This window comes from Gastrolobium bilobum, unplaced genomic scaffold (assembly GCF_033153095.1).
Source record: "Gastrolobium bilobum isolate Gb01-03AN ecotype WA unplaced genomic scaffold, APGP_CSIRO_Gbil_v1 utg40732, whole genome shotgun sequence".
In the NCBI taxonomy this organism is placed as follows: domain Eukaryota; kingdom Viridiplantae; phylum Streptophyta; class Magnoliopsida; order Fabales; family Fabaceae; genus Gastrolobium; species Gastrolobium bilobum.
The window spans coordinates 101,735-161,448 of record NW_026895402.1 but is presented as its reverse complement, the minus strand read 5'-3'; the positions used below and the strand labels follow the sequence as shown (position 1 = coordinate 161,448).

General features: G+C 36.8%; 2 protein-coding genes and 1 long non-coding RNA gene across 6 annotated transcripts; 1 reads left to right on the top strand and 2 right to left on the bottom strand.

The window, feature by feature from the left end:
* The first annotated feature begins 26,126 nt into the window (after window positions 1-26,126).
* LOC133309449 (uncharacterized) lies at window positions 26,127-28,222 on the top strand. Its single transcript, XR_009751334.1, has 4 exons — window positions 26,127-26,389; window positions 27,295-27,368; window positions 27,454-27,517; window positions 28,089-28,222. It is a non-coding gene; the product is annotated as an uncharacterized LOC133309449 (long non-coding RNA).
* A 10,151-nt stretch (window positions 28,223-38,373) lies between these two features.
* LOC133309376 (protein yippee-like) lies at window positions 38,374-41,001 on the bottom strand. The gene is made up of 5 exons (XM_061510140.1): window positions 40,906-41,001; window positions 39,246-39,289; window positions 38,749-38,857; window positions 38,612-38,667; window positions 38,374-38,458 (listed from the first exon to the last, which is right to left on the bottom strand). The coding sequence occupies exons 1-5, from the start codon at window positions 40,999-41,001 to the stop codon at window positions 38,374-38,376; spliced, it is 390 nt and encodes a 129-aa protein (XP_061366124.1).
* A 7,759-nt stretch (window positions 41,002-48,760) lies between these two features.
* Window positions 48,761-52,053, bottom strand: LOC133309426 (uncharacterized). 4 transcript variants are annotated; one of them, XM_061510203.1, is made up of 5 exons: window positions 51,933-52,053; window positions 50,950-51,159; window positions 50,790-50,862; window positions 50,192-50,357; window positions 48,761-49,023 (listed from the first exon to the last, which is right to left on the bottom strand). In XM_061510203.1, the coding sequence occupies exons 2-5, from the start codon at window positions 51,113-51,115 to the stop codon at window positions 48,922-48,924; spliced, it is 507 nt and encodes a 168-aa protein (XP_061366187.1). In that variant the 5' UTR covers window positions 51,116-51,159; window positions 51,933-52,053; the 3' UTR covers window positions 48,761-48,921. The 4 variants fall into 4 exon arrangements, with proteins under 4 accessions (XP_061366187.1, XP_061366179.1, XP_061366196.1 ...); XM_061510195.1 differs by having other exon boundaries at window positions 50,950-51,193; window positions 51,933-52,044; XM_061510212.1 differs by having other exon boundaries at window positions 50,950-51,190; window positions 51,933-52,044.
* Between the last annotated feature and the right edge of the window lie 7,661 nt (window positions 52,054-59,714).

The window sequence follows — 59,714 nt, the reverse complement described above, 5'->3', positions numbered from 1 at the left end:
CAGAAGTTAAGTATTCAAGGAAACCAATGTATCACTAAGATAACGACAAGGTTATGACAATGTGATAAATACATTAGTTTGCAAGTGGTTGACGATGAAGACCTGTAGATGACAATGGAAGAATTTTCCAACCAGTTAAGGACAGATTTTCTAGAGTTGTATGTCGACATCGCCGCAACCGAGAATGTTCCGTTACCTGTGAGGTTAGTTGATTTAAATTCTCCCCGTCTTCCATCTTTGTCTGCCGCTCATGCGTCTCTAGCTGGTAACTATTCTAAGGGAGATGAAAATGATCCGACTTGGGAAATGAACGACGAAGACGACGACGATGATGATGAAAATATCGCAATGGAAGAACGTCTTCTGAGGGAGATGAAATGCGTCTCCAGCTGGTAACTATTCTGAGGGAGATGAAGCTGCTGAGATGGGTGCGTCTCAATTCCTAATATTCCATTAACCAGTGGTCGCACAAATGTCGCAGTTGCATGACGTTGCGTCTGCCCCATTAGGTATTCATCATGAAGGTAATTGAAATAACTTGTATATAGTTGAATTTTGCACCTGATATAATACCTGAATTAGGAAGTTTGTATTAAAAAGTTACAATCCGCAGTTGTAGGTGACGAAGCTATAATTCCTTTTTGGGAAGGAATTCCGCATTATTCCTACATTGATTGGAGTTATCGGAGCGAACAAGAATCATGCACTGATGGTACGGTCTCAGGATCGGGTTCAATACAAGGTCTGTGGCAACTAGGTGACAAGTTATTTGTCAATCAAGAATTTGCTACAAAAAAAGATGTCCAAATGGCACTTAAGCACCACCTCGTCAGGGAGCATCAAGAAGCAATTGTAATTGAGAGCACGCCTGCAAAGTTATCCATGAAATGTTGTGCGTATGATAAGGGTTGCCCGTGGCGCGTTAGGGCCATGAAACCAGTGTTTGGTGAAAATTGGAAGATTACGAGATGGGGTGGAGATCACAATTGTTTGAATGAGCACATTTCCCAGGGACATAGATAGCTTGATGCAGATGTTATAGCAGATCTCGTCATAGGTACGTATTTATTTATGTGTATGACATGTCAACGTTTACGTACTGCTGTGGAATTAAACTTTTTTGATGTTATTGAGCCTGGGTACTCTTCAATGCAGGGATGATAAAGGAAGAACCATCTGTGTCAATCTCTTTGGTGCAAGAAAGGATAACATCTAAATATGGCTTTAAAGTTTCATACAGAAAGGCATGGTATGCGAAGCAGAAAGCGATGGCAATTATGTACGGTGATTGGGAGGAATCGTATGCTTTTTTGCCAAGGTGGTGTGAATACATGCTTCACTTTTCTCCAGGTTCATTTTATCATATCCAAACAAATGACCTTTATGCAGAGCAGAGCTCAGTGACTGGAAAAAAGGTGTTTCATCGCATATTTTGGACGTTCAGACAGTGTTGTGAGGCGTTCAAATTTGGCAAACCCGTCATACAAATTGATGGAACACATTTATATGGGAAGTACAAAGGCAAATTGTTGGTGGCCACGGCCCAAGATGGTAATGATGAATGTTTACCGATTGCTTTTGCCATTGTTGAAAGCGAGACCTTGGATGCATGGGACTTTTTTCTTGTTAATATTCGTGCTCATGTCACTGACATGTCAAACATATGTTTGATATCCGATCAGCATCGTAGTATAATATATGCTGTGGAGAAAAACCCTAATTGGCAGCCACCAAATGCATATCACGTCTTCTGTATTCGTCATATTGCAAGCAACTTCAATCAAAAGTTTCAGAATGAAGGTTTGAAGCGGATGTTAAAGAATTTAGGTATACTCATTGATTAAATGCGTATTTATTTATTTCCAGTATGTTTCTCAATTTATGTTTATTTCGATGATGTGCATTATGTGCAGGTTATACTCCGACCATGGTTGATTTTGAAAGGAACCTTGTGAGCTTCCGTGAAAGTAGTCCTCAAATTGCTGAGTGGATTGATGCCACCCCTAAGGAAAAATGGTCGCGTGCCTACGATATTAAAGGATGGAGGTACGGTCATATGACAACAAATTTGACAGAATCTGTGAACAAGGTTTTGAAGGGGGCCAGAAATATGCCTATAACTGCATTGGTTAAGCATACATATAGTAGGTTGGTTCATTATTTTGTTGAGAGAGGAACAAATTCCGTTGCACAACTTGAATTAGCTCATCGTCACTGTAAAAATGTTGTTGAATTGGTCAAGAAAAACTAGGTAGATGCAACAGGCCACCACGTTCATGCATACAATGTGGAACATACAATCTGGAAGTCATCCATCGCCGCACGCATGAAATCATCTGCGGGTCCGTACCCACCAATATCTGAAGAATGGCTTGGATAATGTGAATAATTGTATCCTGCACTACTGCCATGCACCTCAAATGGGGTGTATCCCTGACTGTGGGAATCCGTGGCTAGAGTCTCCCCACTGTCATGGCTCTCTGTGACAAGGCCTACTGTACGATACATTTCTGCGGTATCCTCTGCAGTCCAATGGGGCACATCGGCATCAAGTCCCTGTGAATACTGCTGGAAATCAGGATGCGAGGATGCCGGATCCAACCCTGCCATAGCTATGGGACTAGCCTGGAAAACTGTCTCTTGTGAATCCATGAATGGGTGCTCAGACGCCGCCTGGCTAGGACCTGCCGCATACTGCGATCCGTGATGATACGTCGACTGTGACCCGTAAGTAGTACCAATGACGAGAGGTCTGAACCATCCCTGAGTCTCGACTACTGGGGACGGTACCATAATCGGGACAAGGTCAGCAACAACTCGCTCACGGGTACGTCTTAATCCCCGTCCCTCAACTCGCTTACGGGGAACATCCAGTGATAACTGCAGATCCGGCTGTGTCTGGGCTGGTGGTGCCTCAGGTACAGGCTCATCAACTCGTGAATTCTCCCGAAATATTCCAATAAGCCTGCAAATCTCCTCGTGGATATACTCTAAGCCGACTCGAGCAAACTCCTCTGTAGTTGTTGCATGGTACAACATTTCTAGACCGTCAATCTGTATAACAAAATGTGTTAGCAATGTCATAATAAAATGAAAAATATGTATGTGTTGCACAAATTTTACAAACTCACCATTCGTCCCAAATTTGTTGCCCTGCGAGAGATGTATCTCTTTCCCCTCGCTCTGTACCACTCCATATACGCATGATTAGGTGACATCAACCCTACTAATGGAGGGGGCACAACAATATGATGCTCCCTGGCCTACCATCTTGCTATCCATGGACTAATCTTACGCCTCTAGTTCTCTTCAACCTTCCCCGTAGAGTATGATCATGTATCCCTCTCAACTTTCTGCTCACTTCCGGGATAGGTTGATCCAGTCCAAACTGCCGCATGCACCTATCCGGTTGACATGCCTCTACTGTGTGGAAGTAAATAAGGGGACTGACAGCAAGCCAAAGGTACTGCTCGTGTGCAGTCATGTCCAGCCACTGATAATCGATATATGGTTGCCACACCACCTACACACAAAATGAAATTTGAATATAAGGACTTACAAATTAATATACATGCATGATGAAATAATAATATACTAAGTATGGACCACCTTACCTCATCTCTACAAAGTGTGTCCAAGGTTCCCCGGTAATGAGTGACCTCGTGAGGTTTAAACTTTGCTACTGTATTAAACCTGTCATCAGAAACATACATCAACAATCATAATCAAGAGGTATACAGATAGTATATATGATAAATAATTATCGAAATTTTATATGTTTAACAAAGCATACCGGCATCCATAATGTGTGCCCGGCTCTGGATGAGGAGGAAACAACGGAGCAATGGGTGGAAATCGTATCCATGCCCAGATTTGAAGGAGAATATGGAAACCACTCATGTCAGATCGACCGGCATTTGTCAATTCATACAAATTCCTGAACAAGTGTGACAGAACCGCAGATCCCCAGCTGAATCGACCAATATTATCAAATCCTCCCCCAAGCAACGGGACTAGCCGACAATCGAAATTGCTGCCTCCAGACTTGTCCGCCAGCAACCAAGAACCCAGCATCCTGGCAATGTGCGCCTTTGTGAAGTAGATCTTGGCGTCATGATCCCCGGCATAATCGGTCCACCGGGTATATAACCGATCTAAGTATGAGATACGCAGGTCGCCTGAATGATGGAACTCATTTGGCTGTGGAACCGCGCCAAATACAGCCCCACAAGCAGCCGACCAATCCTCAAAGGTAGAGCTAGTGACAACAGCCCCGTCAGTAGGCAAGCCCAATATGCCTACCACATCTTGCAAGGTGATAGTCATCTCACCTTGGGTCATGTGGAAAGTATGTGTCTCTGGTCTCCACCTCTCGACCAGAGCACTAATTAAAGGGGCATCGATATGTGATAAACTAATACATTACAGCGTGTTAACGAATGGTATTGAATAATTACATAAATACAAAACAACGTAAATTGCATACCTGGATATGTCGCATCCGGGCAACATGTATAAATCCAGCCTGTGTCAGGTAGTCTGCGACAACCTGTGGGATAGCGCCGATAGGTGGCCCCCCCGTTGGCTTCCCACGTCTCGTCTTTATTTTCCTGACATGCTCCGTATTCCACACTCGCTGTGAAATATGAGCACGCCGCTTCCTCTTACAAAGGACGTCCCATCTGTACGGCCCATGTATTATGTACATGCTGGGATCGGTAGGCTCTACATCCGATGCAGAACCCGATGAAGATGATGAGTCAGCCATTACCCTCAACTATATCATATAAAACAACTTTTAAATTAATCACATGTAATGCCTCATTTAATTTACAAATTAATTAAGCAATGCCATAATTTATTATCAAATAATTTAAGCATATGCGTAATTTATTTTACTAGAATCGAAATTAATGAAATAATGTTAATACTATTAACAGTCATTTATTTGTAATTAAATAAAAAAAACATTGGACAAAAATAATATAATACTTACAAAATACTTAACCCTAGGTCAATAATAACTTCATAAATATATACTAATAATCACACCTAACTGACTACAACATTATGAATACACTCCCGCATTTATAACATCATACATACAAAATTTACGAAGTCGCTATCACTATTTTCTAAATCACTAATTAATACGCTAAACCCTAATGCATAATTAAATATTAATAATAATAACTACGTAACCAAAAAAAGGGAAGTATCATTATAACATTCATAGCATGGCATATTCATTTCTAAGTGACTATCCTAATGTTCTAAGTCTCTAATATACGATCAATCCTAACATGTATTACTAACTACCACTGTAATTTAAACGTATACATAGGAGGTATTACGACCTTACCTAAGTTGGCAGAGCTTCGCTACGAACCGTGGTTAGAGAGAGGTAGAGAGAGGTGAATGAGTGAGGAATGAAATGGTGAAATGGGGGATTATATAGATGCACCATGAGACGCCCCTTTTGACGCCTCTTTGAGGGGTCTTCTCCTTCATGAGAGACGCCTCACTGGGGCGTCACATGTGACGCCTAAAAGAGACGTCACCGTGTGCAATAGATCTGTAATTATTCTCCAAACAGCAATAAATGCGTAATTTTTTAATTAAAATGCAATAAATAAATTTTTTTGCCATATAAATCCATATATATATATATATATATATATATATAAGATTTTATAAGAGTTATATTATAGGAAAAGTGATTGTGTAATGTTATAGAGATTCGTTTTGCGTGCCGTAGTTTTTTTTTTTGCTTCAAAAAGTGTGGGCCCCACAAAATGTTGTGTGTAGGAAACTTTTTTGTGTCATGTTAAATGATGAATGCAAACTCCATATATATATATATATATATATATATATATATATATATATATAGGTAGGATCCTTTGACATCGGTGTCAAATTTGAAATTTGACACCTCATCTGATAGCCGTTAGATCAAAAAAGATTAATAATGTCACATGCTTACAAATCAGAGTCGTTGATCTTTATTGACCTAATAACTCTCAGATGAGGTGTCAAATTTCAAATTTGACGCTAGTGTCAAAGAATCCTATCTCTCTCTCTCTCTATATATATATATATATATATATATATATATGCTTTTGCAATTCCACTGAATGAGAGGTGAAGGTAAAAGGTCTTTACAAAAGTGCTTCATCAAGAAATGGATTTTTAAACTTGGAATTTTAAATAACCACTTTTAATCACTGTAACCGGCATTTTATGATCTAAAAGAGACCAATGGGTAAATAAAAGAAATTGGCATTGCTCTAGTTAAATTTAATCCTCTTGAATACAAAATGTAAATCTGATTTGGAATCTTTCTGTGATAGATTCACAATCAGATGAATTGGGTTTTCTTTCTTGTCTTCATATGATTGGTCTGAATTAATGGCCAATGGAAAAGCGATAACGTTGGGCTCGTTTTTTATGTTAAGCTATAACTACGATTTGTAAAATTCAAAAAACTTAGGAATGGGCTTCATTGGCAGGAGTCCAGCCTAGTTCAGACCGATTTCCTTAAAAGACCATAAATTTTCAGTCTTTTCGTTAAAGTTTAGTAATTGGAAGGGTTGATGACTTTTTGACCATCTTATTGTGAAAACAGTAACATTGTATTGGATTAAGTCTTTCGCCAAATTATTTATTCATGTAACGCGAAAAGTCTCGCAATTAAGTACTACGTGTTAAGACACACACCTATATTCAGCATGTTCCACGTCACGACACACAAATATGCGCACACAGGGGACGCTGCATCTTTGTCAAGAATCCTGCACCCTGTATAGGGGTGGCAAAAATGAGCCAACCCGTCGGGTTGGCTCGTAACCCACATAAAACGAGTCGGGTTGGGTTGGCAAAAATGAGCGGCCAGCTCGATTTAGCCGACCCGAACCAACCCGGGCTCAAACGAGCCAGCTCGCGGGTTGAACGAGCCAGCTCGCGGGTTATTGTCTTTTTTTTTTTAATAAAATACAATGGATTTTACTGATGGATTCTCCACTGATGGACTTTACTATATTGGTCGCTTTTGCAGGTCCTTTTTTTCATGATTGACTTTTGATTCTAGATTCTTATCGTTGAATTATATAATGGATTTCTTTTATTTTTTATTTTTTGGCTTTATATACGTTTTATGGTTATCGTGAGTTAGAGTAATTCGGAAAATCATGATAACTGACTCCTGTGATTCGTGGAGTGGTTTGTGTTTCATTTAATGTTTTTGGATTTTGTAAACTACTCTACTTGTAGTTGGACTGCAAAATACAATAATTTTATACAGGAGAACAAACCACAAAAATTAAAAAAATTTGAGCCAACCCGCGAGCTAATATTTTGAGCTAACCAACCCGCGAGCCAACCCACTAGCATCATTTCGAGCTAACTCAAGAGCTTTTTTTTAGCCAACCCGTGAGCTTTTTTACGAGCCAACCCGCGAGCTGATTATCGAGCCAACCCGCGAGCCAACCCTAACCCGGCTTGGGTCGAGCCGGGTTGGGTTTTCTGGCTCGTTTTTTTTCGAGCCAACCCGACCCGACCCATTTTTTCGGGCTGAACGCGGGTTGGGTCGGGTTGGCCCGTTTTGCCAACCCTAACCCAGTATATGAGCGTTTAGATGCGGTAAAGTTACATGCACATCTTAGTTAGCAGAACACGCTACAACTAGATGTACGTCCAAGATGCGCTTATGCATGATGCACGTTTCTGCAGATGTTGACATGTGGCAGTAACGTGGATGTTGGATTAGCAACAAAAGACACGCATGTTACCCATGGGTGTCTTGCTCAATGTATACCCAACCCCACAAACGAAAAAACCATAGTCTCCATTGCTATCCATCTCTTATCCGCATTCTCCACTAGAATCCATATCTATGTTTCTCTTTTTCATTTGGCAACAAAAATGAGTTCAAAATTAGAAACAATTTGTGCACTTATATACTACAATGGTAGAAAAGTTGTAGGTCATCATGGTATAACATTTGAAGGCGAGAAAAAAATAATGCGTATTACACGTGGCACTAGCTTTGAGGAGTTGGAGGACAAAATTTATCAAAAATTTATCAAAAATTTGAGTTGTAAGGGAATCAATATATTTGTGAAGTGATAGTTAAAAATCTTGTTGCCGGTGGTGAATACACAAGTATATCAATCAATAATGATGATTCTGTTGATATTATGTTAGATATATTTGTGGAATAATTTGAGAGGAGTTCTTATCGAAGTTGTGTAAGGAGGTTTCTTGAATTATATGTAAATGTTGAAAATATTGAGGATTTATCAATATCGATTCGGTCACTTGATCTGAATAGAGAATCGTATAATGGTAATGTCGATAGGCATGTATCGTCATTTGTACCTTCGCTAATGCACAAAAATGCTATAATTTAGGATGAAGACATCCCAACATAGGCTCCTAACTGTGATGACGACGAAGAAGAAGAAGACAAGGATGATTGTCTAGCTGGTGAGCAGAATGATGATCAGTCTAATATTGAATAGGACGAGGAACGTAATCCACCTATCATGCCGATTGAATTCCAAAACACCATCTAAGAAGCGTCATCAAATGATGTTTATGGGTATCAAATCGTGGTTGAAGGTTAGTTGACCAATGGATTTATTCACAGTTATATTGTATGTTTACGTTGTTCATTTAACTATTAATTTGGATCTTTGTCGTGTAGGTCATAGTGCAACTCCGTTTTGGAATGACATTTATCACTTGATAACTTTCTTGTGGAGAGTTATTTTTAGGCTTAAATTTGATGATTTTGTGCTTTATAAATGCATAATTCCCTTAAAATTACATGATTATGGCATGAATCTGGTCTTTTTTATACTTTGAATAAAAAATATGCTAAGTGTTGATATTTGATGTTATTTCCAGTGCTAGAGCAATTCACTGTCTTTGTTATTTTGTTGCAAGTCAGAGCTGTAGCATGGAAAAGCAGAGTTGTAGCACTCGTGCTTAAGTGGAACAATGCGTTGAATGACATCAGCAGCAACTAGATGTAGGGATCTAAGCCCAAACAGGGAAAAACAGTTCCTTAGTGCCCAAGTTACCATCCTTTGTATAAAAATTCAGAATAATCATGTATCTTGGCAAAATTTGAATTCCCCAACAAATCAGAATTGAATCATCAAGCAAATCAAGATAGAACAGAAGATTATTTTGGCAAGATTTATAGAGATATTCAGCGCTAAAGTTAGTATGCTCTGGTTTAAGTCAATGTCTTAGAAAATTATATCTTCAGCAAATCAGGGAATCTCTAGTCAAATCAAGATCAGATTACAATGTTATTTTTGAGGGATTTGAAGCTACTTGGAGCCCAAGTCATCAAGGTCTATATAAGAAAAAAGCCTACACACACCCAAAAGCTTTTAGAAGAGATTTCAAGTCATGAAACACTTATAGAGAGTTTGAGGGTTCATTGAGAGAGATATAACAGATCAAAGAGAATAGCTAGGGTTCAGTAGAGAGATCACTTCATCTGGTGAATCCTTGCACTACTCCGGCGCTGAAAGACAGTGGATGGTGGCGGAGACAACGATTGTTGTGAGAGGAGAGTGTAACACCCTGTGTGCACCCAGTGTATTAAACATACATATGGTAGTAGCGCAGCTAATTAAATGCGAAAACTAACTATTTCATTTCACTTATGACATCATTATTATTTACCAAGTTGATTACTTATTTCCTTTTCAAAACATTGCCTGTATGTAAATTGCAATAAATAACTAACTGAAATACCTTTTAACATAAAGATGTATCTAAATCACGGATCTACAACACATAGTCCGGACAGTATCCTGATACATTATACAACTCAAATCTAAATAAACAAAGTCAAAGCAATGTGGCATGGACAACCCCCATGCTCACCAAATAAGGCAACAAAGCCAACAAAGTCTCGAATCAAATAACAATATATCAAAAGCAAAGCATGATAATCATCCAGAAATATCAGCACAACAGCATGCATAAATCAACTCAGCTCCGGCCTCCTGCCGCCCAAGGTATCAACCCCCGAGTTACCTGAACCTGAAAATGTGCACCGAATGTGGGGTGAGATCTCTAAAAAGAAATCTCAGTAAGACAAGGGGTCCTCAAGGATCTCTCTACCCCAAGCTCACTTACATGTGCAATATAAGTTCTAAAACAGTAAACAATATAAGTTTCCAAAATCTGTGCAATGCAGCATATAATCATGTAATGTGTGTCAGAATCCTACCGGCCAGAGAAAATGCAGGAATTAGATACGTCTACAACCCACAGTAGTACAAGACACAACTTGTACCCACCCATAAGATCACCATATTGTATGACGCTACATACTCAGGCTTGGCGTCTAGGCGGAACACTACATACATATCATAATGCATTTGCACTTAACAGCTCAATAGCATTTCAATAATCAACATTTCATAAAAGCACACCATGCATATAAATCATCCCTCCATGAGGTATTGTGGAACCAAACATGGGAAAAACCGAGGACACAAAAGCTTACCTCGCAAGCTAACTATCCAACTCAAGAGTCCAATCCAGACCAAGGTCCACAAATAGCACAATCACAATCTGTTTAGACCAGCAATCATATCAACATTTTTAATCTAAGAGTTCAAGACATAACAACAACGTTTTCTTCTTAGTTTCATGTCTTTAGGCTTCTCAAAAAGCCATAAACCCTTAATCCAATTGATTTCGACTTAGTTTAATCATTACAGAGGTTCAACTCCATCAATCATGGGTCCACAAACCCAAAATACCATTATGTATGAACAAAATAGTGACCAACACAAAATTCCCAGAATATCTGGATTTTTGTCGGGGCCATATCCGGATATCCATATCCGGATATCCCCAACCCCATATCCAGATATCAATATCCGAATATCATATCCGGATATTTCGCGACAGAATGCAGTTTCTGCATTTCGCGAAAATACCCATCCAAGTAATTATTTTTAACACTATGCCACGAACAAGCATGCATTTTCAAACACAATAAGGGCAGTGATCATGTTGGTTACTTCATTTTATCATATTACATGCCAATGCATGATTTTTAACAAAGAAACTCATGATCAAAGGTTCAAGAACTTACCCAAGCTCCAAAACATAAGTAAATGTTGCTCTTGGAGCTCTAAAGTCAGCTCCAAGGTGCTGACTCCAAGGGTTCAAGAAAATGGCACACAAAGCTTTGTCCTTTCTCACCAAAAATGACTTCTTGAAGCTCAAAATGTCATGACAATGGCTCCCACAACATGGTTCAAGAACTCAACCCCTAGACTCTCACTAAACAGTACCCACCACTCAGAAAAGGCACCACTCTCCCAAAGCACTCCACATGGTGTTTACAAGGATAGATGGGAAGAATCAATAAGAAAGGTAGCTTCTTGGCTGACATTCATGCATAAGAGTCCAAGCTTCAAGGACAGGGAAGGGTTCAGAAACAAAACAATAAAGGGTCCTCACGTAGAGGCTGAAATATGGCCTAGGGTTATGTGCCCAAATCTATTTATAGCTGTTTAAATTTTAATCGCTCTATATTAGCACTAATAGCTACGCTTAGTATTTTAATCCCAAACTTTAGATTCTGAACCTAGCCATTTTTCTAAGATTTGTCATATTTTTATTTTATTTTTCGTAGCACTTTGCCGGTATGCGCTTTTACGTAGCCACTATCAGTTCTGACGTCAGTTCTCATTCTTTTGACTCCAAACTTGTTATAATAGTCCTAGATATTATTCTAATGATATATACATACTTTTCATAATTTTTCGGGATACTTCATCGGTACACATTTATACCGTGAAGCAGAACCGAAAATTGCACTTTTCGTCAGAAAATCGACTTTCAACATTATAAATCACTTACTATAATTATTTAAGCTCCCTCATAATTATTCAAGGTCAATTATGGAATTATTCCCTAATATCATAATTATATTAATTAAATTAATTAAATTCCTGATTTAACGGTGCGGGTTCTTACATTCACCCCACCTTTTAAGGATTTTGTCCGCAAAATCAGAAGCATACCTGTCCCGAAACTCGGGGTATTGCCGGAGAAGCTCGTCCTCTCGCTCCGAAGTACACTCCTCAGGAGTTCTTCCTTTCCATTGCACTTTGACCATAGGAATGATCTTACTCCTCAGCTTCTTCTCGCCACGATCGAGAATCTTAAGTGGTCCGACGAGAGTTTTCAAGTTCTTCTGATCCTTCACGTCATCAGGTTGCACCACGTACGATGGATCAGCAATAAACTTCCGAAGTTGAGACACGTGAAACACGTCGTGGATGTTGGTCAAGTTCGGAGGCAAGGCAAGCCGGTAGACATTAGGCCCTACCCTACCAAGAATCTGGTATGGCCCTATGAATCTCGGGCTAAGCTTCTCACTCCGAGGGCCTGACCAACACTGGTGACAGGTGAAAGTCTCACAAACGTGTGCCCACCTCACTGAACTCCAGTGGTCGATGCTTGACATCATAATAACTCTTCTGGCGATTCTGCGCCTGCTTCACCTTCTCTCTGATCATCTGGATCTGCTGGGTACCCAATGTGTTTAGGGCCCAAGGCCATGTTTTATTTTATTTTTTTATTTTTATTTCGCTTTTATTTTATGTTTTGGCTGAAGCAGTGAAACCCTAGTCGTCCTGCGTGACGGCTATTTAAGGGAGACTCTAGGAAACCCTTCGACAGTCAGTTTTTACAACAGAGAAGTTTTCTCTGAGTTTTTATTCAATTGCGTTCTTCTTCTTCTTCTTCTTATTTTTTTTGAATTATGTTTACCTTAGCCATGCGAGGCTAAGAACCTTTTAATCAACCTAAGGGTAATAGATTCCATGGATTAGTCTTGAGGATCTGCGTTTATTTCAAATCAGTTTTGTTTCCCCTCCCAACTCAAATTGATATCGTGCGATCGTGGATATTCAATCTGAGGTTCGCGATTGCGATTATGGAAAGGGATTAATCATCAGATTTGATGATTAGGTTGATTGACCCTATGACCTTAAATCAAGCGGGCTGATACTCTGCGATTGTATGAGTAGAAGCATCGTCTTTGATCAAATGCTAAGCGATCGCTTAGAGAGGGTTGCCAATTGGAAATAAGGATTCTGATTCGATTGATAAATCAATCACGATTCTGATATCCTCTTATCCGAGGAAAGACGTCCATAGAACCCAAACCTTAGGTTGGTTATTTTTAATTACGAATTTTACATACAATTTTACATTATGCCTTTTTAATTATTGAATCAAAATCCAAAACCCCCCGTTTATTTTCTGTCATCATAAGCGATTTTTACCCAAACAATTTCCTTGAGAGACGACTTAGGGTTTCCACTTTACTGCAAATTTTCTGAACCCTAAAGAATTAATTTTTAATTTGCGCGAGTTCGACAGCTCGTGTCAGACACCTCCTACCATACAATGCCTCGTAGGGTGCCATGTCCAGGCTAGCATGAAAGCTGTTGTTGTAAGAAAACCCCACCAGCGGTAGATACTGATCCCATGTTGAGCCCTGCTCCAAGTGCAAGCCCTCAACATGTCCTCCAATGTCTGGATGGTCCGCTCAGTCATTCTGTCAGTCTGAGGGTGATATGATGTACTCAATCTCAACTAAGTACCAAAAGCTCCCTGCAGCACCTTCCAGAACCGAAATATGAACTTCGGGTCCCTATCACTGATGATACTCTCGGGCTCCTGTGAAGACTCACAATCTCGCGAACATACAGTTTGGCCAACTGCTCAGTAGTGAAGCTCACCTTTACTTGAAGAAAATGGGCAGACTTAGTCAATCTGTCCACAATGACCCAGATAGAGTCACACCCAGCCTGAGTCTTAGGCAAACCCACCACGAATTCCATGGAAATGTTCTCCCATTTCCACTGCAGTATCTCAAGAGGTTGAAGCTTACCAGACGATTTCTGATGTTCAATCTTTACCTTCTGACAAATCGAACATTTGGACACATATACTGCTATGTTCTTCTTCATACTCGGCCACCAGAACTTCTCTTCAAGTCATGATACTTCTTTGTAGCTCCAGGGTGGATAGTGAATTGGCCCTAAGAGCCTCGGTTAACACCCCCCAGTCAAAGGACCTCAAGGAATTACAATCCTCATCTAGGACATTAGCAACCCATCTTTATTACAAGACACATCATCTTGGTTCTTCACATAATCCAGGCACTTCCTTGCACTTGCACCTTATTGATCTTTTCCATCAGCTCATTTCCAACTCTTATCGTTTTCATCTCGAGAAGTGCACCCCCAAATAAAGAGGTCACTATAAGATCTCAAAACTTCTCAATAACATAAAAATCGTCACTCGATTCTCTGGGATCACGAGTCACTCTATCAATAGAGGTGACCTGACCCCACATACTCTATTCCTCACAATAACTTGGGTGAGTTTAGGTCCTATTCAATGACTCTAGCCTTATCTTGACTTACAATTTTATAAATCATTATTCTCAAAATAAAATTATATTCCTTTCACAGTACGAAATCATAATTATGTTCATTTCAATCAATACATGTTAGTTAACATGCTAATTCACATAGTAACGTAACTTAGTTCACGTACACCTGCAAAATTTTTCAATTCCAATAACATAATAAATCAAATACTCCATACAATAGTATACCTCAATCTCCATGGCATCTGCAAAATAGAAAGTCAAATAAAGATGAAATAACATCGATGCATTACCATAATTTATTGTACTTATTTCATGCTTATCACTACCCATGGTGTTAACATGCCAACTACATATGAAGCAGATCAATAATTTACTTATTATCCTAGATTCATGGAGCCACTCGACCCACAAAACTAACTGTACATACACTTGCCTCGCATATGTCAGATCGGGTGTGGCCTTGCCACAAAGTTCAAGTGTTACACATTTAACTCCTTTAAGAGAATTTCACATTCTCAACAAACCTGACTAGAGAGTGTTCCTCTGTCACCAACAATAAGATATCTTCTCTTAAGTTTTTAAAATAAAGCACCATCCCAATATGTAATGGCATAAGGCATCTTACCTTTCATGTCAAACTTGGCATATCACTCTTCGTGTATTTCACTCATCCAACCACTTGGTGTTTGGAGAGTATAAACTCATATTTCAAGTCTCTTAATGCATTATTATGCCATGGGACAAACTAAAATTTATTCATCTGTGCACCTCGTGCACCCGGACCACCCGATGAGTCAAACTCAAATCGGTTCCCTCATAGGACTTCCAAGAGTCAACACTCTTAGGATCCAATCCCCAAAAGGAAGCCCATGACATAGATTATCAGCCAAAGAACAATTAGGCATACCAGCCTCCTGTATACCTCGTACACAAGGACCACTCAATGAATCGCACATCAACTGAGCGTCCGATGGAACTCCTCAGAGGTAACCTCTTCGGATACATCCTCTCCCGGGATAGTCCACAAAACACTGGTGGCCAATAACCCACTGATGTGCCTCTGGCAAATGCGGTTTTCCAAACTGGAAATTATAATAATTAAGTAATAAAAGAGCAATTTAAATACATATTTTCTTATTATCTTGATTATTTTATGTAAATGATATTTCTCACCTATTGATTGTGTTTTTTCAGGAAAAAATAAAATAAAAATTATAAAAGCCTGTTAACGCAATTCCTGACGGGTGCAGTGATATGCCTTCAGCATATGGGAAAAGCAGATAAAACTAGAGCCAAATGGAGACTTGCCAAAATGAAGATCCACGCTCATAGCGTGGATTTCACGCTGATGGCGTTAAGAACCAGAAACTCCCACGCTCATAGCGTGGAGTTCACGCTGATGGCGTGAAACCATTCTTTCTCCCATGCTCATAGCGTGGATTTCACGCTAATGGCGTCAAGATCCAGAGGCAACCACGCTCTTGGCGTGGAACTGGCGTTGAGAGCGCCAGTTTGCGGAAATCACAGCCCGTGCTTTTCAAGAGGGCAATTTTGGAGGATGAAAAAGAAGATTATAAAAAGGAGGCTCAACATAGAATTAGGTATTCGGGACCTAAGGTGACCGTCGTGCGTCAGAAGGAAAGCTCCGGAGAGAAATTCTTGTTCTTCTTCTTCTTCTTCTTTCTCTTTTACTTTATGTTTTTACGAATATTGGATTTTTAGCCATGATTATGTTTGGCTAGTTACTCTTTATTGTAGTTAGGGTCACAAACCCTATGCGAACCCTTGTTACGATTGATTGATTTATGGTTTTTCGTTCATATAATTATCTTTATCTTTACTTTGTGCGTATTGTATATCTTCTTTGTTAGACTTGATCAATCTAATAGTTGAGGATAGTTTGAGGGTTAGAACCCTAGATAGGAATATTGGGGTTTTCATCTTGAAAAGGGGTAAGACAACAATTACTATGCATGCTAGGAATAGATGTATATTTAATTGCAGATGCTTAAATTATTGAGTTCATTGCTTAATTCTCATGAGGGGTTACTAAAGGATTAGGATTCCAATTGAGGTTAAAGGGTTAAATTGCCAAGGGATTGAGATTTAACTAATTAATTCTAGATAATAATTTATCTGAGTAATTATATAATTGAATATTGTAAATCAATTCAGAGTAAGAAGTGGGGATCATATGGTGAGTGTGTCCTAGCTACAATGCTTTTCTTATTTTTACAAATCAAATCATTCTTGTTCTTATTTTTATTCTTCATTACAGAAAAATTACAAAAATAAGTCTTTATTTTCAGTTCTCAATTTCACACAATTCGACAATATTTGTCACAACCTTTGAACTCTTCCATTCTTAAAAGGAACAATTAATTGATATTCGACCCAATCCCTGTGGAGACGATACTTTACTTACTATCTATATTACTTGTGCGATCGGTATACTTGCCGGGAAGCATCACCCACTCAATCAACCTATTTCCTCAGGTCATATTATCAAACACTTCAATACAACATTCAATGTATAAACATAATTCATACATCAAGTTATGCAATCACAATAATTCAACACACAATTTCTCAACAGCCAACCCGTACCCAAATGATCTCAAGGTTGACCATGGGTAGACAAATAAGATCTACTACGCAGTCTCGGCCATCCAACTGAAGTACCACATCCAGATAATTAGATGAAGTATCACATTTCTCTTCCGTAGTGGTAAGAACCCTCAGAAATGGAGAAGGCTCAATTATGGGCAAGTCTAGCCCCACAACAATCAGACTCGCAAGAAATAAGTGTGTCGTCCCTAAGTCAAACAATACATCACTGACATATCCCTAACGTGAATTATACCTCTCATAAGATTCAGAGCTCGGTGCGATTGCTGACGGTCAGGGGTATCAACTTGATCGGTCTCTGATGGTGCATGAATCATATGAAGTGGTGTCACGTAAGCATCCGCAGCACTAGCGACATATTTGAAACAGTCTCTGGAGAAGTGGCCCTCCTTGCCACACTTGAAACAAATAATCTTCCCCGTAGCACAGGGTCCCCTATGAGTTTTCCCGCAACCAGCACACTTCAGAATAGTCAAAGGTATAGCAAAGTTGCCTGCCTGAGTAGTAGACCTCTTGAATTTGTTTGACGCTTGCCTCGCAGCCCACTACTTTCCCTTGCCTCTACCTCCAAACTTCTTGTCTCTCCAGAAAGTGGAACCACTAGTTCCATTCGCATCAGATTCTTTGACCTTCTTTGCCTTGTGGGTCACACGAACCTTCTCAAAATCACAGCCCTGCTGAATGTGGGTATCGAGGTCTTTAGATGTTGATCCCTCTATCCTCTCTATTTGACACCTTGTAACAGTTTTTACCCTTGCATCTTGCTCCATCTTCGTAACACATCTTTTGACAAGGTGACCTGGCTGGCCACATCTGAAACATACTTTTTGTTCTTCCCCGCAAGTACCCTTATGAGTCTTTCCACACATGCTGCACTTAAGCAACGAGGATTCATTCCCAACTAGCATCCCTCTAACTCCACTCCCAAAATGATGTGGGGATGGAGGTGCTGGCAGCGGAGGATGTTGGTCGTCATTAAAACCCATTCTCAGCTCCTCCAATACGACCCGTACCTTGGTCATATGCGCCAGTCGGTTTGCCTCTAATACATCTTCAATGGCTTTCCGGTTTGCCTCTCTAACAAGATCAATCATAGCCTGGTTGGCCGCTCTAGTGGCTTCTTGTTTGGCTTGCCTAGCAGCGTGCATCTCAGCTAATGCAGTCAGAATAGGATCAGGTTGACCCTCATTCGTCTCTCGAGTTCTCCTAGAAGGCGCCATAACTCTGCACATGTTACACAAAGGATGAGTTGATCAAGCCCATACAATGTGATCACACAAGCATTATCATAGCAAAATCCAAAGAGAAACTCACAAGACAGGAACACACAGCAAGACATCCTAAGTTATTGCAATACATACAGGCTTTTTCCCTAGAAAGTGCTCTGATACCATAAAATGTAACACCCCGTGAGCTCCCGGCGTATTAAACATACATATGGCAGTAGCGCAGCTAATTAAATGCGGAAGCTAACTTTTTTATTTCATTTATGACGTCATTATTATTAACCAAGTTGATTACTTATTTCCTTTTCAAAACATTGTCTGTATGTAAATTGCAATAAATAACTAACTGAAATACCTCTTAACATAAAGATGTATCTAAATCACGATCTACAACACGTAGTCCGCACAGTATCCTGATACATTATACAACTCAAATCTAAATAAACAAAGTCAAAGCAATGTGGCATGGACAACCCCCATGCTCACCAAATAAGGCAACAAAGCCAACAAAGTCTCCAATCAAATAACAATATATCAAAAGCAAAGCATGATAATCATCCAGAAATATCAGCACAACAGTATGCATAAATCAACTCAGCTCCGGCCTCCTGCCGCCCGAGGTATCAACCCCCGAGTTACCTGAACCTGAAAATGTGCCCCAAACGTGGGGTAAGATCTCTAAAGAGAAATCTCAGTAAGATAAGGGGTGCTCAAGGATCTCTTCACCCCAAGCTCACTTACATGTGCAATATAGGTTCTAAAACAGTAAACAGTATAAGTTCCCAAAATCTGTGCAATGCAACATATAATCATGTAATGTGTGTCAGAATCCTACTGGCCAGAGAAAATGCAGGAATTACATATGTCTACAACCCATAGTAGTACAAGACGATACTTGTACCCACCCACGGGATCACCATATATATGTAGGTGGAACACTACATACATATCATAAGGCATTTGCACTTAACAGCTCAATAGCATTTCAATAATCAACATTTCATAAAAGTACACCACGCATATAAACCATCCCTCCATGAGGTATGGTGGAACCAAACATGGGTAAAACCGAGGACACGAAAGCTTACCACGCAAGCTAATTATCCAACTGAAGAGTCCAATCCAGACCAAGGTTCACAAACAGCACAATCACAATCTGTTTAGACCAGCAATCATATCGACATTTATAATCTAAGAGTTGAAGACATAACAACAACGTTTTCTTCTTCATTTCATGTCTTTAGACTTCTCACAAAGCAATAAGACCTTAATCCAATTGATTCTGACTTAGTTTAATCATTACAGAGGTTCAACTCCATCAATCATGGGTCCACAAACCCAAAATACCATTCTGTATGAACAGAATAGTGACCAACACGAAATTCTCAGAATATCCGGATATTTGTCGGGCGTATCCAGATATCCATATCCGAATATCATATCCGGATATCTCCAACCCCAAATCCGGATATCAAAATCCGAATATCATATCCGGCTATTTCGCGACAGAATGTTTGTTTTTGCATTTCGCGAAAATACCCATCCAAGTAATCATTTTTAACACTATGACACGAACAAGCATGCATTTTCAAACACAATAAAGGCAGTGATCATGTTGGTTACTTCATTTTATCATATTACATGCCAAGGCTTGATTTTTAACAAAGAAACTCATGATCAAAGGTTCAAGAACTTACCCAAGCTCCAAAACAGAAGTAAATGGTGCTCTTGGAACTCTAAAGTCAGCTCCAAGGTGCTGACTCCAAGGGTCCACGAAAATGGCACACAAAGCTTGGTCCTTTCTCACTAAAATGACTTCTTAAAGATCAAAATGCCATGACAATGGCTCCCACAATAAGGTTCAAGAACTCAACCCCTAGACTCTCACTAAACAGTACCCACCACTCAGAAAAGGCTAACTACCACTCTCCCAAAGCACTCCACATGGTGTTTACAAGGATAGATGGGAAGAATCAATAAGAAAGGTAGCTTCTTGTCTCACATTCATGCATAAGAGTCCAAGCTTCAAGGACAAGGAAGGGTTCAGAAACAAAACAGCAAAGGGTCCTCACGTAGAGGCTGAAATATGGCCTAAGGTTATGTGCCCAAACCTATTTATAGCCATTTAAATTTTAATCGCACTGTATTAGAACTAATAGCTATTTTAATCAAAAACTTTAGATTCTGAACCTAGCCATTTTTCTAAGATTTGTCATATTTTTATTTTATTTTTCACAGCACTTTGTCGGTACGCGCTTTTACATAGCTGGTATCAGTTCTGACATCAGTTCTCATTATTTTGACTCCAAACTTGTTATACTAGTCCTAGATATTATTCTAGTGATATATACATACTTTTCATAATTTTTTGGAATACTTCATCGGCACGCATTTATACTGTGAAGCAGAATCGGTATCTACACTTTTCGTCAGAAAAGCGACTTTCAACATTATAAATCACTTACTATAATTATTTAAGCTCCCTGATAATTAATTCAAGGTCAATTATGGTATTATTACCTAATATCATAAATATATTAATTAAATTAATTGAATTCCTGATTTAACGGTGCGAGTTCTTACACAGAGCTACAACAACATCCCTATTTATTCTATCTTAGTTCTATGGAATCTTATTCTTTCTTTTTTGTTTCTTTCTATTCAAATATGAGCTAAATTATTAGAATTGGGCGATAGAGTACTTATATTGTGATGTAATTAGTTTGCCTAAATTTTGCTATGTGATTTTCCATTTACTTGTTTAATAATGTACTTAAATTATCTCTAATCTTGTTGACTTGTCGAGAGAGAGAGAGAGAGCTACAAGAGATTTAGGGTTTGGTCCATAGAGATATAGGTGAACCCAAAAAATTATTAAATATTGTGGTTTAACTAATATAATTGGTTAATAGTGGGTAGGGAGATCATTCACACCACAGAAATATATGGAACTTGCACTTAATGGATTCATAACTATATTGGCCATATAGATATGAGAACTAGTATACATGTATTGCTGGTGAGAGCCTTCGTATACAAAAGTGTTCTGATTACTGATGCACGATTGTTATATCATTGCTACTACATTCTGATGAAATTGCAATATTGGAGAAATTAATCCCAATCTATCTTTGAATGCTTGATACTTATCTTTTTGTTGTGTTTTCTTAGTTAATCAGTAGTTTTAGCTTATGTTAAGTATTAGTTATTAATTTAGTCATTAATTAATTAAAAATCATCATTGTTCCTTTTATTACTTCACTTAGAGCCGTAGATTTACTTAATCTCTGTGGAATCGATACTTGGACTCACACATCCACTTTATTACTTGTGATATGTGCACTTGTATACTTATGTGATTTCTATATAGATACATTTGATTGCGAAATTGCACAACAACACTTATACATTAATTATGAGTATCTAAATGAGGATCAGGTATGCAATGAGAGGAAGTATTGTGGTCCATGGACCATTGAGGATGAGTTGTTTGTTAAACAAGAATTTGAATCCAAGGAAGCAGTGCAGATGATGGTCAAGTCTTATTGCACAAAAGATCAGCAAGAAGCTAAGGTAGTTGAGAGTACGACTGTGAAACTAGTGATGAGGTGTCAGAACCATGATGCTGAATTTCCATGGCGAATGAGGGCAATGAAACCAAAGAATGGATCAATATGGGTTATGAGCAGTGGGTTAGACCTTATAATTGTGTGAATTACCATTTATCCAAAGATCACAGACAACTTGATTCTGCCTCCATGACTTTAGCTATATTAGGTGAATGATCATTTTTTAAAGTTGTATTAATTTAGATTGTTGCAACCCAAACTGATGCATCACCCTATCTTGTCGGTGATGTTCCACAATACGAAATGAGAAATTCGGTGACACAACCCTCTACATCAACTGTGTCTCTGCAGATGCACCCTGAAAATGATATTCTTTGTAGGGCTGCCAGATAATCTGTTATAAAACAAATAATGAAATTAAGTTAATTGTAGAACAATAACCAAAGCAAATCAACATTAATGCAAAATATTCAAAATCATTACATCTCGTCTACAGTCTGCCTATTATATCAAGTGTAGATCAATAATGCATCAGACGCGCCTTGGCAAATAGTTAAATCTTATAAAAAAATACAAAAATAATTCTAATAATTAACTATGTAATCCAACAATTAGCATAAAAAATATTATGCAATATAATCATACATCAGTTCAACAGGATATTCTCGATCGCTCGCAAATGGAATAATTGGTAAGATGGGCGGGAATTTGATCTATGCCCATATCTCCAACAATGTCAAGAAACATCCATTTTCTTTTGTGTAAGGTTTATCGCCTCACTCAACTCCCTATATAGATGTGCTAGCACTGTCGCACCCCAACTATAGGTGGCAGTGCCCTCGAAATCCCCTCCCATAAATAAAATATATCGTATAGCTACCTTATTCGATGACCTTTCGCATAATAAAAACCCACTAATCAGGAAGAATAGATAGCGGGTGTGTAAAGTAGATCCTAATCCGAATCGCCCTCATATGCGACCCAATGTCTGTAATACCAATCCAAAAAAGACATCTGCAAATACCCTCCCTCGAGCTCTTGTAGTAAAGGGTAGAAACGCAATATATCGAGTATGACATCACTCCATGAAGCAGTAGTCATGGTTTCTTCTCTGAAGACAAACCAAGTATAGTTGCCACATCTTCAAGAGTAATGGTGCATTTGCCCTATGTCATGTGAAATGTATGTGTCTCATGGTGCTACGACTAGTGCACTAACTAGTGCATGATCGATCTGCAATAAATTATACATAAATACATATGACCATTCGCCCATAAATTGTTACAAATAATTTATTTAAGCATTAAATAACTAACTAGTAAATGTCACATTCGTGCAACATGATCAAATCCAGCACACCTCAGGTGCTCCACCATTGCCTCCAGAATATTATCCGGATCATGAAGATCTGTGTCTGCACCCTGTGTCTCTCACAGACCTTCTACACCCTCATGTATCTCGTGTTCCACACAGCATGGGACACATGATATTCCTGCATTTCCCTATTCAATATACCATACTCTTCGGGACCCAAAGTAATCTCATTGAGATCCATATGAAACTATTTTCCAAATATAGAATCAAATTATAGTAATAATGTAAAAAATTTAATTCTAATATCTATATATCTATTTAATTTATAGTACCTACATTATATAAATAATAAAATAACTACATTATATAATTTCAGTAACAAAAAAAATTAATTTGTATTCACATCATAAATATTCACAATCCTACACAACAAGATAACAAAATTATTATATTACACATTAAATCTTAAGTCCAAACAAATTTCAGGGTACTAACCTAATGTTTCAACAATACCTATAAATATTAAATTTACTATATTACCTAGTCATTGGTACTAACCTAAGTTTTCAACACTAACTATAAATATTAAATTTAATACATTACCTAGTCATTGGTGTTAACCTATGGTTTTAATAATTTGAAAATATTATTAATAGAAATAAGATAGATTTAAAGTAACTTGAGAGAAACAGATATAACTTTCACTTGTAGAGAGAAATTATTATTCCATTAAAGTAATTACTTTTCATTTTTTATTTCCTCAGTACCAAAGAGAGCACCAAAAATTTGTTCCTTAAATGAAACACCTTCACACTTTACGAAGAAAATTAGTATAATCTAATCGGATGAAGACATTTCTTTTAAAATAAAACATATATATATATATATATATATATATATATAAGTTAAAAAAGGGATAATCTTATTTGATAATTGTGTATTACATCTGTCCAATTTCTCCCTATTTAAAGAGACTAAATAACCTAATGGGCTAAACCCAAAGAAGATTCTAGAATGGAAATAAATAAATAAATAAATATAATTATTCACAACACTCCCCCTTAAGCTGAGGAATAAATATTTATCATTCTCAATTTACTAGTAAGCTCTTGAAACCTTTCTAAGGGAAGTTCATTTGTTAGAATATCAGCTAATTGACATCGAGAAAGGATGTATGGAGTGGTGATCAACCCGCTATCAAGCTTCTATTTGATGAAATGGAGGTCGACCTCAATGTGCTTAGTCCGATCATGTTGAATTGAATTATGAGCTATACGAATAGCGGAGTTATTATCACAAAATAGCTTTATAGGTCCTTCAGATCTTATTTTAAGATCACCAAGTATAATTTTCAACCACAATAATTCACAAATCCCTTGAGCCATAGCTCAAAATTCAGCCTCTGCACTCGATCTGGCAATCACGTCCTGCTTCTTACTCCTCCATGTCACTAGGTTACCATAAAGAAACATACAATAAACATTTGTAGATCGACAATCAGTCACAGATCCAGCGAAATTAGCACCATATAAACTTCTAAAGAGAGATTGCCATCACGCCTAAACAACAGTCCTTTACTAGGAGTGGCTTTAAGATACTGAAGAATTCTCTCCACTGTCTGTGTAACACCCCGTATATATCCGGTAGTGTTATCATTACATCGTATTAAGCGGTGCTTAATTAAGAATGCGGAATATTCTTTTTCTTTTCAATTATGACGTCATTATCAATTACCATCTTGATTACTTAATCATTTTCATAAAATATCGCCTGTATATAAATTGCAATAAGACATCTACTGAAATACCTCAATATATAAATAAGTGTGTATCTAAAATCACGGATCTACAACTCGTAGTTCGGACCGTATCCTGATACATTATTACAACTCCAAATAAAACAAGACATAAACAATACTATGTGTCATGGACAATTCCCATGCTCACCAAATAAACAGCGTAAACAACAAGTCTCAACATAAAACTCCATAACATAAACTGAAGCTATAAGCATATAAGTAGCATGCAAATCCAGCATCCAACATGTCAGCATAAATAACAGCAAATCTAACTCAGCTCCGGCCTCCTGCCGCCTGAGGTCTCAACATTACCTCACCCTGAAATAAGCATTCCCCAAATGTGGGGTGAGATCTCTAAACAAGAAATCTCAGTAAGACAAGGGGTCCTCAAGGATCTTCCACCCCAAGCTCACTTACATGTGCAATATAAGTTCTAAAAGCAGTAATATCATTATCAGTTCCAAAACTATGTGGTGTACACCTCACAATTTTAAATCAAGTAATTAAAATATTAAGTGAGCAATCAAGTGATGGATTAGTGAAAATCCAAAAGATTAGGCCAAAATACAAAGAAAGGGCAAAACGGTAATTAGCCAACACGCAACCCTAGGAAGATAAAAATTGAGTAGAAGGTCTCAGATGGTAAAAATAACCCTGGAAATGGGTTCAGAACGAAAAATTGAGTGGACAGGCAAGTTTCAGAAAAATCAGTGAATAGTGTTTTTCGCGGGTAAAAATACCGCGGTACGATTGCACCGTAAAACGTGCCGATTGAGTTTTGAGCTCTAGGTTTCAAATATGAGTTGTAAATGTTTTTTTGAGTTAGGAAATATGATTTTGATGAAATTTGATGGAATTGAGTCATTTTGGGAAAAATTGATGAATAGTGATTTTCCGGTGTAAAAATACTGCGGTATAATTGTACCGATAAGCGTGAAAATTTTATCAGTATTTTTGGGAAACAAAAATATGACATGAACAAGAAAAATATGTAGGTCATGAATTTGTGGTTGAAATTAGGTGATTGATTAAAGTTAAAACGCGTGTGGGACCCGCCTGTGACTTAAGTGAGTCAAACTCACCTTTTTTTCACACTTTCTCTCTCCTCCCTCTCTTCTCTCCCGCGTGCAGCAGCCCCTCCATGGCCAAGAATTGCTCAAGCTTTCTTTCTTCCATAACTTGGTCAAATCTCCACCGAATCCAACGATTTTTGTCTTGAAACTTGTTGGAAAACACCTCCTAAACACATTGGTACCACTCTTGAGCCTTGAAATCGCGTGTGTGAGGAGATCTTGGCCATTTACAGCTGCGGTTTTGGTGAGGAATTTTGTGTTCTTGGAGCTTCCAAGTGCTCCAATGGTGGAGTATAGTTAGGAGGAGCCTTGTACCTTCCATTTGGGTGAGTGTTCTTGCATTTTAAATGGTTGATGGTGATGATTTGATTTTGAAAACCTAAACTTTGATATGATGAATAGTGACGTTAGAGAGCTCAATTTGAAAATGTGTATTAGATGATAATGTGTTAGAATGATGTATTAAAGCTAGAAATGCGATGAAATTTATTGGTGAAAATTGATGAATTTAACTTAGAAAAATTTGATGATCATGATTTTGGACTTGTGAATTTTGGTGTTGAGACTTGTTTGATGAATTGTGGCATGATGGTATGATGATATGATAGGTTGTGTGAAGGTTGGAGTGATTAAATTGAATGGAAATTCTTTGGAATGTCATAGGGCAAGATTCGAACCTTTGAGGAAAAATGAGTGAATTGATGATGAAAAATGATTTGGATGATGATTTGTGTAGTTATATAGTGCTTAGATGGGTTGTGTTGTGATTGGCAAGTGTTAGAATCAATGGAAAAATAATAAGTGGTTTAGTTGGCATAAATGAACCTAGAGCGAAATATTTAGCGAAACGATGCTTAAAAGACATAAAACGGCGAAACGACAGTTGAAATGGCCTTATGGCAACCCAAGGATGGGTACTATAATGAGAAAGAAAATTTAGAAAAATAAATCCCCAATTAACACCTATATGGCCGAACCTCCAAGGGAAAAAGGGGGGATTTTGCGGTTTTCGCTTTCTGATGTAATCCGACGCGAAAATGACGAACCGGCACTTGAATTGGCTTATTGACAACCTAATGAGACGTAACAAAATGAGAAAGAAAATTTAGAAAAATAAATCTCACATTTACACTACAATGGCCGAACCATCAAGGGAAGATGGGGAGGATTTTTGTGTTTTTGCGTTTTGATACTATTTGACGAGTACTGATGGATGTACGTTATTGTATAGGTTGCCGTACATCGACCTGAATCCCGAATCTTGAATCAGTGAATTGCCCTTGGTCCGGGACCAAGTGGATTGAGGTAAGAAATTGGTTCATTGCATGTGTAATTATAAATTAACATGTATGGGTTGAACTGAGAGTGATTGGGAATGTCCTCTGTGTAGGCATTCCGCTGTGTACCGAGTTGAGGGATAAGCTGCTACGGAGCTTGTGGAAACACGAATTAAGGTAACCTCTTGGTACTGGGGCTTGTTCCCCTTTTCTGTTCCACCTTGCCAGTTGATGGCAACGGTAGGAAGTGTGTATGAATAGTATAGAACACATGAGCATGCATGCATTATTGCTATGGGTACTGCGGTACCGAGTCTCTGGCCAGTAGACAGTTTTATTAGCCTTCGGGCATTTTCGGACTTCCGCTGGATAGGTCTCCAGGAGGGAGTTCCAGTTGACTGCGGTCATGGTGTGTGATCCGGGTAGGAGCACACTAGGAATGTCTTTGGCGTTTTGGTTGGTTTGGGCATCATGGTTGTGGTTTCTGTGAACACACCTTGGATGATACCCATAGGCTTATATATGCCGAGGGCGTACGTGGAATTGGGGTTACCATCCCGTATCGTCGTATTTTGTTTTCTTTATATTCCCCATTCTCTAAATCCCTTGCTATACCCCGTTTTCAAAGTGGTTGTTGTATTCTATTGATATGCATCGAAGTGAACCATTGGGTGGAGTTTTCTCCAGAACCTCTTGGTTACTGAGATATATTCGTATATCTCACCCCGTTTCGGGGCATTTATTTCAGGAGGTAGCAGTGGAGCAGGAGCCTCGGGCAAGAGGCCCGCAGAGTGAGCGCTGGAGCGCTTCATATTTTGCATTTTGTTGGCCGTGTGGCCTAGGCTAGACTTAGGGCATGAACATGTCATTTGTATTTATTAGTAGCTTCATTAGCATCTTGTTCATGCCATTTTGCCTAAGTCTAGTAGTGATGTATTTGGTTATGTTGTCTTTTAAATTAAGTTGAAATTTTAGAAGAATGTAATTTGAAGTTTTAGTTTCAAGTTGTAATTTGTAAAGCCATATTGTAATAGTATTGATGCATGTCTAATTATGATGGAAGGGCCTTAGGCCTATTTTAGGTTATGATAATATGTATGATGGAAATATGCACGAAAAAAGTGTTAGTGATTGCAACTACTTAAGAATGATTAATATGGACTCTATGTTTAATAACTATAAACTGGATTGGGTTGTAAGTGCCCCAAGGCGTTGTTGGTCCTTGTGTGTGCCACCCATTGGATTATTACTGTATTATCATGTGTTTATTAGGTACATTTGAGGTTTAAATGATCTTTTACAAATTTGGGATTATTGGAAAAACAAAGGAAACTCTGGCGAATTTTCTGTAGAATTGGCAGATTTTAGGCGAACTTCGGGAGAGCATATCTCCCTCCATAGAAGTCCCCTAGGGACGTGCCATACGCCATTTTGAAGGTTGAGATGTCCTCTACCTTGTGTCAAAATTTAAGGAAATTCTGGGTTGATCTTCGGCCTGAAAAAAATAGAGAAACACGGACTGCCCATGTGCCCCTGCACCTGAGGCAGATTCTGGACCGGATTTGGGAAATTAATTCCCGCTTCGTTTCTCCGCCAAATTAAGCGTGTGATATATCAAAATGAAGTTTTAGATGTCTAGTTTGTGGGATAAAAATTTGAGAGCAAATGGTTGAGCGGATTGAGTGCAGTAATTCGAGTAATGTGAGTGGTTTGGAGCTGTTTTTGGGGTTGTTTGGGCTAATTGCTTATCCAACTTCAAACGGCGATAACCGGAGCAAATGAGCTCCGAATTGAGCGTATGATAGCTTGTTAAAAAGGGAATTAAGTAATACAAAAATATAATCTGAGAAGAAGGGTTGGTTGCGATCGGTTTGGTCGCAGAAAAATTTAGAGTGAAACATGTTCGAATTGGTAAAATGTAAAGTTGGAAATAGGCTAAGTGAGTTTATGGGAACTCCTTAGTAACTCATAATAAAAAATGTAAGTTATAAAAATAGTTGAAATAAGTCTTCCGCAAGAGTTTACGGTTACGGTCACAGCTTTTAATTATTACGCTTTTTATGATTTAAATGCTCGCGTAATAGTCGGAAAAAATTTATTCTCGTTTTTTTTAAATGAACTGCTGTGATTGTAACTGCGCTTAATATCATAATTAATGTTAACAATACCGGTACGTAACGGGCTGTTACACAACAGATATCTATGGCATGTGTGTAATCACTATCTACTGGCCAGAGAAATGTAGGAATATGTCTATTCCCTACATGTAGTACAAGGAACACCTCTTGCACCTCACCCACAGCCTCACCCTATTGTATGTTCTACATACTCAGGCTTACCGTATAGGTGGAACACCTCCATGCATATCAACAAGGCACTAACATACAATAGCTCAATAGCATTTCCAAAACATCAAAAGCATGTAACACAGCATGCATATACCATACCCCCATGGGACATGGTGGAACCACAACATGGCTAAACCGAGGACACGAAAGCTTACCTTGCAAGCTAACTATCCAAGGCAAGAGTCCACACTAGATCAAAGCCCGCAAACAGTACAATCACAATCTGTTTATACAGTAAGTAATCATCAATAACCATCTATCAAGGTTACATTAAGTGATTAAGGTTTTCCATCTCATTATAAGTCATTTTATGCATTTTCTGCAGGAGGTATTCGAATACTCCTCGATGAGTATTCGAATACTCCCTGTCTCCAGAAAGTATTCGATTACTTTCATTAAAGTATTCGATTACTTTCATTAAAGTATTTGAATACTCGCAAGTATCCGAATACTTTCCCCCCCAGTATCTGAATACCTCAGTATCCGAATACCAAACCTTACTGTATTCGAATACTTTCCAGTATTCGAATATTTCTTCAAAGGTATCTGAATACTTCTCTTCCCAGAAAAGTATCCCAATACTCCCGCAAGGAGTATTCGATTACCATGAACAAGTATTCGAATACTACACGAAAAGTATTCGAATACTTCTTTAACAAAATGCAGAAATTTGAGCCAACTTCTGCATAATCCCAAATTTAAAGGTCCAAAAGCGATTGGGAGTCCAATGACTCCCTAAACCGATATAACCCAACATGCTATGAACCCAGAAACACATTCCTTTAGTCAAATGGTTAAAGTTCCTCTTTTTAGTTGATTAAACAAGCTTTAAACCTAAAAATGTCAAAGAGTGTTCATGGTATACCTCCAAGGCACCAAAACTCCGAAAATGAGGCACACAAGGGACACTCTACACAGCAGCAAGGTTCTGACTTGAGCAAGACACAAATAGGACTACCAAGCTTGATCCTTTAAGTTAAAAGGTAGCTTCTTGAAGCTCAAGAAACCAAGAACAAGCTCCACTCACACAAACTCAGCAAGAACAGCCCCAAAAACGCCCAATACACAGCAAGCATCAACTCAAAAATGCTTCACAACTCCCTCACACTGTCTACAAGCTTAGTGTTTACAATTCTAGGAAGAAAACTCTCAACAAAGGTGACTTCTTGGTCCCTTTTCATGAGCAAAGGCCAAGACTTCAAGGGGAGAAGAGAAGGCTGAAGGGAAGTCAACAAAAGACTCAGGTAGGCAGCCTCCAATATGGCCTAGGGTTTAGTGCCATTAAGCATTTATAGGTCCACTTAAAATACAACACAATATTAACAATAATAGCTACGCTTAGCATTTTAATCCCAAACTTTGGAATCTGAATCTATTAATTTTTCCAAGAATAATCATATTTTTATTATATTTTTCCGAGTACCTTTCCGGTACGCGCTTTTCATAGCCAGTATCAGTTTCTGGCAGCAGTTCTCATTATATTAACTTGAAACTCGTTTTACAAGTCCTATATAATATTCTAGTAATTATCATGCACTTTTCATAATTTTCTGGGATACTTTTTCGGTACGCACTTATACCGACTAGCAGAACCGGTATCTGCATTTTTCCTCCGAAAAGCGACTTTCAGCATTCTTAATCACTTACTATAATTATATAAGCCTTATAATAATTATTATGGTCAATTATGGAATCATTTCCTATTTTTGCATAGTTAATTAATTAAATTCCTTAATTAACGGTGCGGGTTCTTATAGTCTGCATGTGTTTTTCTTTTGGATTACGCCTGAAGTGACTTACAATACTGACAGCATAAGCAAGGTCTGGTCTGGTATGAGCCAAATATATCAGTTTCCCAACTAACCACTGATATTGTCCTTTATCAACTGGAGGATTCTCCTCTTCATAACTCATCTTGTGATTCTGCTCAATAGGAGTACTAGAGGGTTTTCACCTAAGATTTTCCGCTTCTTTAAGAAGATCAATGATATATTTCCTCTGGCTGATAAAATTTCCTTCCTTTCAATGAGCTACCTCTATCCTTAGGAAATATTTCAATCTCCCATGATCTTTAATTTCAAACTCAGAGGCTAGCTGTGCTTGTAGAAAATGTTCCTCCGCATATCATCGCCTGTTATAGTAATATCATCAACATATACAAGAAGCACAATTAGCTTCCCATTTTAAGAGTGCTTGAAGAACAATGTGTGATCTCCTTGACTCTATTTATATCCTAAGGCCATTATAACCTTAGTAAATCTTCCAAACCAGGCACGAGGAGACTGTTTCAATCCATACAAGGCTTGTTTTAACCTGCAAACTTTATTTACTCCATCCATAAAGTCAAAGCCAGGTGAGATTTCCATGTAGACTTCTTCTTTTAACTCACCCCTAAGGAAAGCATTCTTCACATCAAATTGATTCACATCCCAGTTGTAATGGGCAGCAAGGGACAACAAAGCTCTCACAATATTCATCTTTGCAATTAGGGCAACAATTTTTTAATAATCAATGTCATATGTCTGAGTGTAATCCTTGGCAACTAACCGAGCCTTATATTTCTCAAGAGTGCAATCAGAATTATATTTCAAGGCATAAACCCATCTGTACCCTACTATATTCTTTTCATCAGGTGTATCAAAACCTTCCATGTTTTATTTTTCTCCAAGGCATTCATCTCATCTTGCATGGATTGAGGCCAATTCTCATCTTTTAATGCTTCATGTACTGATTTTGGGATTGAGATAGAATTGATGAGTCTCCAATTTATTGTGTATTAAACGTTAATATGAGCATGAAATTGATTAAAAGTAATTAAAAGTTATGAGAATCATAATTAAAGTGTTATTTTATTCTCAAAAATATTCTAATACAAATTCTTATATTTTGCAGTAATTTTCAGCTCTATAAAAAGATATATTGGAGAGCTCAAGTGGATTTGTTTTTCTAAATCATATAATTGATTGAAGATCTTATAGAAGATTCTCTTGAATATTCTTAAGGAAATTGTTTCCTTTAAATATAAAAGAGAATATTTTAAAGATGTGATTGGAGATTATAGTAAAGATTCCATTGAAGATATTATGAGGAATTAAAAGATATAGCTTAAGATTTAATGCAAGATAACACAAGAAAATAAAAATATATGATTTCTTCTATAAAAGGAGGGCTGTCACAATCAAGAGAAAGAGCTTTTGAACAATTGAGAAGAGCAGTTTGAAGAATCAAGAGGAGGAATCATGTTGTGGAGCATATGAGCACTAAAGAGTCAAGACAACATCGCATCAATGGAGTCTTGGGGAATTATTTTCTTTCCAATTGTTTTTGAATTCAATATGCTAGGCTAAGTTTTTATGTAGTTAGGGGTATATGGAACCCAATTGAATCTTGTGTGCTATGAATTAAATTGTCTCTGCATTCTTGTCTTTCTATATTTGAATGAATTTATCTGTTTTTAATGCTTTCTATGAGTTTGCTCCTTATAGATATATTTAGGGAAATTGTATGACAATAGAGATGTTGGTGCATGAACCCTGATTTAATAAATTCATCATAATCCTTGTGATCTAGTGATAGACATAGGACAATTGTGCAATCTTTGAATTCTTGATCTTAATGCATGTTTTCTTGGGAAATAACCGGGGAACTAGGATTCTTCTAAGATCACATAGATTTAGGATAATAAGGAATTGAGCCCTAATTAATTTAGAAATAATTGATTGACATTATATTAAGAGCATATTCTTGACTATTTAATTCATAGCATAAAGAGGAAATTGGGAAAAATTGAAACGTTAACTACGCTCTTTCTTGATTTTCAAACTTTCATCTTTTTACTTTCTTGCTTTTAATTCTGAAATTAAATGCTATTGATTATTTTTAATTTCAATTCTCTTCATCTCAATCTTGGTTGTCCAACTAAATCGTTGTTAGTGCTTGAAAACCAATGCTCGTGGGAACGATCTCGTACTCAGTATACTTTTATTACTTTTACGACCGGTACACTTGCCGAAGTCGCAACAAGATTTTGGATTTGAAAGACAAATCCATTTGAGCTCTCCAATATATCTTTTTATAGAGCTGAAAATTACTGCAAAATATAAGAATTTGTATTAGAATATTTCTGAGAATAAAATAACACTTTAATTATAATTCTCATAACTTTTAATTACTTTTAAATCAGTTTCATGCTCATATTAACGTTTAATACATAATAAATTGGAGACTCATCAACAAGAATCTAGTGCTGAAATAAAGTTTTTGTGTTGCACATAAAGGTTAGTAGAAGAGACAAAATGATGGATAGAGCGTTGGGTACAAGATGGACAAGAAGGACAAGATTTTATTTTTTTTTTTGAACATAAAGGACAAGATTTTTGAATACAAGATCTTTTTCTTTTTCTTAGGGCAATAGAAAAGTTATCAGGGGTACTGGATAAGCTATCGGAAGCAACAGAAAAATCATTAGAGGCAACAATATTAGGTTCATAAACAGTAGAAGTAATAATATTAGGGTCAGAAACAAGAGATTTAGGACTTACCAGTGGTTGTATAAAAAAAAGGACTTATCAGTGGTTCAGACAATTGAGGTTGCTGGTGAAGCAGTGTGGGCTGCTTTCTCTTGTGATATACCAACTTAGGTGGCGCAATCCTCTGTATTTTTGGTGTATTGGATGGGTCAGACACAGAAGAATCAGAAATAAGAGGAAGAGGTGTAGGAGAAGACATGGAAGGTCCAGACTCAAAGAAAGAAGGTGATGAATCTACTGAAGAACTGCTCTCCTCCTGAAGATGAGGACTTGGTAAAAAGGACTCAGATTCATGAAATGTGACATCCATTGAGACAAAGAATTTCTGACTAGTACGATGATAACACTTATAGCCTTTCTTATCAGGTGCATAACCAAAGAAGATACATTTGAGAGCCCTAGGATCCAACTTACTGCGATGATATTTATAAACGTTGACAAAGACAACACACCCAAGCACTTGTGGCTAAAGACTCCATAGAGGGAACATAGGAAAAGAATGAAGTCATTAAGTGAATATGACTTACATTGTCAAAGACTCGAGATGGCAAGCGGTTGATTAAGAAAGCTGCAGTAAGAATGGCATCTCCCAAGTAGCACTTGGGTACATGATTCTGAAAAAGTAAGGCACGATCAACTTCAAGAAGATGATGATTCTTCCTCTCAGCAACCCCATTTTGTTGAGGGATGTCCACACAAGTAAGTTCATGAATCATGCCCTAATCTGGGATGGATTGGAAAAGACGCTGATTGAAATATTCGGTACCATTGTCGGACCTTAGTCTTTTAATTCTTTTACCAAATTGGGTCTCAATCATTTTATAAAATCGAAAGAATAACTGTGGTACCTCAGATTTTTCATGCATTAAATAAGCCCAGGTTACACGAGTACAATCATCAATGAAAAAATAAACCATTTATTACCAGAAGCATGAGGAACTTTAGAAAGACCCCAAACATCAAAATGAACAAGATCAAAAGGCTTAACACTTTTAATGGTACTAAAAGGAAAAGAAACACGATGGTGTTTAGCAAACTCACAAAATCACAATGAAAAGACTCAACAGACTTAGAAAAAAATAATGATGGAAATAAAGACTTAAGCAAATGAAAGAGAGGATGCTCCAAGCATTTATGATGAAGTCAAATCAAAGAGTCAGCAGTAGACTGAGATGAGTCAATAAGGTGTGATCCTTAGCATATTCTGCAGAAGATTCTAGCACCAGATAGTACAACCCACCTTGCTCCTTAGCACCCCCATTCGTCTTCCTTGTGGCAAGATCCTGAAAAACACAGTGAGTAGGGAAGAAAGTTATAATACAATTCAAATCTTTGGTAATTTTATGGATAGAAAAAAGATTAGTGGAGAGTTTCGGAACATAAAGAGCATTTTGGAAATGTAACAAAGGTTGTAAATATATGTTATCAAAACCTGCAACTGATGTGTGTGAGCCATCAGCTATGGCTATTGTATAGGTGCCAATAGTAGGGTTATAAGAAAGAAAAGAGTCAGCACAACAAGCCATATGATCAATAGCACCAGAATGATAATCCAAAAAATTTTAAGTTCAGTACAAGAAGTAAGAAAAGAATGAGAAGTGGAGCTCATACCAGTCATAGCCAAAGCACTAGAACTGGATGGCTTACTCAGAGAATCAAGTATAGTCTGAATCCGCTCCAACTCATCTTGACGAATAGAAATAAATTTCAAAGATGCACCATTAGAAGTCGCCATAATGTTAAAATAACCTCGAAAGAAACAAATCAGACTCAAATTGATGAAAAATTACCCCAAAGATATCTGGAGAGTCCAAACAGAGGCAAAATTATCAGATCTACCAAAAGGAACCAAAAGAGGGGCCAAAAATACTACAACTTGAGGTGACAATCATACAAATGCAAACCCAAATGATGTTTGACTGCAGAGAAAAACATAGATCTGGAACCGGGAAGAAGAGATGATCAAAATTGTGGTGGTCCGAGGCAAAACGGCGACTGCACACGTCGAGGAAGTGGTGGCGCGAGTCCACGAGCAGAGAATTGAGGATGTGCGTTAGAGCGCGTGAGGCGTCTGGCGGTGATGGGCTTTGAATGGCGGGGTCTTCCGAAGGTGGCGGTCCTGTTTGTGGCTGGTCGGAGTTCTAAAGCTCACCATAACAGTGTTTTCTGGTGATGAACAATAGCAGGAATAGTGTTTTTAGGCTATTTGGATCACGGGAATAGTGTTTTGTGGTTGTTTGGTTCATTTCATGACTAAGAAGTGTTCGTAGATTGATAGATCTGAAAAAAGAAGTCAAACGGTGATTTTCTTGGTCCATAAAGTCCCCGAAATTTTTTTCTGTGGCGGCGAGAGGCAAAAAATAGGATCCGCTCTAAAGGCTGCAGTCGCGGAAGCAAAGCCTTCAGAATCGAGAGCTCTGACACAGTTTGAAAAAGGGATAATATTATTTGATAATTATGTATTACATCTGTACAATTACTCTCTATTTAAATAGACTAAATAACCTAATGGGCTAAGCGCAAAGAAGATTCTAGAATGAAAATAAAGAAATAAACAAATACAATTATTTATAACATGAGAAAAATCAAACTCATATATGTATATATGTATATATATTATATATATATATATATATATATATATATATATATATATATATATATATATATATATATAATTTTCCTTAAATATTAACGGTTACCAAACATATACTAAGTTAGTTAATTGATTCAACTTTTATTTTTTAAATTTCTCTACCAATTCATAGATTAATATGATTGAACCGAACAAGATCACAAGAACGGTAACAAATTTCCTACCAAGTTTTTAACACAACTGTATACCCAGAACTCGAACTTGAAATCACTGCTTACGATGTAATAACCCCTTACCAGTTGATCACGTGTTTAGTGGTAACTTTTATTTTTATTGACTAAGGGATTCAGCCTTATTAAAAAAAATTATAAAACAGGAAATTTCTGAAAAAAAATCAAGTATACCTAATTTGTTACATTACAATAAGACAATTTAAAACACGAATGAAACACATTATATATATATGACTTGATAATGGTTATGTTAAAATTTTCTTATTAATATATATTATCATAATATTCTCTTGTTAAATTCAATCCATCATTTGGTAAATTTAAAATTAAAACTATTAATTGATTACCATTATAATAGTTTTCTCCCTCTACAAAAAAACGGTAGACTACTACTAATGCTATGAATACTCAGACCATATGTGGATAGCACAAAATTTGTGTTAAGTTGTGGCGCCACCCTTTTCATTTACTAAAGCTTAAGTTGCATGGATGAAGAATAATTTATAGTTTAATTGGGTTCAGGTCAGCAATCAAATATTGTTATTTTACTTTTTTGGTGAGATTGATCTCCATGTCATTGTCAATAAGGCCATTCAGCTTGGTTAATCAAGTCATATAACTTGTTCACTAGTTTCCTCAGGGGCATTTGGTACAAGATTTTTTTTAAGATTCTCGGAAAACTGAAAGTGGTAATCGTATTTATCCACGTTTGGTACAAGATTTTTAAAAAAAATTCGGGAATCTGATTTTCCCATAATTTTATTTTATGTGTAATTTTTTTTGAAAATACCATCAGGAATACCATCCAAGGGATGGTATTCTAGGATTTCTATGGCAAAGAAAAATTTAATACAACTACACATAGCATCAAGAAAATGAACCCAATATTCCCGGAAATATTTTAGTCTACCAAACAATTTTTTGGTAACATTTCCAAAAAACTCATCTTCCCATCATATTCCTGGAAATCATGATTCCCGGATAAAAAAAAATTCTCCTCTACCAATCGCCCCCTAAAAAGTCCAATATGTTGGCTTGGTTTTCTAGCTCATCATTCTCCCATTGTTAATTGCTTAACCTTGTCTACACAACTAAACAAAAGGAAATTAATAAGGGGTTGGAGATTTAGGATGATTGCTTAGGTCAACAGACATGAAGACAAGACAAGCAAAATCAAATGTTGATTCCTAATTGAAATAGGTAACTATTGTAACTTTTTAAAAGTTCTTTGAGAGCTATTGCATATATACCAATTCTAATAGCTGAGACAGCAGATTCTAACAACATGAAACATAAAGAATGTACAATTCAAGATGAAATGATCTAATCAAACATCATCAACATCACTTCCAGCAACATGAGCTTCTTGAGCTGCCAAGTAGAGGCTACCATCAGGTCCAATCACCTTAAACCTACTCAAATAACAAAGCACATGTCATCAAAATGTGGATTAATGAATGATTCCTTCCCCATCCCCACCTCTACCCGTTTTAAAAAAATCAAGACAAAAAAGATAAAGCAAAAGCTACAGAATATGCTGAAATATAGATTAACTAACTGGTTACCTTTCAAGGATAAACTTTCCTTCTTTGTACTTCTGAGTCTTCTCATAGGCAGCTTCCTAAAACAAAATTGAAAACAATATATCCAGATAAGTATAAAAATTAATCACAAACCATGAGCTTTAAAAACTGGTCCTTACATATTTCCATCCAACAATGGACCCACATGAAACACAGAATATGTCAACCACAGTGTGCAATCCTGTGATCATCATCCGTTCTTCTTTCTCGCCAACGGTGACATTTACACTGTCATAACATTGATTAACAAGATGTTATTTGAAGCACTCATACACGACCAAGTCTTATAGTGATCGTGAGTTCATATTTGGTAGCAATTGCACTATTGGGGAATTCAATGCATAAAAAGTATCAGTTTTTCTCAAAGACATTGCAACTTCCATAGGAAGTTAACTTTTCATTGTTTATAGAAAAAGAAATTTTATTAGCAGTAAAAGAGGGAATATACATCTGGGTATCATAACGCGTAACAAGTAATATGGCTATATGTTTAGCAAAAATTTTAAGTCCTGATTTTTAATGCTAAACATTTGACACAACAGTATTAAGAGGTTCTAAATAGACACCTACTAATGCTTATGTTTATTTGATAGTGACAAAGTCAAAAAGAACTTACACATTATCAAAAAGATAAGCCTTCCCATGCCTGCAATGGAAAGACTAAGAGAAAAGCAGGGTTAGATTGTCTACGGATTCCAATTTTTACTCAAGCATGTAGTTTGCAAAATGCAGTGTACAATTAAGGATTCAGATGCATATAGCCAACAAAGTGAAGGTGAACAGCAACTATTCTAATCTTTCCCAAAACTTCTCTACTCATTTAACAACAAATCACTAGGGGAAAACACTTTGTAAAAGCAGCACAGCAGGCATCAATCATGAGTCATAATCAGTGCATAGAACACTTTAATTTTAAATACTCAAGAAGTTCATATGAGGACATCCTATACCAATTTGTATGTGGACAATCAATCAAAAGATTGCAGTCCAACAAATTCATGATTTATGAAATGTAAATTCAATGATATAGAATCCATAGTTCAAAGAAGTTCTGATGGGGATGTTGAATGACAAAAGGATTTTACCTAGTTACCTGGGAGCAGGGCCATTCAAATATTGATGAAAAATCAAATTAGGAAATTATACCAAAAGGTTAACATTTTAAAAGTCTTCTAAGATTTATAGTCTATTTGAAAAAGTCTTTCAAACACTTCATCCTCAAATTTGTCCAATTTGGTTTCTGATTCATTTATTTATTGCCATGGCCTGTATGTGCCCATTTTGCGCCAATACTTACATGGCTGCACCTATTACAATCTACTTAAAAAAGAAGAAGAAATATACCATCATTGAATTAAGAGAATTGTCAACGTAAGAAAACTTCTCGCTTAGAAACAATAACATTAGATCGGAACAAAAAATAACACAATAATGACGCCGTTGCAAGTAAGAAAACTTCTCGCTTAGAAACAATAACATTAGATCGGAACAAAAAATAACACAATAATGACGCCATTGCAAGTATGAACTAATACAGTCACCACACGACAAAGAATTTGAAGAAGTGATACTTTATTGCTCTCCAACACATTAATAATTAGTCCAAAGATATCAACCCATCACAACAATAAAACAAGCACGGATACATGGAATGACCCATGAAATCACAGAAAAACCAATATAGAAAAGCTCAAAATATAAGAACATAATATTGGCATATAAATAAGAAACACGAATGAATCGAATGAGTACCATTGATAGTTATAAGTAAAACATCAAGGATATGGAAATTGGATCTATACCTAAATTTGTTTGCTCCATGTTTAAAAATGCTTGAAAAGGATCTAAAGAGTAAAGAATGTTGATTCTTAAAATGTAATATATATATTTCCCCCAAATACCACTGTTTAGAGGAGTCATTCTGAGTATTAGTATCGAAAATGTTTCACACAGACGCAGCTTCTCTCTAGAGATGCCAATGCTTCCATAAACACAAAATGATAAAATATATTTAGTAGGCATATATATTTGATCTGGTTTTGTTTTTGTTTTATTTTTTTCACTTGAGTTAATGCTATCTTCTACTGTCCCTCTCCCTCAAGGGTGAATCATTACATCCCTCTCATCATGATCAACCAGTAATGGGACATCACAAAAACTACTAGCATATTAAATAATTATCCAGCAAAAACTGTACATTCAAGAACCAAAAAAATAAAATTCACATTCAATGGAAAGAAAAATAGGGGGCTAAAAAAAAAAGAAAAAGAAAAAACCTTGGAAATGATATCATCAGCAAGAGCAAAATGTGTCTGGCAGTGCTTGCAGCTATAGCAGTTTCCTTCAAGATTGATCAAGAATAACCTTCCCATTTCTCCCTTTACACCAATCTATCAACTTGAGACCACACAGAAAACAGTTAACCGAAATTCCCTTCAGAAAACAACCCAACAATGAAAATAAATATTAAAAAAAAAAAAACCCAGAAAGGAAAATGAGAAAACAAAGAGTACCCAGATACCATCAAGCCCAGAAAATCAATCTGGTAAAGTAAAAATGCGAAATTGAAATTGAAAGCATGCAATGTAACCGAACCAACAAGAAAATATAAATAAAAAAAATAAAAACTTGGCGAAGATGCAGAACAATAATAATAATAATAACATGTAAATGTGAATGAGCAAATGGTTACCGTAAGAGAGAGATAGCAGAAAAGGGTAACATTCAGAGAAGAGTGGTAGTGCAATGCAATTGAATGGTTATATCTCTGAAATTTGGAGTTTGTTAATTACAAAACCCAAAAGGGAATTGAAAGGGTACACTTTGTTACTGGGAAATGATGACATTCGTTACAATTTTTGTGAACACATGTCCCTGTGCCCCCTCTCTGGACCATGCTACATTGCCATTCTATTTTCTAAAAAAAAAAAAAAAAAAAAAAAAAAACGTCTATACTAAAAAGTAGAAACTTTTTAACCTAATATATTTTACTTATTTTTTTATATTTATCTTATCTATTCATTTCTAACACCGTTAAATTATATATTTCTGCTCTGGAGATTTTTTTTGTAATACGAGAAAGTTTAAGTGCCTATTTGGATGGGCTTTTATTCCTAAAAAAGTTGCTTTTTTTTTTATAATAAAAGTCATTTTGTGAATTTTTAGATGTTTGGATAACAACTTTTTAAAAAAGCAAAATTTAAAATAAAAGTTAAAATGCTGCTTTTTTTTTTTTAGCCAGTAGTTGGTTGCTTTTGAAAAGAGCAGAAATTAAAAGATAATATAAAATTTTTATTTTTAGAAAAAAAAATAATATAAATTTTTAAAATACAATTTTAATCTTATCCTATCATATCTATTTTATCTCTCCTTATCATAATATCATACTATTTTATCTATCCTTTATTGTAATTTTATATATAAAAAGTGATTTTTTTTTTATTTTAACATCTAAACAACTTTTTTATGTAAAAGTGGTTTTTAGATCATACATCTAAACGTAAAAAACTTTATCTTTTAGAAAAAGTTATTTTAAAAAAAGCAATGCATAAAAAGTCATTTTTTTAAAAGCTTATCCAAGTGGGACTAGACACCAATATCCTACCAGAGTCAGATTGATACAATGATGTTGGAGATTAGCAGGTAGGGTAGTCATGAAAATGAAAGTTCGAGTTGGACTTGAAGGCCGTAGCATGTGAGAGGGAAAAACAAAAAAAATTTCGCAAGCGGAATACACATGCATGTCAAGATACATACTTTAAGACTATGTCATACCTTGTTCGTGAAAACTCAAGATGATCAAGGTAGGTCTGAAGGGTTCAGACCCTCTAACGTAAAAGTGTTTAGAAGAGTGAAGTTTTCAGAGAGAAAACCTCACAAAAGTGGCGCAGGAATAAGAAGAGAATGGCTTAGGCTTTTTACAAAACCCTAGGAGGAACTTATATGTTATTAGGCGCACAAGAAGTGATCAAGAGAGTCATGATGCAATCAGATTTTTAATCCTCAAAATCCCTTCAAAAGGGCGCACCAACAAGGAGAAATAAGAGGATTTGTTGCAAATCAAATCTTATCAAATCTTGCCAACAACATCCTATCATATCTTTATGATATTAGGTTCAAAGCCTAATCAAATATCTGATCATAAATCATCATATAATCAGCTATATGGTGCGCCCCATATAGCCTAAATAATGACCAGATACATTTGAGTAGTTGCATTCAAACTTGAATCAAATCACTCAAATATTCTCCCAACAGATCGTATCTTCTGGAGCTGATTCTGATGACTAACCAACAGCCAAATCAGCGCCCCAAATCTTCTTAGATTATGTCCAAAAGATTTCCTCTTGATATGTTCCAACAAGATCACATCTTATCCTTTTGTTATGAAACAACTTTTCATAGCCAATTCAAATTCGAATTTCAAACATTTGAATTCAAATTCTAAATTCAAATTTCAAATTTCAAAATTCAAATTTCAAATTTCAAATTCAAAATTCAAAATTCGAATTTCAAAATTCAAATTCAAATTCAAATTTCAAATTTCAAATTTCAAATTTCAAATTCAAAATTCAAAATTTAAACATTTGATAATTAATTTAACTAATTAAATTAATTAGTAATGTCTTGGACTATCCAAGCCCATTACTTAGATCCATGCGCCCTCCGCCCTCCGCCCTATCTGTGGAGTTCTAAACTACTTCTTGGGCTAATAACAATTGTTAGGCCCAATGCCTTTAATGTTAGAGCATCTAGACAATTAGGTGTTAGTGTGTGACCCATTAGGTCCAACATAGCCACTGACATAAATGGGCTTGGGCCCAATAAGCCCACAACCCATCTAATGACAACACAGAGCACTAGCAATGCTTTGTTGCCCCAGAACTAGTTAGATTAATGACTTGATCATCATATTACACATATTTGGTTGCCGTATATATTTCCTTTCGTCTCGGTTACCTTCCCATAAAACCTAGGGTAAGGAAGCGTATCAACCCCTGCGGTTTAGGGTAAGTTTTATTTGAAATAGGGAATCTTCAATTTACAGACTCTAAAGGCAGATCATCTCATGATCTCTTTTACTATGCATAGATTCTCGAGTCCCTGTAAATGTCATCCCGATTTCTCCGGTTTATAGATAACCTAATCTCTCACAGAGATTTGACGAATTCCTTCAGCTTATCACCCTAGCCCTGTGTTCTTTCAGGACAAGCCCAACAGTATACCTATCTATGAGTCTCCATGTTTCAGGCAGACGAGGTGCACAATCAAAGCATGCCTTCTAGAACACAGTCTAGGTAATAACTTCTGGTCTTAGGAAAGACATACCCAAATATAAAGAGACTACTCTAATGATACTCTCTGTGAGAGTTCCTCATAGAGTCTCTTTGTGGGTCTGTTCAGTGCGAGCTATACCCTTATAGGTCCCCACGACTTTAGCTAAGACATCTCCATATCTGTAGCACATGAGGTCTATACCTTGTATCCATATACAAGTAGATAAGTCATGCTAGTCTTACCCGAGATTACTGACCTCATTCTCAGTATCTCTAGACTAGGAACATAAAATTAGGAATAAACATCCGGTATTCTTGAATCCTCATGATTGTGATCTCATCACAGATACTCATGAGATACATATTTTATTCCACGGGGTTTATCAAGTTATTCATAATATATTAACATTAATATCGAGACAGAATTATGAAACAAGATAAAGAGTGCTTTTATTTATTTGCGACAATATTAAAAAGGTCTACATCTATGTCCTTATTTAATCATAAGATTGTCTCTAGGACACCCAAATACTAACAGAAAAAAGATAAGCATAATATCTTATCCCTTATTTTTATGGTTGAAAAAAAAACTTTTTTATGTCTATCTTACCTACTCATCTCTAACACCGTTAAATCATAATTTTAACTAACTTTCATACTTTTTCTCTCTTCTTGAGATTTTGACACAATGATATTGGAGATGAGTAAGTAGAGTATAATAGACATAAAAAAGATAGGCATAATATCTTATTCTGGTTGAAAAAATAACTTTGTTTAAAATTAGTGTTTTATTTTTCTAAGAAATCTTCTTATATTCTCTAAATTATTTCAAACAATAAATGCAAAACTAAAAGTATTTGACATTTTAGAGAGTATAAAATTATTTAATATTTTTTATTAAGAGGATTTTTTTTTAAAAAAAATGAAGTTCTTAAATCTAGTCTATTTAGTATTTGGGTTTTATACTTCTCCTTTGGAAGGAGAAGTATTTTCTTCTGTCATACACTCATCAAAATGCGTGCTTTATTTATATTTATTTTGATAAAAAAAATCTCATGGAGCCCACTAATTGTTGTGTCTGCGGGAATCTTGAAAGTTTTACCGTGAAATAAGAGATGTAAATCCCTTATAGAAATAAGGACTTAATATTTTTGAAAACAAATAAGAAGAATATATAGAAATGTTTGCATTCGGTTGAATTGGTTTTAAGGCTTGATCATTTTGATTCGAAACATAAAAGCTTAATCTGGTGATGTTATATTAATGATTTTATATTTCTCTAAGATGCCTCCTCACATAAGAAGGATGGGCAATGCACAAATTCACTTACTTGTACTAAGAAACTCTACAAGACTTAGACTTAATTAATTATTAATTAAATGAGGGGCGATAATAAGGATTAAACTCGTGATACCAAAATTTTGATATCATGTAAATAATGAATTTAACTCAAAAAAACTTAAATTATTAAGTGAGGTTACATTGATAGCTTTATACTTCTCTAATACTTTTAACCCAGTCAAATCTAATCTAAATCGATTTGTATTATGGTGGTAAATACTTATGGCCTTTTTAATATTTTTATATTATTCTCTAACACACCCCCTCACGCAAGAGGGCTTTGGACTTGAAGCATGGATATGGCACAAGCCTTTTTTTTTTTTGGTCTGCCTTGTGCTTTTCTTAATTCTACCTGAAAGTGGGGGCGTTCAGAATCGAACATGTGACTTCATGGTCCTTGAAACTCTGATATCATGATAAACGCCACTTCAACCAAAAATTTTAAGGCGTTGGGTGAGACTAAATTATTTATTTCATATATCTCTAACACTCCCCCTCATGCAAAAGCTTTTGGGCTTGAAGCGTGGATATGATACATGCCCATTTTTTGGTCTGTCTTGTGCTGCACAAGTCCATTTTTTGTCTGCCTTGTGATATGAAGGGCAGTGAGCATCGAACTCGTGATCTCATGGTCACTGTAGCTTTGATACCATGTAAAGTATCAATTCAACCCAGAACCTTTAGGAGGCATTTGGTACGAGGTATTTTTTAGGATTCCTGGAAAACTGAATTTTTCTAAATTTTTAATTTTCGGATATTATCGTAAACTGAATGTTTTTATCATATTTCTAAAAATTGAGATTCTTGGATAAAAAAAATTTCTCCTCTACCAAACGCCCCAAGATATTGGATGAGGCTAAATTAATTATTTTATATCTTTCTAACCGTGTGTTCATATGGAATATATCTGGACCGATCGATGATGTGATTCCTTGATCTTCTTTGTTATATAGATGATGACTTCGTTGAGCACTCTGTTGGGCACGAGGTTGTGGTGAACCTATAGAAAGCCAGGTTCAAATTTGAGACTGGATCAAAAAATTATATTTGTATTTATTTTTCTTAATTTTAATTAATTTATATAATAATATATTTAAATTATATTAAATACAGAAGATCTGAGCAAGCAGCATTAATTATAATTTTATTAAATATTTTTATTTTACTAAAAATAATTTATTTATTTTATACAAGTAAAAATTAGACACATAACCTAATACAACTTAATCAAATCTTTTATCAAAAATATTTTAAATTTTACATAGGGTCAAATTAGAAATTGTAGTCTGGGTCAAATTATAATTTTAATCCGGGACAAATTATAATTAATTATATATAATAAGTACGATTTGTTAAAATTTAATCCATATCGAGACCACACCCAAAGTACATGTGGCTCCTCCACTGGTAATATGCATAGGGTTTGGCGTCTATATTTATAAGAAAGATTTACTTGAAATTCTGAAGATAATAGGGTTTGAGAAAGATTCAAACTCTCAATTACGTACATATTAGATAAGACCTATTATCCATATTTTTATTTCGAATTATGAATTTATGATAGACCTATTATCCATAATCTTATTTTGAATTATGAATGACTTCACTCTTATCTTCCGAAACCTGTAGATCCATTATGTGGGTAAGGATGTTCTTTAATTAATTAGATGACAGATATTCTAATTATCAAAATTTTCTACTATCAACTTATTACTTATCTAATCACCATTAGATTAATATTTTCTCTCTCTTCAAAAACTTTTTGATATTCTCTCTCTTTGATCCAATAGTAATGTGATGGGTACTAAGTTAGTAGTGAGAATTTTTAGTAGTTAGAATATCCTCACTCTCGTAACAAAACCTGTATGACTGTATCGTTTGTTTTTGTACGACAGATAATTTTCATTAAAGAGGAAAAAGAAGCAAGACAATCCACAATGTTCCTAAATCTCTGTGGACTGTCTTTTATGTTTATTTTCTTAGGTAATATTTGTTAAGGATATGAAATTATGTCTAACTTTTTCTGTGCCTACTCTACAAAAATATTTTTAGTGCTCCCATTGTACTGAATATTCGGTACATCATTTGTTAAATATAATAAAAAATAATATTTTCACATTACCCTCATCTTTACATTTATTTCCATTTATGTCCCATATTTTTCCACTTTTGGAAAGCAAGTTTGTATTTCATCTGTACGCAAGATAAGCTCCTATTCTACCTATTCATTTATAATATTATTGGATCAGAATATCAAGAATAGAGAGAAATAATAAAAATTTATTAACATTCAAATCTAATGATGTTGGAAATAAATATATAAAATAGGTGTGAAAAAAAAAAGTTAGAATATCTTATCCCTATTTTTTATATATTTTAACCATAATATATATTTTTATTGCATTTTTAGTCCTCGAATTTTTTTAAACTCGTGTTTAAAAATCACCGTGCTTTTCTTCTTAGTAGAGAAATCATCACCCTAACGGTGTGGTGTCTTTCTCTATGTCTAACTTGCTGAAACGTCCCTTCAGGCCAATAAAGACCCAATATCTAAGAAATTAATTTCCCAAAATATAACGAAGCACTGAACGTAAAAACAGCTTCATAACAATATTATTTCATGGTGTTCGGAATGAACACCAAATGTATGTAAGGATTATTGGATAAATGTAACTGCTAGGTATGAGTAAGTATGATCTATCTAAAGTCCTTTACATTGGTACTATCTTTTAATTTATAAATTATAATAGTTCTCATAAGCGATTATTGATAACGAGTGTCGAGCAATTCTGGTAATGATGAATGATGATCGTAGCAGTTATAAAAATCATGAAAGTTATTACAAAGCGTGAAAGAATCATGGATTTGATCCCATAATCCGGGCTCTTATTATATAGTCCCATAATCCGGACTTACCGTGGGACTTACCGCTAATCTGGGAATAAAGTCTCTGGCTAACCTTCAAACTATAACCGAATGGGCCTAACCGGGTTAACTAACCCGAAACACATGGAAATATAGTTTTTTATGTTGAATAAGACAATTTTATCTTATGCATATACAAAAACACGTTTTCTTTCTTTCTCTTCTTCTTAGTGAATCTCACCCAACTTTTTGTATGTGCACGAGTCAAAAATTATCTCAGAAAACATAAGAAATTATATTCTCATATTTTATACACATGAATCACAACCATTGCTTCAATAATTAGAAGGGTCTAGAAATTATTGTATATATATGATACAGAGTTTGGTGCACAAGGGGTATTTTTGCAAAAATCAACATAATTATTCAATATTTCATTGACTTGTTATATACAACTTAGGTACAAAAATTTCTCTAAAATCTAATGTGGCAGAAAGTACCACATCCCATAATATATATGAAAGGAGAGCAGGAAACACAATTGGACTAGGATATTAGTAGGCACCACTCGAAACACTGTTATCTTGATTATTTCTGCTTAGAAAGAAGCAATTAAGATATCATTCATCTTATTCATAACTTTGCTTAGAATGTAATCAACATTTGAAGATTCAATGTTTTATACTAATCCAATCAACAAATAGGATAGTAAATCTCCCCTCCCCAATGACAAAAATAGAGTAAAGAACGGTTTTTCACACCTAAAGGAACAACATTAATGATAGAGATCAAAACAAAAATAGGATCCAACTATAATGATAATCTTTCTGGTGGAGTACTTTTGACAGCTCCTATTCTTTGAAGAGGCCACACAACATGGGTCACCCTTCCTCGAACTAGACCCAAGGGAATCTGCAAACATGATTATCAGGTTACCAAAATTTTAGAGGATTAAAAGAAAAACCATCAACAGTTTCCGTAGAAAAAATCCAGAACACCAATCAGTAAATATTTTCTGTCTAGTCTAACAATGCGGTATTCTTAACTGCTTCAATAAAGAGTGGTTTGCTCAGGTGCACAAAAAAACATGGCTAGTAAGCATGTATGAAACACGTGGAATGTAAATTAGTAAGTTGATCCGGTGGTGAAACTACAGTGAGCAGGACTTTCCTTAATTACATTAAGCAATGCAATCTAAGGATATTGAATTGATCAAAGAAGCTCCCAGCCTCTATTATTTTGAAACAAGTCACAAAATTGCTAGACAAATAATAAATGCCTATCCTCTTCTAGCAATAAAAGCCTAACTGGTCAAGTTTTGATGAGCTGTGTAATAGAAATCTTGAGGTTTTTCACAATGTAATACTAAAGAGTATGTTTGAGAAGTCCTCATAACTGACTTCAATTCTATATCCTCGGCCAACCAGTCTACTAAAATGGTAAATGACGATATATTGCCACCAAACTCTAATTTCAAGTATTGATCCTTTACACACAGACTGTTTTTGTTAGAAATATAATATTAAAACAATTCATATGTCTTCACCTAACAATTTAAACTTTTGGGAGAGTTAATTCATGACATGGTATCAGAGCTTTTATGACTAAGTGATTAAGAGTTCATTCCTTGCCATCATCATTCTTCTAATAAAAGAAGTGGAATTCTAAGCACAAGGTAGGTGGATGGATTGGTGTATTGTCAACCCTCTTGCGTGAGGGCAGTTGTTAGAAATATAATATAAAAATCATTATTGTGTCTTCACCTAACAGGTTAAACTTTTGGAAAAGTTAATCATGACATGGTATAAGAGCTTTTATGGCCAACTGATTAAGATTTCAATCCTTGTCACCACCATTCTTCTAATAAAAAAAGTGGAATTTTAAGCACAAGGTAGGTCGGCTAATGCATTGTCAACTATCTTCAGTGAAGAAACATGTTAGAAATATAATATAAAAATAATTACTGTGTCTTCACCTAGCAGGTTGAACTTTTGGGAGAGACCTTTTTCTTGCTTCATTTTGCGTATCATTATCATAACAATATCTTGGCTGGAAACTCAGTGTGATAATAGCAACTTACAGGTCCAAATGAGTTTGAATCCTCGCTAGTAGCTGCATTGTCTCCCTCAACCCAACAATGTCCTTCTGGAATCTTCAGCACATCATGGTTATGACGGGTGCCAAACCATTCACCAGGTAATGCAACTATTCTTTTTATGTGTCTCTCCTTGTGATTCAATGGGGAGCTACAGAAGTTTCAGAATGTGCCAATTAAAACTTCCAAAAACAGCAATTTAAGTCTCAAATGTAATTCTGATAAAACATTAATAGACTTAGTAGTATAGTTCAATATCATAAATTAGCATCATTGTGAACAAGGGCCAACCAATGCATATAACTGTATAAGTTAAAAAATAGTTAATTAATGTATATAGGCCAGATAGCATACATTCACATAATGAACCATCATCTGCCAATAACTTCTACAGAAATGCCATATTAATCCAAAAACATACTTTGTAATGGTAAAACAATTACAATGATTCATGATGGCTAGTTCTATAGTTACCTGCTAAATTATATTCCAGGATACCATTGCCAGAAGAAAATATGGCATATAAATGCAAACATGACTCTTAAGAATACAATACATGGAAAAGGATGGACAAAACTATTACCAGAAGACCACCACATCTCCATGTGAAAACTTGTACTCCTGAAGGCAAATTTTCTCAACCAAGACATAGTCATCTGCAGCATAATCAATGGTCAAACAACAAAATCTGCAATTGCAAAAACCAATTTTTTTCTTATGAACCCCTTTAGCAAGAAAAGTACCAGAAAAATCTCTCATCAAAGAACCAGTTTTAGGATTAAATGTGGGAGACATCGAGGCACCTCGAACCGGAACAACGCTCGCATAACGATCAGACACAGTCAGAGTAACGAGCCCAGCTGTGACGAACTTTTTAGTAAAATTCCATAGAAAGCTGCTTGGGCCCATGTGTTTAGGACCTTAGATGCATGCCTATGTCAAACATCAACCATCTACACCCAGCTTTCAGCAATGAGAAAAGGGCTACTGAGTGTTGAATAAAAAAAAAAGCCTTAATTAAAAATTACATATTGCCAGAAAATATTGTGGCAAGGTGCTTGAAAGCTCCCTTAGTTTAATTTCAAAAGAACAATCAACAATCAAAAGAAACTAACGCAGAAAATGCAAGCAAGCCACCAATTTACACAATAAGATAACCTACGTTCAACTTATATCAAAAGAAGAGAAGAGTTATCAGTTTAACGTAATTCAATGCTAAAACATCCATCAAATTAACAAAGTTCCAGTGTACTAAACTTAGAGGTGCACATCTACTTGCTTCCACGAATAACTAGCTTGATGATAGTTAATCCTGTGATCTATTGGCGCTTAATAGTAGCGCCTTGCAGAGTTAGAATAACTCAGAACATGCTTCTCAATTGGGAATTCTGAAATGCCAAATTGCAAGGCTCAAATTGAAGAGCCTATGAAAATGGCAATCTTTGTGTTTTGTAGGAAAATAAAATGAAATCAGAGAGACTATGATTAGTTGATTACCACCAAAAGCAACATTGACTCAAGCATTAAATCGAGCACCTCATTAGCACAAAGACGAATGGGTAGGTATCAAAATCCAAAATTTAATTGGAAATAGGGAAATACTTAACATATAAAGAGAAGGGTAGCGCTCTGATCAGAGAAATGAGGTATAATTCTAGTGCTAGAAAAAATAGGCATTTAAGATAAAAAGAGAAAACACTTAGAAGAGAAGAGAAAGATTACTTACCAAGCAACGAGAGAGAGAGAGAGGTAAGCTTTAACGCAGGTACTGGAATAGTGTGATGAGCAGTGAGCAACCGCAAAAGTGAGGGTTTAGACTTTAGAGAACACACGGTTTTTGTTGAATTGTTGAATAAGGCAAGGTAAATAGGTATGGACCCATGGGCTTAATACATATGAAAAAAGCCGAAATGTAAGAATAATGATAAATGTAGAAAGATTTTTATCACTAAACTCCCACAAATGTTAAATTAAAAAAAAAAATACTTCAACTTGAGTTTTTTTTATTAAAAAAACTACGTAAAAATATGCCTATTTTTGAATTTTAGTGGATTAAGATTTCTTTTAATTAAATAGACTGTTATTACAACTTTATTTTCACAAATTAAAAAATTTTCATGAGGAAAAATATGTACTTGTACTGTTGTACATCTATCCCTTTTCAGAAATGTTATAGGGAGGGTAAATTATATGCGGACAGATAATTCATATTGTATTTGTCTTAGAGGAAGCTAGAGTTTGTCTCTGGGTCTTTAGTACTCTTTTTTCTTTTCTTTTTTTTTTCTTTTGGATGTTTTTGCCCTTATCTATCTAAAAAAAAGTGTAGAGACAAAATCAATCATAAAAATATCATCATAAATTATTCTTTTGTATACAGCTTTTTCTTTCTTTTAAAAAAGAGAGAACAATACCTGAAATAGTGAAATTGTTATTGTTCTGCTTTAATGACAGAGATGTTCAGCCCAATGAATTGGTAAGTTTATCTTGGATCTAGTGCTCTCTCTAAGGTATCTATGAAGGAGATATCCTTGAGTCAAGCAGATCGCTATGCACAATGAACTAATAACGGCGTTAGCCAATGAGGTGTGTGCGTGCAAAATGGCAGCATAACAGTAAAAGAGAGCGTACCGTACCTTTAGGGTTTACCTTGTATTTATAGAGGTTACCTGTGGGTAATATGATGTGGGCCTTTGGTGCCTCTGATAAGGGCCCAAGCCTGTTTGCTATGTTGTCGTACTAGGATTAGTATCCTTGATGGATACTATTTGTAATTATAATTGATTCAGATCTTGGACTGCACATTATTGGGCCTGCCATTCAGTGGGCCCCTTATACGGGTCCATAACAGTTGCCCCTCAGCCAGGCTACCTGGGCGTCCAGGTTGCCGGGGTGCATTTCCTTGCACTTTACTTGCTTTACTTCAAGCTTCTTGCTAGGCTGAAAGCGTTTGAGTTTTTGTAAACTTTTCGCATGTTGGTTTCCTTGATCTGAATGTTTTTCAAACGGGGTCCTCATTGCCCATTATCTTGGCGGGTTGAGCATGAACCCAGGAAAGCATTTCACGTATTCCTATACCGAGTTTGGGATGTGCTTGAGTAGTTGAGATTCAACTAGAGAGTTGCCCCCAAGCTTCACACCTTGTACACACGTTCTGAGCTTATCGCTTTCTTTTGGAATCGAGAATGGTTTTCCCGGGTTATGCATGAACCCGGCAAGATACTCTGCATATGCAACCGGGTGATGAATGTGCTTGAGTAGTTGGGATCCAACTGGCGAGTTTCCCCAAGCATCAGTCACGTAACCCGGCTAAGAGCTGTCCTATACACATGTCTTCAGTCTCATGTGTTGGCTTATGAGTAGCATTCATTCCCTTCTGACATGTGCTGCTGGCCGCGTGCTGCAGTCGTTTTATGCCATTTTCGCATTTCGTGCGTATTTACTAGCAACGTCATTTCAGTCGTCTAATCATTGCTTTTTAAGTGCAATGATGCTGGTGACCCTGATCCTTGCCATCCACGCCCGATGCAGTTACCCCTTGAGAGTGAAATGGTGTTGGTATCCCTGACCCTTATCGTTCGTAAGTGCAGCAGTTTCCCTCGTGCCTATACAAGTACGAGCTTTTCCTTCTTTTCATTTTTTACTTTGCTTATTCTGAAGAAGCTTCTTACCCTAAATCCTTTGAGCGTTAGCATCTTCAAGTGTTCCTATACATTTTCTGTGCAAATTCATCTCCTCCGTCTTCCTCATTCAGGTATTTATTACTTTTCTTCACATTTACGTTATATTTCTCCCGAATGTTCTACATTTGGCCGTCTGCATTTTAGACATTGGTCATTTCTATTGTGATGTTTTTTCCTTTAGCATCAATTTTCTGCATTTCTAAAGTGTCGCACGTTGCTTCACTTGTGTGTTTTCCTCCCCTTGTCATCTTTCCTTTGCTATTTTAAAATTTGGTGTCGTTTGGAACTTAACAATATGATAGGTAAAAAACCTGCTTCTTCAGTTTTGCCTTGTGGGGAGAAGAATGAGCAAGGTTCAGAACTTTCCACAACATTCCCCCCAGTGCTCATTTTTGGTTGTGGGGGATTCCCAGAACCGAGGAGGAAGAGCGGGAGGCCATGTTTCGCGGTTGCCGCGGTGGGAGATCCTAGAGGAGGTCCAGGTTATCTAATAGAGAATTAAGGCAGAGTCGGGGTAGAGGTACATCCAACCAAGGTAGGACCCGTCTTTCTGCGAGTAGATGTATTCCCCAGTATTTCTCCCAATCCGGTTCTAGGCCCTCCCGTGATGCTCTTATAGCACAACCCGGTCCTCCATCAATCAACAGAGATGTCCTCCATCCTTCCTTTATCCGGCAAATCGTTCCTTGTTATTCTTGTGTCTATCTGAGTTCCAAGTTTATTGAGCAAGGATGTGACTCTCTGGCTGAGTCTACTTTGGCTAGTTGCCATCATGGAGATGTTCAGGGATCTACCTCTGCATCTGGTGAGGCAAACGACCCCATCACCATTTCGGAGAAGTCGACTTCTTCATCCTCTAGTGATTCTTCATCTAGTAGCATTTTTTAATTCAGGTATGCACATTCTGTCCTTCTGATTAAGTTATTTTATTATTTTAGGTATTTATGGCATCTCCCTCCCCAAGAGGTTGTAGAGGAGTCGAGTTCCGCCGAGTCATGTTCTGAGTTGCCTCCGGCCTCCTTAGTATCCCAGTTTCCCTGGGTAACCTATGAAGTGTAAAACACGACGTCCGAAATGAATGTGGACAATGTGGCTGGTCTTCCCGTAGGGAAATTAGAGAACTTCGATTTAGGCTCTCCCCACATAGACGAACCCCTTTGTTCTGGACAATGTGACCATTACCAATTTTCTTCATCTAGCTATCGTTTTATGGAGTCCGGGTTGAGCGCCACTGATGTCACTAGCGTGATTGCCATGTGTGCATATAACAATTCAAAGACTTATGTGAGCATTTCGTCCCTTCTCTACAAGTCCCAAGATGAGCTTGACGCTGAAATAAGTATGCCTTGCTTTTACACTTACGTGCATATTTTTGATATTGCATGTTTTGACTCTGTTTATTGCTTTGATGCTGCAGTTCCCAGAATGGAAAACCAACAACAAGAAATTCCCCAAGACCAGCAAGACGGCGACCGAGTTGGCTATCAGTCTTGGGCCGGGGTAAAAAGGAAGCTGTTGTCGACTTGACGGGCAAGAAAAGAAAGGCCCCTGAGAACAAGTCAAAGAGTCCTTCCACTTCCAATGCCGAGAAAACCAACGGTATCCTGACTAATAAAGCAAAAGGAGCTCTTGCCGAAAAAGGTGCCCACTCCTCCTCCCAAGCTGCGGCGAAGTCCGCTATGCCTCCACCATCTTCCGGGATTGCCAAACATGTACTGTGGCAATCGGGAGTGACTGGTGCTCTTCGGGATGCTATTTTCCCCCTTGAGACTTTCTTCAACTCATCTCCTTTCACCTTAACTCAAATACAGGAATTGGAGGATATGGAGCTCTCCTGCATGAAGATGTCAACCATGGTTAGGCCTTTACTCTCTCTGAAGAACAAGTTTCTCTGCACCCTAAACGAGCTGAATGTAGCTCGGGAAGAGAAGGGGAAAACTGTTGCCGAACTGGTCCAAGTGAAGGATGAGAATGACCAGGCAATTTGGGACTTGTCTAAGATGAAAGAAAATTTCACCAAACTTCAGAGAAAACACTTTGAGCTTCAAGCTTTGCATGCTTTCAAATCCAAGTCCTTGTCAGACTTCAAGATTATCCATGAAAGGGTTGAGGCCAAGCGGAAGGAGGCTGAGGACATAGCTCTACTTTACCGAGGTGAACTTGAGAAGTCGGTGGTGGGCTCCTTTAATAATGCTTTGGATCAATTTAAAGTGTTCAACCCTGATTTGCAGTTTAACGCATCTGGGTTACACCCTAAGGCATATGTCAGCAAGGGTAAAATTGTTGCTCCTCTTTCGGAATCTCCTACTGGTGATTCGGTTACTCAAACCGGAAATGTTGAGGAAATCATGGTTGAAGCGGGTGATGAGGTCACTAATCAGCCCACTAGTCCCGCTACACGAGAGGAGACGCCTGCCAACCCAACTGCTTGAAGGACCAAGATGCCAGTGTTAACTTGTAATTTTTCTTTTTTCGTTTGAGCCCCTTTTTAATTTGCCTTGAATATTGTCGTGGTGCTTTCCCGATCTTAATTTTTTTCACTTTTTGAAGTATTTTGTCTTTCTTCATAATCTGCCTTTGCATTTTTATGCTTTGCATTGCATATCCCTTTAATAACTTAGACGCATTTGCCTAATTATTTAAGGTTTATCTTCTTTTCGGGTTGCCTGAAGTACTTATTAAATACTTCTAAGGACTTATATTTTTGCTGAACAAACCTCATGCTTATTCTCTTAAGTTCATGACTGAGGCAAATAAAGACATCAACCTTATCCGAGTTGCTACTTATCCAGGATGAGTTATTTTTGCAACTCGGATAGATTTTATCTTTTTAACTCGTGTATTTTACGAGTCTCATATTAGGCTTTATTGGAGTTTTCCCCATCTGTGACAGGTTATTTTTACAACTCAAATAAATTTTATTTTCTTAACTCGTGCATTTTACGAGTTTCATTTTATTGACCTGGCCGAGGTCAAAGCATTGTACAGATTCCGCTTTCTGTCATTTTTCATAACGCATATTTACTTTTTTTTTTTGTGAAAGACGCATGTTTACTTTAACTTAGCCATTTTGGCGAGTCTGCATGGATGATAGTTATAGTCTTTGCTGACTGAACCCTTTCATCATATCCTGGGTTTTATAACCCGGATTTTATCTAAGGTAAAGGCAATATTGTCACCTGTCCCCTTTAGGCCTTTGACCAAAGTAAGGAGCATTTTGACTTGATCAGAGTCAGCATGACAAATCGCACTTGTACCTCGAAATTTATATTGATGCATCAAAAATGAATAATTCGGCTTAAAAGAATAATTCTTCATTTATTGATATCAAATTGTTAACTACATGAATTTGCCGGCATATTCGGCTTTAGTCAAATCCCTAAGGAAGGAAAATAATTCGTCTAAGAAAAATTCAAATAAATTGAAATATTTCAAATCTTTAAAAGGTGGATCTCGGATTCAACTGTAGTATATTTTTAGTAAATTCGCGTTCCAGGTTCTCTTGATTCCTTTGCCTTCTACTGTTTCTAGGACATAGGCCCCTTTCCCAAGCTTTTCTTTTACTCAATAAGGACCTTCCCAGTTTGCAGCTAGCTTTCCATCTCTGGCATTTTTGTTGCCGATGTCTGCTCTTCTGAGTACCAAGTCATTTTTCTCAAACACTCTTGGTCTCACTTTCTTGTTATATCTAGCTGCTATTAGTTGTTTGGTCATCATATCCCGGCAATGAGCTGTGACTCTAGCTTCATCAACGAGATCCAACTCAGCAGTAAGCATTTTACTGTTTTCTTGTTCAGTCTGCTTAGTAGCATTCATTCTCCTCCAAGAGGATTCTCCGGTCTCCACTGGAATCATGGCTTCACATCCATATGTCAATCTGAAGGGGTTTCCCAGTTGCTGTCTGGTTACTCGTTCGGTATGCCCACAAAACAAAATATAATTGGTGGACCCAGCTTTCTTTGACATCCATCATTCGTTTCTTGAGCCCGTCAACAATTACCTTGTTCGCAGCTTTAGCTTGCCCATTTGATTGTGGGTGTTCCACAGATGCGAAGCGATGTTTGACCTTTAGGTCTTTCATAAACTCCTGGAACCTTTTATCAGCAAATTGTGTTCCATTATCAGTTACCACCTCGGCTGGTATTCCGAATCTTGACACAATGTTTTTTTCAAAAAACGTTTGTACCCTGGCTGAGGTTATTGTGGTAACCGGCTCTGCTTCTATCCACTTGGTGAAGTAATCTACTGCCACTATTAGCCATTTCAATTTTCCTTCAGCAGCTTTGAAGGGTCCCAGCAAATCCATTCCCCATTTGAAAAAGGGTCATGGGACCGAGATATATTCCAATTCCTCTGGTGGTGAAAGAATCAACCTAGCATGTTTCTTACAACTGTCGCATCTTTTGACATGTTTTTTGGAATCTATTTCTATAGTCGGCTAGTAATAGCCAGCTCAGAAGGCTTTCCTAGCCAAAGCTTTTCCCCTCATTTGGTGGCCATTGATTCCTTCGTGTATCTCGGCTAGCACATATTCTCCTTCTTCCAAGTTCAAGCATTTTAGCATAGGGATATGAAACCCCTTTCTATATAGCTAGTCATCCACAATTGTGTATTGCATTGCATCTCGGACTAGCTTCCTGGACTCCAATGGATCGTCAAGCAATGTCCCTTTCTCAAGGTATGCCACTATGGGTTGTCTCCAGTCATTTGCCGAGGTGATTATCATCACGCAACTCGGCTCTGTTCTACTTTGTTGTACCACGGTTCTGTGGTTGCCTGAATTTTTTGTACTTGTCAATTTAGACAAAATGTCAGCTCGACTACTTTTCCCTCGAGCAATATGAGTGACTTTCACCTCATCGAACTCGACCATCATTTCTCGAACGGTGTTCAAGTATTTCATCAACAGAGGGCCTTTGGCCTGATATTTTCCTTCTTTCTGGGAAGTCACCAACTGGGAGTCACTGAATTTTTTTACCTTTTTGACCCCATGTTCTTTAGCCTGCATCAACCCGGCTATTAGAGCTTCATACTTTGCTTGATTGTTTGAAGTTGGGAAACCCAGGTTCAAGGAATGTTCTATAGCCACTCCTTTTGGACTTTCAAGTATAATCTCAGCTCCACTTCCTTTATCATTAGAGGATCCATCTACGTATACCTTCCAAGCATCTTCAACTTCTCCCGTATCTGAGCTGACCAGGGTGAGTTCCATTATGAAGTCAGCCAAAGCTTGAGATTTAACGGCCTTCCTACTGTCATAAGTTATGTCGTATTCAGAGAGTTCAATAGCCCAAATAGTCATTTGTCCTGCCAGGTCTGGCTTATGCAATACCTGCCATATAGGTTGATTAGTTCGAACCACTATCTGATGTCCCTGGAAATATGGTTGCAGTCTCCTCACCGTAGTTAACAGGGAAAAAGCCACTTTTTCCAGCTTCTGGTATCTCAACTCGGGATCTTGCAAGGCCCTACTGACAAAGTAAATTGGCTCCTAACCTTTGCTGGTTTCTTTGATCAGGACAGCGCTTATTGCCTCTTTCCCCACAGCTAGGTACAAGATCAAAGTATCTCCTGGTTCTGGCTTAGACAGCACTGGTGGGGTTGTCAAGCATTTCTTGACCTTGTCGAACGCGGATTGACATTCCGAGTTCCAACCTAGTACAACTTCTTTCTTCAGTAATTTGAAGAATGGAAGGGCATTTTCAGTAGACTTGGGTAAAAACCGGGTTAGCGCTGTCAGCCTACCAGTCAATTGCTGAATCTCTTTCTTATTTTGGGGTACTTTCATATCAAGCACGACTTTGTGTTTGTCGGGGTTTGCTTCAATT

Bases quoted from the DNA above. Each gene is read 5' to 3' on its own strand.
- LOC133309376 (XM_061510140.1), bottom strand. From the start codon at position 41,001: ATGGGAAGGTTATTCTTGATCAATCTTGAAGGAAACTGCTATAGCTGC. The intron at 38,858-39,245 runs GTAAGTTCTTTT...ATGTTATGACAG, and splicing joins GCTTATCTTTTTGATAATGT to TGTAAATGTCACCGTTGGCG. The intron at 38,668-38,748 runs GTAAGGACCAGT...ATTTTGTTTTAG, and splicing joins CCATTGTTGGATGGAAATAT to GAAGCTGCCTATGAGAAGAC.
- LOC133309426 (XM_061510203.1), bottom strand. From the start codon at position 51,115: ATGGGCCCAAGCAGCTTTCTATGGAATTTTACTAAAAAGTTCGTCACA. The intron at 50,863-50,949 runs GTACTTTTCTTG...ATTATGCTGCAG, and splicing joins TTTGATGAGAGATTTTTCTG to ATGACTATGTCTTGGTTGAG. The intron at 49,024-50,191 runs GTAAGTTGCTAT...TCATGTTTGCAG, and splicing joins ATTCAAACTCATTTGGACCT to ATTCCCTTGGGTCTAGTTCG.